The 58,671-nt window shown below is 36.4% G+C and overlaps 6 protein-coding genes and 1 long non-coding RNA gene across 40 annotated transcripts; 3 read left to right on the top strand and 4 right to left on the bottom strand.

The window, feature by feature from the left end:
- Positions 1 to 323: 323 nt before the first annotated feature.
- Positions 324 to 11,188, bottom strand: LOC18445907 (AP2/B3-like transcriptional factor family protein). 5 transcript variants are annotated; one of them, XM_088856881.1, is made up of 9 exons: positions 11,021 to 11,091; positions 10,775 to 10,925; positions 10,579 to 10,680; positions 10,294 to 10,370; positions 9,082 to 9,113; positions 8,820 to 8,982; positions 8,204 to 8,410; positions 5,869 to 5,945; positions 324 to 544 (listed from the first exon to the last, which is right to left on the bottom strand). In XM_088856881.1, exons 4-8 carry the CDS (start codon positions 10,357 to 10,359, stop codon positions 5,883 to 5,885), a joined length of 531 nt encoding a protein of 176 aa, XP_088713007.1. In that variant the 5' UTR covers positions 10,360 to 10,370; positions 10,579 to 10,680; positions 10,775 to 10,925; positions 11,021 to 11,091; the 3' UTR covers positions 324 to 544; positions 5,869 to 5,882. The 5 variants fall into 5 exon arrangements, with proteins under 5 accessions (XP_088713007.1, XP_020530177.1, XP_011627763.1 ...); XM_020674518.2 differs by lacking the exon at positions 10,294 to 10,370 and having other exon boundaries at positions 10,775 to 10,921; positions 11,021 to 11,188; XM_011629461.3 differs by lacking the exon at positions 10,294 to 10,370 and having other exon boundaries at positions 10,775 to 10,908; positions 11,021 to 11,181.
- A 2,084-nt stretch (positions 11,189 to 13,272) lies between these two features.
- LOC18445908 (Methyltransferase MT-A70 family protein) lies at positions 13,273 to 21,515 on the top strand. Of its 23 annotated transcripts, none has more exons than XM_006856034.4 (9): positions 13,273 to 13,809; positions 14,900 to 15,128; positions 17,255 to 17,403; positions 17,905 to 17,938; positions 18,345 to 18,420; positions 18,898 to 19,075; positions 20,571 to 20,660; positions 20,751 to 20,850; positions 21,120 to 21,515. In XM_006856034.4, exons 1-9 carry the CDS (start codon positions 13,519 to 13,521, stop codon positions 21,263 to 21,265), a joined length of 1,293 nt encoding a protein of 430 aa, XP_006856096.2. In that variant the 5' UTR covers positions 13,273 to 13,518; the 3' UTR covers positions 21,266 to 21,515. The 23 variants fall into 23 exon arrangements, 8 of the variants coding, with proteins under 8 accessions (XP_006856096.2, XP_020530219.1, XP_088713001.1 ...); XR_016048450.1 differs by having other exon boundaries at positions 13,274 to 13,809; positions 18,345 to 18,424; positions 18,939 to 19,075; XR_016048445.1 differs by having other exon boundaries at positions 13,274 to 13,809; positions 18,345 to 18,424.
- Positions 21,516 to 22,506: 991 nt separating this feature from the next.
- Positions 22,507 to 24,821, top strand: LOC105421561 (uncharacterized). Its single transcript, XM_011629397.3, has 2 exons — positions 22,507 to 23,610; positions 24,091 to 24,821. Exon 2 carries the CDS (start codon positions 24,204 to 24,206, stop codon positions 24,372 to 24,374), a length of 171 nt encoding a protein of 56 aa, XP_011627699.1. The 5' UTR covers positions 22,507 to 23,610; positions 24,091 to 24,203; the 3' UTR covers positions 24,375 to 24,821.
- Positions 24,822 to 25,390: 569 nt separating this feature from the next.
- LOC105421572 (pentatricopeptide repeat-containing protein At1g08070, chloroplastic) lies at positions 25,391 to 33,030 on the top strand. Its single transcript, XM_088856873.1, has 2 exons — positions 25,391 to 25,539; positions 31,555 to 33,030. The coding sequence occupies exons 1-2, from the start codon at positions 25,477 to 25,479 to the stop codon at positions 32,872 to 32,874; spliced, it is 1,383 nt and encodes a 460-aa protein (XP_088712999.1). The 5' UTR covers positions 25,391 to 25,476; the 3' UTR covers positions 32,875 to 33,030.
- Positions 30,880 to 38,541, bottom strand: LOC148779320 (uncharacterized). The gene is made up of 4 exons (XR_016048461.1): positions 38,406 to 38,541; positions 34,108 to 34,204; positions 33,475 to 34,013; positions 30,880 to 33,250 (listed from the first exon to the last, which is right to left on the bottom strand). It is a non-coding gene; the product is annotated as an uncharacterized LOC148779320 (long non-coding RNA).
- LOC18445910 (geranylgeranyl pyrophosphate synthase, chloroplastic) lies at positions 36,665 to 38,114 on the bottom strand. The gene has a single exon (XM_006856036.4). It carries the CDS (start codon positions 38,020 to 38,022, stop codon positions 37,012 to 37,014), a length of 1,011 nt encoding a protein of 336 aa, XP_006856098.3. The 5' UTR covers positions 38,023 to 38,114; the 3' UTR covers positions 36,665 to 37,011.
- Positions 38,542 to 44,491: 5,950 nt separating the features above from the next.
- Positions 44,492 to 57,928, bottom strand: LOC18445911 (Translation initiation factor 2, small GTP-binding protein). Of its 8 annotated transcripts, none has more exons than XM_020674627.2 (8): positions 57,745 to 57,928; positions 57,234 to 57,278; positions 55,720 to 55,883; positions 55,207 to 55,276; positions 53,608 to 53,932; positions 46,402 to 47,436; positions 45,786 to 45,935; positions 44,492 to 45,335 (listed from the first exon to the last, which is right to left on the bottom strand). In XM_020674627.2, exons 4-8 carry the CDS (start codon positions 55,233 to 55,235, stop codon positions 44,901 to 44,903), a joined length of 1,974 nt encoding a protein of 657 aa, XP_020530286.1. In that variant the 5' UTR covers positions 55,236 to 55,276; positions 55,720 to 55,883; positions 57,234 to 57,278; positions 57,745 to 57,928; the 3' UTR covers positions 44,492 to 44,900. The 8 variants fall into 8 exon arrangements, with proteins under 8 accessions (XP_020530286.1, XP_020530287.1, XP_011627700.1 ...); XM_020674628.2 differs by having other exon boundaries at positions 55,207 to 55,273; XM_011629398.3 differs by having other exon boundaries at positions 55,787 to 55,883.
- Positions 57,929 to 58,671: the final 743 nt, after the last annotated feature.

Genomic DNA, 58,671 nt, shown 5'->3' with positions numbered 1-58,671 from the left:
GGTTTTTGCTTTAGGAGTTGGACTGGCCGGTCACTCCATCCTTAACAACAATGATAGAGAACTCTTTTTTTTTTTTTCTTACAGTTAGATATTCAAGTGTTTAGAAATTCAAAAACCAATTCTTTTAGGAAAATATTCATGTGGTGATTCTAATGTAATCTAAAAATTTATGGTTGAAAAATCATTCTCAGCAGTTATTTTGGCCGAGGAAGCAATTTCCTATGCATTTAATTGTTTCAGAAAAAAGGTAATTTGCCAACGTATCCTAAATCGAAAACACTTTAGTGGCAAATTTTGATCAATGTATACTGCCATGTTTCACATTTCCACAACTCCATAATATAAAATTTTCCATTGGAGAATCATAATTGTTCAAAAATAACAAAATCTATGCAAAAGAAACAGGGAGCGAATACAACACCATCGCCAGTTGTGTTATCAAAATATATGGAGAATTGACAGGATACAATATTATCCTCCATATGGTATAAAAAAATTTCGGTGCCAAAATTTGGATGAGCAAGCGAGTAATCAATTCTCTTATCTGCAAGCAATGTCGAAGGATGAGAGCAAGATACATTCATGTGAGAGAGAGACAGAGTGAAAGAGTTACCTTATATGATGAGAAAGAATATAAAAGAAACATGTTGAAGATTCAAGATTTGTTGGATTGAATTACTTACATCAATGGAAACTTGTTTTTAGAAATCAATGAAATAAAAACATGGCAAGTCAGATTCAAATTCCCTCTACTCACTTGGACTCAGCAAGCTGTTGAATTTGGAATCAAAACCACGAGAACATGCCAAATCACACCAGTCCTCAATATTTTATTATAAAATTTTAGAGAATTTATCAAATTATTGATGAGAGATGAACCCCTTGCTCCTTTCTCCAAAAGACAAGAAGGGATACAAATCGAAATAAACATTCGAGAAAATTTAGGTGTAGCACCAATAGGCGATAAGATGAGAGAGAGTTCACTTAGGTGTCGGGGCATTTGATGTCACAAACTTAGAAAAACACCTGTTAGGAGGTGCGAGTTAGTTCAAATGGAAGGCTACAAAATGACAAGGGGTAGACCCAAAAGGATATGGTTGGAAATTGTGAGAAAAGATCTGCAGACTTATGACCATACTGAGGGTATGACCCTTGATAGAGTATAATGGCAGACCAGGATTCGTGTAGCCGACACTAATAGCTGGGAAGAGGCTCTAATGATGATGATGATTTTGTTCTTGTATTTTTATTATTAGTTTATGTTTGGATTTATGCTCCATATTCCACAATGAGTTTTTGTTTATGTAACCCAATCTTGGCTATGATTAACAGATAACCCAATCTTTTAATCTTTCTATTTGACTTTTAGGCTCTAAGTAATTCAATGTCCAGTTCAAATTCGATATATGTATGAAATACGATGTATCGGGGACATAGATAATGTGTTCTATTTGTATTTCTAAAAAACTATTGTTTCTAAGATCAATTTGAGGCAACCAAACCCCTCTAAACTTAGGGGCTAGACCCACAAATTTCCTGGACAGCAGCTGGTAAACTGGGCACCTGCCCAATCACCTAGGCAGCCGAATCCACATTTTTCAACATTGCTCTAAGTCGAGGTTGTGACATGACACAAAAAGTAGAATCGAGCAACAAGAGATAAATATAATTAAAGGTCACGCGGCGTTGATACTTTAAGTTAAGATAGTGACATGCGAGGCCAACTTGTGGATTTACCTTCTTCTCTGATGGGTAAAAGTCACGCATTTTACATGGTACCTTTAGGATGAATCTATTCTTGACATGCAGCTCCATAGAGTTCATGAGCATACAAATGGCCAATAATAATAATTTCCATATAACATGGAGCATTAACTGATGGTTGTGAACTACTTTTATTAGTATGCATAGGCACATTGTCTTTATTCAAGCAACAAATGAAAGAACTTTTCTTTTATGTTGATAACAAACAACCAAACAAATGAACTTATGCCAAATGTATTTACGTGGCATGATAACAGTAACATTCAAAGTTGTCCTTGATTGGAAAATTGTTCCTTCTTAAGAGACCTAGGAACTGTGAGACGATACTAACATCATGGTAGATCCACGAATATAAAACTCTTATCTAAAAAACACTGCTTATTATGTCGTCATCAACCTAGATAAACTTCAGCCAAACTACACCAATTGGGATGATCATAAAGTCAACTACAATAACCGTTACAGGTTCAAAAGAAACAATTAGAGCCTCAAAGTTTCCGATAGGGTTCTCACAATAAAGTCAAAATGGTCTAATTCTTGGTTGAAATGGTTGGCCCGAATAGAATAAATAAAAGAAAACATGAATAAATAGTTTAAACATATAATTTTTACCAACAAAGGTCCAATATTGTTTAGCAGGTCTAACTTAACAAAACCAACTAATCCAACTGGATAAAACTCGTTAAACATTAGCTTTGACCAATTTTTTACCAAACCCGGTTCTTGCTTTGGACTGGAATGACTAAGGCACTGGTCATCCAATCCCTCAGACTGGCCGGTCTAGTCCCATCCTGATAATTATGACCACTAATTCAAACAGTGGTTTGCCCAACGCCTAGGTGGGCTAGTGGGGCCTCAGCACATTGCCCAGGCCTGAGCGGATCAACTAGGCAAATTGCCACTAGGCACCTAGCTAGTACCCTGCTTGGGCAGGCATCCAAGGTGCCTGGACGGGTCGCCTAGGTGCAAAAATACCCATTGTGTGGGGTACTTTTAGTGTTTTTTTTTGTTTGGATTATAAAAAAAACATGAATATGCATTTCTTAGATACAACTCTCGTAATCTTCGTAATCGATCTAAAATAACATCCTATCTTAAACGAATGGTCTTAGATACAACTCTAAGAAATAAGTAGCTAAATAAGAATCCAACATGATGAAAATCAGCCTACTAGGAAACGAGAAATCCTAAGAAACCCTCCTAACATAGTACCCTAGACTCTCTCTTTCTCTCAATCGATATCCTACTCTAGACTCCCTCCCCTAATGGACTCCCTCCCCCAAATAGTCCTCATCTAAATGATTACCGCATTGCCCTACACTTAATGCGGCACATTATATAGAATAGATTGTGAAAATAAAAGTATGTAAGGAAATATATCATATGACATGTAGACATGTCCATAAAACGTGAGCCCATCAAGTCCATAAAAAGTGAGCCCTGCAAACTCCCCTCAAGCTAGTGCAGATACATATCCCCATGCTTGACTTCACATCTCTTAGGGTGCATTGTGTTATTTTTCTCCGGCATTTCAGCAATAGCATTTAAAATTGGGACGTCATGTTGCCATTTAAGCTTAAACCCATCACTTGGTTTCTGCAAATGGATGGCAAGCATGTCTACTAATTGATGTACAGAAGTAACAAAAGGAATTTAAATTTATTGGGATCTATCTTCCCCGGATAAAATTGAAATCTACCTTTATTACTTTTTCTTCTCATGAAAAGCCAAATTGAAAAGCAATAATGGTTGCTTGCCTATCATGGAAATATAGAACATTATGGTGCAAACTCCACAACCAACAAATCTTCAATCATATTAGCTTACAGACTATATGAGCTAGTTATGCACTCATAGTTGTTTACAGCCATTCAAGGTCAACTCCCAATCGATGTTTTAAACATAGGGGACATTGATGCATAGGCAGCATCAAACTAAGGGTTTCATTAATAGGCCAGATGAGCTAGTTGTGCACCCAAACCCAAGTGTTTCTAGCCATTCCAGGTCAACTCCAGCCTCTTTTAGAAAAACAGGGCACATTGATGCCTAAGCAGCGTCAACCAAGGCATCAAGAGGTTCTCAACACCTTCTTTGTGGAGGTGCCTCACCCTAGGAGAGGACCCACTAGATGCCCGCCTAGCTGGCCTAGGCAGCTCCTAAGTGCCATGTGCGACATGATTGGACAAAAAGAGAGAGATAGAGAAAGAGAAAGAGAGAGAGGTTAAATCATTGGAGCTTTCTTTGGTAGCTATCATATCTCCCCCAATTGCTACGATGTTCAAAATTGAATTGTAAAACATTCAATTATGCTGTAATTAGTTTCCTATTCATGAATACACTTTTGGAAACTGCTAGATATACATTGAGAGCACATAACGACTAAATTTTAATAACTGAAATCATCTTTACTAAAACAAGCGGCATCATCTTAATTGGAGAGAGAGAGAGAGGGAGAGATAGAAACGGACAGACAAAGAAATTATGAACTACACCCCAAAAACATTGGGCCGCACAAACACAAGGCACCACCTCCTAGTTGCCTAGCTGGTGCCTTACGAGATTTCATATGCTGCTTCTAACCGATGGGCACAATATCATGATGCAACAATGGTCTCTTAAAGGTCCGAGCCAATCAGCATCTCATCGTCATCGTCGTCAAAGCCTTCACCCACTAATTGGTATTGGCTACACAAATCCTGGTCTGCCATTCTACTCTATTAAGAGCTATAGCCTCAGGGAGGTCTTCCAACCATGTCCTTTTGGGTCTAACCCTTGCCCTTTTTTAGCCTTCCACTTGAACTAACTCGCACGTCCTAACAGGTGTTGTAATGGGTTTGTACCACACATGGCCAGCCCACCTAAGTCTACTCTCTTGCATCTTATTGCCTATTAGTGCCACACCTATATATTACCGAGATTGGAAAATCAAATCAAATCCAAGATTGGGATCAAGATTGCAGTTTTGCGAGAAGTAGGAACCTCCTTGTGGTAGGAATCGCAGTCTGTACACTTTGAAATCTAGAGATCTTGATCCCAATATGTATGGAAGCTCGATTCAAACCTAATCAGGATCTAAGAACATGCTCAATATCACTAAAATTGAGGCCACTGAGAGCCCGACAAGTAGCGTGGTATAGTATATACAACAATACCACCACATATTATATTGTACTATAAGCTACTATTTCTAAATTCAAATTTAATATCTACAATCACATACTTGTTGGAGGGGCGACGGTCCGTTAAACTACCAAAGAAAAAAAAGGGTAAACCAATGCGATCACGACATTGTAGGTGCCTGCGATGGGACTGATGCGACTTTCCTCATAAGTTATGGGTGGCATAGGCCGTTGCAGAAGTCCCCCCCCCCCCCCCCCCCTTTTCCTAAGAGCAAGTGGGATCGAGAGAAAGAAAGGACGAGGGGCGACAAGCAATGGCACTTCTCGACCCTGTCTCCGAGGGACAGTTGAACGAGCGACTCAAGAACAGCATTCTTGAGTCGCTCGTTCAACTGTCCCTCAGAGACAGCGTCGGACTAGCCAATAACTTGAACGCGTTCGGTCAGTTTTTGGAGCAAGAACCACAACATTACCTTACCATCACATGGCAGAACACTAAACATTGCTATAACATTACCACATTGTTATACTATATTTCAATGCCAAGGACTTTGGATACCCTATAACTCATGACCATGATCCCTAATAGGAAGGATCAAGATTCCAAAGTTTAAAAATTGCTGAGGAGTGAGATTCCATTCCCTAGAGCATAAGAGTGAATCACGCAGTAGAATCGACCCCTTGCAAGAAAGATCCCAATGACCATAATACGAAATGGTCATGAAACAAGGACATGCCATGTCCTATAGTATCCATGTAAAGCATATTCCTAAAACTGGTGAGAAGAGAACTAACTCCAAAGTAAAGAAATTAAAATCCTTAAAAAAATTTCTCGAAAATAATTATGCGATACGATAAAAGAATTCAGCACCCAATTGCTCAAAATATAATCTTGGGTACGCTATTGCTAAAGGAAGCAACAATAACTCAATGAAGAGAAAATTTGTAGCATAATCTTGCTGAAAAATATCACAACTGCAGGTACCTTGATTGAGTTTTCTAGTGTGGTTCATCAATAACTTCATTGGAATCTTTTTGCTCCATGGCCCTAATAATATACACCTGGATACAAGGGCAAAAACTTTTTAGCGCCAAACAAGAAAATTACCATTTGTGTTAAGTAAATGCTAGTGCTACCCATAAATATTCAAAGACATAATGAGAATCCAGTATGTATTGCGTGAAATAGAATGTGAAAGTTACATTTACAAAAATAGTACACTAAAATTTGTCTACATATCAAGAAGAGACAAATGTATAGCATAAGACATTTAAGACATGAAATCAGGGAACAAATGCTTGTTTTCCACCAAGGCAGATGACGCAATAACCGGAATCGGGCTTGAGCCTGAATTGATAAGGTGTTGACAATTGCAACATTAAGTCCAAAGTGCAAATTCTATAGTAAACTACCCAAAAAAAAGACAAGGGATTCTTGTAGAAAATTAGCTCCTGAGAATCAAGGACACTTAATCATAACTCCAGTTCTCTTATCTCCCAAAGCACCTAAACTACATTATATTGATGCTAAACACATTGCCCATATACGAACACATAAATATAGGTATGCAATTGGGAAAGCATATTTGTGAATTGTATAGGAACATTAATAGAAAACTCTCTCTCTCTCTCTCTCTCTCTCTCTCTCTCTCTCTCTCTCTCTCTCTCTCTCTCTCTCTCTCTCTCTCTCTCTCTTGCTATCTCCATGTGTGTGTGCGTATACTCTCAGCTTGCTCTCAGTGATAGTGGTTTCTCTAGTCCTCTTTCTCTTGCTTTGTGTACTCAAAACCTTTGCCCCAGAAATCTCTCTCTCTCCCTCCCTCCCTCTCTCTCTCTCCCTCCATCCCTCTCTCTCTCTCTCTCTCTCTCTCTCTTCATACATTTGCATCCTTCCAACTAAAAACCCAAACCTCTGCCCTCAACAATAACCAATGCAAGGAAAAATAACATCCACCCAACCCCCATCTTCTTCATCTTCTTCAACAGAACCCCTCCTCCTTCCTCCTTTTGCTGAAACACGAGCAAATCGACCTCCAATTCTAAATCCATACCCACTCCCAATCCCAATCCAATCCCAACCCAATAAGCCCGTAATCCCTAAACTAGAAATCTCTCTCTAATCCTCCCTTCCAATTGTAGAAAAAGAAAGGGAAGGGTGAAGCCCCCATCGAGAGAGAGAGAGAGAGAGAAAGAGGTCCTAAGCATATTAATTTACATAATAATATTATGAAAAAAAATTGGAGCCCTAACATTTCTCTCTCATTTTCAAGTTTTTTTAATAATCTTGTTGCCCTTTAAGCCAAACTGACCAAGATGGAAATGCCCTAGCTCATGGCCAAGTCAAGAATCGAGCCTAGCTCTTTAAAAAATGTCAATAAGCCACGACAATGACTTTAGGTTGAGAAGAATGAAGAGCCTAAAATGCAACTTCCAACAAAATTAGAAACCCAAGTAAATGAGATCTTAAGCACATTAACAAGCCTCTCAAGATTGCAAATAAGACGGTATCTTTACAAACATCATCATCATCATCATTATCATAGCCTTGTTCCAATTAATTGAGGTCGGCCACACGAATCCTACTCCATCATATTGCCCTATTAAAGGTCATACCCTCAGTGAGGCCATAAGTCCCCATATCTTTTCGGACAACTACCAACTACATCTTTTTGAGCCGACCCGTGTAGGTTCTGGGAATGCCCTAGCATAAACAGATATTGTTGGTTCATGATTCATAATACGTTTTGACAAAATTTCATGTCGGCTGCCTACCTAACACAACCCAGCCCTTTTACTCGGGCATGGGATGGGTTAAGGGAAAGTTTAAGGTCATCACCTTTCTTAGACCAAGTATCTTGACAAACACATCAAAGTAAAATAAAAGAGTGTGCTATCACCTAATTTGCGTACATGGTAAAAGCATTACATCAAGAATAAGCAATTCTAACATCTTCAATAAATAGTTTGCATAAATCTTTTTTACGCAACACAAGCACATACATTTGCTCCAAGGATGGTTGCTTTCATTTCGATCTTGGGCACATTCCAAAAATGAAATATTTTATTCTACTATTGTTAATCTCTTTTAAAAGCACTCCAAACATCCAATTTATGGAAAAAGTAGTACATGTGACAAATCCATGAATGACGATAGAATGGTCCTAACTACCAGCCTGAAGAAACTTCATACAAAGACCACAACAAACGCATTTCCTAATATGGAAAACAAGAAATTAAAGGATAAAAACATTAGATAAATAAATAATAACCTTAAACAAATCAACCAAAGCAATTACTGATGCAGAGAGCCAAATCATCACCTTAAATTTCAGAGGTTTGACTAGTTGGAAAACCACTGCATCCCCATCATTTAATTCATGGTCAATTGCAAATCCTCTCCATCCAGCACTTAATCCAGTCTTCTGAGCAAGAAAGTTTGTCTGGAATTCATTGCAATCTTCATCTTCCAAAGTAATTATAGCATCATTTTTTGGCAGGTTGGACTTACAAAAGCCCACAGGAAGTCCCTGTTCACATACTTTGGCAATCATAAAGACATTCCAATCTCTGCAGTACAGTAGTATTCCATAAAAATAGAGGAAACCAGAAAAAAAGTATGCATGTGTGCAACTGTGTATATAAGGATATATCCATAAACAAATAAAGAAGATATATAGACACATATGCAAACACATACGACATGTATGAACACAAGTATTACGTGTGCACGTGGATGTGTATGATTGAGTGTGTCTATGTATAAGCATAGATTTGTGTGTTGGGTGTGGAGAGTACAGGTCATGGAATCTATTGCATGTGTGAGACTACAGACACGTGGGAATATATAACTAATAACCTCACAAATAAGAAAAATAAACCTTGTGAGGGATGTCAAAGGTGATGGACACAAGAACTTCGTGTAGTGTTTACACTTACAAGCCAAAAGCCAACTTTGACATGCGAGTGAAGCATAGGTTTCACAAAACTAGGGTAGATAGGTTCCAAATTTGACTGTAGGACTTCGGCTCTTTCTATAGCTTTTGTCCTAGCTCCATCCGATATATGGCTTCGATCTAACAATGCCCTCCTCTTGTAGATCCTACCAGAATAACCATAAATAACATTAGAACACGTGAAACCAGCAAGCTAATGCAAAGTATGTGAAAGAAGCATGCATTGCATAGATACACAGACTAACCTTCGTGGCATCTCCATATATTCATATTTTACCTGTAAATAATTACCTTTTATCAGTCTACAAAAGTTTGGATCGATATGTTATCCACTTAAGATCTTTAAAAAAAAAAAAAAAGTCCAAATAATACCACAAATGTATGAGATATATTGTGGAATTTTCTTGCAACCAGACCGGCACATCCCAACCCGTGGCTTGGTAGGTTGGTCCAAATAAAAGACCGGTTTAGTCGATAACCAATCAAAATCAATGTTTGACTGATTTCTCTCCTCCGGTCCGTCAAGACAGGTTTAATCAATAACATATCAAAATCAATGTTTGTCTGATTTCTCTCCGGTCCGTCAACTCTACATTCAACTTAAGTTACCATAGAAAAATTAACTTTACATTCATCTTCAAACATCAGATCATGCAAAAACTACTCAATAAAAAGTAATCGAGCCATATATGGTAGACTTCTTCCAGCTAGATTGTGCTTGCTTTGGTGTGGCCTGCTGTTCCAACAACAGTTCCATTAAAAAGATGAATAACAGTTTAAGTTGCTATCGACATGACAGGAATTCTTGCCATCTTTCACTACTTCTTTGCATGCTAACATCATATTTACATTAAAGGAAAAAGCAGTTAGAGACGTCAAGGTTTGCTTCTTCTAGGATCACTTGCCAAATCTTTTTAAAGGCATGATTCAAAATCTGGGTTTAACTGCAAAAAGGAAAACAATGATTAAAAAGGGGAAATGGACAAGAACAACGTTCTGAACCAATGTAAAAATATATTACTTCTTTACTAGATTTCGAAACATTTCACAAATAACAGCCTTATTTCTGATGTTTTAAAAATAACAGCAGCTATGGACATTGTATAACATTTTTCTACGATTACAAACAGAAACCTGATATCACAATCATGCTTCCTTGTACTGAATCTTTTATTGCCACCCATCTATTGTTTTTATATATTGTAACAGGATGCATCTGCTAGTGACGTAAAAGCAGTTATTTTCATGTAAGAACCTTTTTTTAGCGAAAAATTAAGCTCCTATGACCGTTATTTCAATGTAATAGCCATTTTTAACCATAGAATCCATTCATTTATCCGACATTGGCACAAAACACCACTTGTCAAAACAAAAGGAAAAAATATCCACAATTTCCTTAAATAGGGGGCCAAAAAGGGGTAATAAGAAACGGAAAAGTATACTGTAAGATCAATTACCTTTGTTACAAGCAGCTCGAAATCACTATTTGCCGTTGGATGTGAAATTGGCGCGGCTAGGGGCATACCATCAATGGCTGAAAGTTGCAAGAGAAAAATATTTCAACATTGTGACATACCCCAAGCTGTCGGATTTCACTGCTAAAAGTGATTGTGACCTCCTTTTACCAAAGATAAATGGTCCTCTAGTATACCACCCCGAAAGATAAATTGTCTTCTAGCAAACAATCCCATGAAAAATACCATGTCTAAAATAGTAAAGTGTTCGAGCAAGAAGATTCTTACCTCTTTATAACTTGCAGCTGGCATGGCTGCAACCCTTGATGACCTCCTTACTTCTACAAGTCCCATATCGATCCTCGGGGTCTTGGGCTTGCAGTACTTAGACTGAAAAACAGAAGAACAAAACACGAAGTAAAGAAAAATGCACATCCATTGGTAATAAAAATGAGCAAGAAAAAATGATTTCGAGACAACGAACGGGCGATGGCTTGGGGCAAGATTTTTTCAGGGTTTGAGAGAGTGCAGCAAGATTGAGCTCTTGCATTCGCCTCCTATTCTCCTCCAACCTTTGCTTCCGGAACTCCTCATACGCAGGTTCAACAGCAGCCATGGCTGAATCAAAACCCTATCTTCATCATAAAAGAACTCATAAATATGCTAAAATAGGCCATTAGGACCCTAGTTTTTCAGATAAGAAAGGTCATGGAACTCAAAAAATGCCCACCTTCACTGTGATGAATGACTACTCGAGCTTGCAAACAGAAGAAATCAACAAAAGAGAGCCGTGAGAACCTCTGAAAAAGCTTGGAATCCGACCGTTTAAAACCCCAAAAAAATTGAGCTCTCTCGCTGCTAGGATTTGAATTTGTACGGCTACTGTGGTGGAGAGACAAGCGCGAAAAACAGAGCGAATTCAAAATATTGCCTCTCTCGAGTGACACGTGTAGCGCATTACTACCTGTGTTTTGCCAAAAGATTTCGTACTATCGCATGCACATACTGTTCATTATTTATAAGGTAAAACTCTACCGAGGAGTACTTTAAATGCCTTGATATTCGGAGTGTCAAAAATTCTTAAGATGGCCTTGCATTCCATTTTCATTTCTGATTATAAGTTTTTAAACTTCAAAATTCATTCAAATCAAGTGGATCTATAAACACATAAAAATCTAAAAAATGGACAATAAAGATAATGTGTTGCAATATGCTCTGTTTTTGGAAATTGAAATATGTTTTTTTTTTTTTTTCACATATACATCTTGATGTGGATATGGGCAATTAGAGGGCTTTCCAACATTAAAACATTCTTTTATGATGGATTTTTGGGTTCATTTAAATTCTACATGTTAAGGGTGTGATCTTATATAAACCTTATCCTTAAAATAATCATAGGGTCATTATTGAGTGGATCCCAAAATTTACAATTTTCACCCTAGGGAATGTATATGACACGATCTTGAAGCAAAGTTCGCAAAATCGAGTCGGAACGGTTCCCGAACATGGGCCTGGAAGCAGGTTAACCGCCTTAACTGGTAAATCGGAGCAATTCAACTGTTCTAATTTGGCAAGTCCCAGGTGGTAAAAAAAGCATTGAAAAAAATAAAGAAGATAAAAAAGATGTACTAAAATATTCAAATCATATCAATAATGACTAAAACAAAGCATATTCAAATGAAGTTAAAAATTAATAAAAAAAATGAATTTTAATGAATAGATTTGTTCTTAGGGGTATTTTTAATTTTTTTTTTAAATGATGAGACAATATAAAAGTAAGTATTATTGATAAAAACAATTTTTAATTTTTACCATGATGTAACGAATATTAAAAAATACCTTACAAAGCAAATTTCTTATTTTTTAGAATTTATATATATTTTTATTTATTTTTTAAATATTGATTGATCACTAAAACCGCCCAAAAACATAACTGGTCAGCAGCTAGTCCTAATTTAACAGGGTGGTTATCAGTTAGATTGTCCAGTTTGTCTAACAATGTCTTGAAGCACTATATAAATGATCATGTTTCCTAGTGAGGAAAAGTTTGGCAGCTAGTCCTAATTTAACAGGGTGGTTATCAGTTAGATTGTCCAGTTTGTCTAACAATGTCTTGAAGCACTATATAAATGATCATGTTTCCTAGTGAGGAAAAGTTCGGTGTGGGCCTTTGGCTTCGATCATCCAAAGATAAAAAGGATGAAGCTTTTATAGGGCCTAGCCTTTATGAAAATAAAATAAAAGCTTATGGAAAGCATTTGCAGCAATGAAAATCTCCACGGTGGATCTAAATCAATTTTCAACGTTGAAAATAAAATTCGAAACTTAAAAAATAGTACAAATCTTGTAAATTTATGAACAATTAAATTTTGGGTGAAATGGACGATTTAGATAATTTGTTACAATACACATGATTTTAAAGCTTCAAATACTATTTTTATTTACCAACTAATATGTTCAAGCAAAGAGGATCGATGTAAAAATTTTCCAATGTTTAAATTGTAATTTTTGATGTATTACAAGGTGAGGCTTTATTTTATTTTGATAGGGCTGCACTGCATCAAGCTATTTTCTCCACTAAATAGAATGCAACCCAACTTCAATAAATAGGGCTGCAACCCTATAAAAACCAGATCCAAAAAAATATGGGAGAAGTTTATGTACAGCTGAGGTTCTAAACGAATCAAATTAGAGCCAACCTCGAAAGTTCAACTATAAGAGGTTGTTTTGATGTCTAAATATTTTTAAACTAATCATCTTGATATCAAGTTGCATGTATATGAGAAAAAAATGGATTCCAAAATTTGGAATTTATGTATCTTGTAACGTATTTTTTTTTACTATCAATTTTTAATTTTTCATAGATTACACTTTTTTTTAAGCTTTAAATTTTATCGTTAAGGATGAAAATATATTTTAAGGATATCACAAATATTTTTAATATTGAAACCATATTTCTGGATGCTATTTGAAGGTGCGTTTTACTTTAATTGTTTAGAGCCTCGGCTATATACAGACCGCACCTAAAAAATATCGACGTATAGAATGGCTGAAAAATTTTAGTTCCCGTGAGAGTGTGTTATACGCTCTATTTCACTTGCACAAGCCGTAAAATTTTGACATTTTTTAGCAGCAGCTGTTTAGTACTCTCTCTAAAATGGTGGGTTGAGCTTTCTGCAACTATGCCTGTGGCATTTTCCTTTCATTTATCTGTAACAAAAGTGCCAAATGAAGATGGAGGAAGGAGCCAAGAAAGAAGAAACCGGGGAGCTCAAAGAGTTTTTTTCAAATGGACTTTATCATCTTCCCAAATCGCGTGCACTTGTCATGGATCCAGTTCGAGTCCTCAACGCCTTCTACACCAATTTTAGGGTTTCCCCTTCCATGTACTACTGCCGTTCCTTCGAATCGATCAGCCATGGAGAAAAACCAGTCTCTGAAAGTCGAAGGAAAAGGAAGAGAAAGAGGAGGCCCTATGCTCTCAATGAAAGGGAACTCGCTGCTGAAATGAGACACCAGGTATTAAGTTATTTTTTCATTTTGTTTTCTATTCATGTTATGAATTTTATTTTTGTGAAGAGGCAGTTCTATTCGTTTGTTTTAGTGGGTTGAAGCCTAATTATTCCCTAGATTCAGTGGATGTGAAGTTATTGGTATGAGCTTAATGAACCCTAAAATTCGTGGAGAATTTATGGGTTTTTGAGGAAATGAAGCATGGCTCTGTTTTATTGAAATCTCATTTTCTTATTCAATTCCATGTCTTTGATGCACTTTGCATGGACTTATGCACTTGCATATCATTCTTTTGATTTGAAAGCTATGTGCTTGCTTTATTTGCGTTTGTTCCATTATCTCAATTCTGAGTCATTATTTGCACTCATGTATGTACTTGTGTATATGTATATTCATATTGGATGAAGCTGTTAATTACGTTTTACGCAACTTTTTTGTCTCGATTTTAAATGCTATGTGTTTGATTTAATTGTGCTTGTTCAATTATCTCGACGGTTCTAGTTTAAACACCTATTTTTTTTAGTGAGTCCCCATGTCATTGGAAAATAGAGGGGTGGCAACGGGTTGGGTCCGGCCGTTGGACGCGACCCAAAATAAATAAAAAATATATTTAACATATGTTAGATATATACATGTATTATTTAATATTTACATAGTATAACTAAAAAAATATTGTTATATTTATTTAAATATTAATATCTAGTTCTATTTATTTAAATAATAATTAAACATTATTAAAATATCATATATTAAATATTATTTATATAATAACTCTATTCGGGTTGGGTCCGGGTCAGGTCCACATGGAACTGAAACCGGACCTAGACTAGGACCCGAATAGTGTTCAGGTCCAATACGGGTCCGGGTCCATTGCCACTCCTAACTATGACAACCAGTTTTTGGGTGGCAGAAAAATAGCAGTGGTTATATTTCTAAATATGTGGACGGCCTACCTTCATGTATAAGTACCTTCTTATGTACTTATATATGCGTACATAATGTATATGTATTTATGTGTGTATGAAATACTATTGTTTTTAGACTGTTTATATTACTTTTTTGTTGGATTTTATAGTGGTCTCTCAAAATGTGGCAGGAGGCAAGACCTTTCTTGTTGGATGCCCATAAAGCTCTTTTAGAAGAAATTGATTTTATGAGCATACTTCCCAGTCTCAAAAGAAATGGATGTCCTACTAATGGAATTGAAAGCTTGTCAAATGCTGAACAAGTTACGGAACCATCTTTTGTTGAGCTTGGGCACCTTTGGCAAGCTCCTTATTACGAGATATCTCTTCGTTTCCGTGACCAAAGTACGCCATCTGAAGGTTGGTTTGTTAATATGCTATTCTTTCTCTATTCTGAAATGCATGTCTGTGACTGATTGATAGTTATGTGGTTTGTTTGCTGTAAATGCTTATCTTAGAAATGTTATATCTTTTAGTTGTTGTATCAGTTACAAGCTCTGACCAGTTGAAGTTTGAATAGGACTTTCAAAATTCAACCAATGTTTATATATGAAGAAGAAGAACTGCCTCGTGAATTCCCATACAAAGATGCATGTGCCCTTTTTGGTCTAATGGACTTTTGACAAGCCATCCTTTCCGCTTTCCCTTTCCCTTTCCCTTTCCCCCATCGCCGTTACCTAAACCCACCCCCTCTCCCAGGTCTTGCCCCAAAGAAAAAGAAAAAATATAAGAGGCTTTCATGGGAAACTAGAAAATCGTTTCGGTCTTCCTGGGTAGTCTTGTTTCAGAACAGTTCAGTGGTAAACATGGCAGGAAATATGAATTTTATACTAAGGATGAGTAATACATTTACTAAGCATTCTAGTGATTGATTGATGGAGTCTGATAATCATACATAACCCACATTTACTAAGCGTTCTAGTGATTGATTGATGGAGTCTCATAATCATCCATAACCGGGACCATGTACTAAGCATAATATCTTAAGTTTACTAGAATAAATCCGTACTGATAATCTAAAAAGTCTTTAAAACCAAGTTACAAGTCTGATCATTGTCCAAGTTTACGGTAGGTTGACCTTAAATGATTGGCAGAGTTTTTTTTCTAAAATGTGAACTGAGATGCACTTGGCATTGCACATAAATGGAGGACATTATTTTTGGTTTTATCAGGAACAACATTTTTAGATGGATTTTTTAGGTGAATCGTACTTAAACATTATAAAGTTGAGACAAACTTTTCCCTATGGAATAGATGCAGTAATGGGTGTCTCTAAAAGAACCGATTCATTAACTATTATCGAAATGATGGTTATTTCTTTCTAAAATAATTCGGACTCTAAATTAATGTCTGATCATCAATCACCCAAACACTGATAAGAAGAAATACAAGAAAAACAATTTCTACTGATCATAGACCCAAAAAAAACAAGTCAATGGTAAAAAGAAAAAAAAAAATTACTAACAAACAAGTTGATGGAAATATGACGTCTACTAACCTTGAGCAGTTCACTATAGTAAGATTTTCAAAGTGACTCTCGACGGGTCTATTTTTGGTTTTTTTGCGATGTGTTCCGCTCCAAAATCAACATTAATCGTGTTTTCTTTCCAATTGTAGAACCAGTTTGCAGAATCAACCCCTTGAACCATGATTAAACTCCAGAAAATACTTCAAAAGTTCTCTCTTCTCTTATCTCCACAAGTTAAAAGAAACACAAAGGACTCTTTTACAGCTCGGTTAAACAAGAAGAAGCAAGAAAACCAGATAGAGGAGGGAGGAGAGAGAGATATATATTTTGGATTTTCTCTTACAACAGAGAATAGAGCTTGTAAAGAAAAAGAGAAAAGAGGAGAGAGATGGACAAAGAGGAGAGATAGATATATACGTAGAAAGAAAGAATGTTAATACAATCTCATTTCTTGAAATCATGGTGATTAATTTGAAATGTGCATTAAAGATTCTTTAAATTCAAGAGACTTGATATATATATTTAGATATCAGGGTGAGGAGCTTAAACTTTCCCGTACTGTTCCAATCCCTGGTAAAGAGGGTGCGTTGTATTAGGTAGGCAGCCAACATAAAATTGTGCCAAAACATCTCATGAATTTGGAATAGGCTAAAAAAGGACAAGGGGTAGGACCAAAAGAACTTTGTTGGAAGTAGTGAGAAAGATATGGGAATTTATGACCTCACTGAGGGTATGATCTTTAATAGAGCAGAATGATGGATCAGAATTCATGTAGCCGACACCAATTAGTTGAGAAAAAGCTTTGATGATATATATATATATATATATATATATATAGTCCCTTCCTCCCCCCTCCCTCTCTTTCTTTCTCGCTTTGTGTGCGTGTGCGTGTGTGTGTGCTTGTGCGCGTGCATATGTGTTTATGTGATCCTATTTAACTAGAATGAAGCCTTTGATATGTATGAAATGTTGGTTTTATTGTGAAATATTGGCTTTAATCAAATAGTGATTGTGACAGATTTCACAGGTGCGGAGCCCATTCAGTATTGCAAGGAAGTTTCTATGTCGCTATTTAACAATTTAGTCTCAAATTGGACAGATGATGATATGAAGGCACAATTTCTTGACAACTTATATATACTGCCTAGAAAATGCAGGTTCCACATGGTAGGAAAATTAAATCTCTCCCTTCTCTCATCAATTTGTCAATGTCAATAAAACATCTGAAAAAAGACCAGTGAGAAATTGAAGCATAATCCTAAGGAGTATTTCCTTGGTCATCTATAATCCACAATATCCAATTCACTGTATCTTCTTGATACATTGGAAGAATGTGTTTTTCACACCATTTTTGTTGGGTTCTACCTCATTGTCTAGTGGTATGAGCTCTTCCTTTTTTATTATTAAATCAACTATTGTACAGACAGAAGTAAAAGTACAAATGTATAGCGGTACACACAGGCATAGAGTATGTGTATTTTGGGATTTTACCCTGTTGGCCAGTTTTGTGGGGCTTATTTGTCTGAAATGCTAGGTTTTGAGTCCTTTTTACATATCAAAACAAAATAGAATAAGGTTTATGGAATTATTTTCTTGTAATATTACACTTTCTAAAACTCGAGAAAATATCGAATTAACATTTTTCTGTGGACTTTTTCCTTGTGCAAGTCTGACTTGAGACAAATCCATCATCTGATTCCAGGTAACTCTCCATTTTTGTTTCTTGATCACATGTTCAGAAAATATTGGCCTGTGTGCTTTCTGATTTTTTATAGTAGACACTGTTATTTCATTGGTTTTATGTATTTCTTCCAACTCTTTGGCTTTTCTTACATATTACTCTGTTTAACTGATGGTAGTCTAGCCTGGAAAACCTGTACTTCAGTTTTTGTAGTTGTTGAATGTTGGCCACAGGCTAATTTTTCGTCTTTTTCCTTTTGACTCCCATTAGCAATAATTTGACTTGATTTCTCTCTCTTTCAATATAAACAGCTTTTTTTATGCTAGTTAAGATTATAATGATTTACTTTTAGGCAGATCACAAAATACTTCAGTAAATGCCAAGCATTCTTTTGAACTGATTTATTGTGCATCACACTGTTTTGCAGCTTCTTCAGATGATGGGTTCAACCTAATAGTCATTGATCCGCCATGGGAAAATCGAAATGTGCACACCAAATCAGTGCAAGTACTCAATTCTCTGTTTGGATGGTTTGTTATACAAATGGGTGTGGTCTTTTCCCCATTTGCCCTTACACCGCTTTCTGAACTTTATATATTAGGATTCTGATTAATAAAGAATATTCTCATACATAAGTGTTTGGACTTTCTTACATGCAGCATATAGTGAAGTTCTTTAAATTGTCTTGTATTTCTGTCAATGTTGCATTGGCCAAATTGTTCATCTGATGAAAACATGATCAGTTTGTCTTATCTGTTTCATTTTCCTGTTCTGACCAGTCAAGCAAAAAGAAGAAAGACTAAACAAAAAATAATATTTGATGTACTGCCAAATAATTTTTGTACAAACTTACAGCTCCTCTGATATGTCTGTATTAGATTCTGGCTTATTACATTCAAGTTGGTTATTTTGTGTTTCATGCCAATTTTGGTTTGAGTCATATAATGCAGATTACATTTAACAACTCATATCTATGCCAGATATCCAACCTTGCCCAATCGGTATTTATTGTCTCTTCCAGTAAAGAAGCTTGCTCATTCGGAAGGAGCACTTGTTGCTTTGTGGGTGACGAATAGGGAGAAACTACGAGTGTTCGTTGAAAAAGAGCTCCTCCCTGCTTGGGGGGTAAATCAAGAAACCATTTTTTACTGGCTAAAGGTTGTTCATTTCTTCGCCTTCTATACTTTAATGGCTGCAATGAAATAATTCCTAGGAAAGTGTGATACAATCCAATGTACTGTGGAAAACCATTTTACATTGCAGTCATCATTGTCTAATAATGTGACGCATGTTTTTTTTTTTCCCTTTCGATGGATGAGTTTTTGTATCGATATGTGTAATGATTTACATATGCCACTTGTGGGCTACAAAAATGGGTCAGCATATTATTTACAGAAAAATTAGCTTGCCAAAAACATATAGTTAAGAGTTAGGATCTATATATGCAGAGCTCCAGCCTAGCTGCCCCTTCTTTGGCCAAAGAATCCATCATGGCATTTTCCTCCTGCCATGTATGCTTGAATGTGACTTCTGTTGGTATATAAAGCTCAGAAATCTTGTTGAATACATGTTTAGGCATCATGGGCAGGGGGAACATTTATTCATCCAGTTGATGACATTTAGTTAGTCACCTTTGATCAACAAAACCGTACTCGAATTCCTTTCGAACTATTTGAGACCTGTGAATGGTGCATCTGCTTCAGCCAAGCTTTCAACCGAGAAATCCTTGGACCCAAACGGATGAAAGTAAAGCACCTGTGAGATTTCTAAATTCTTAACTTCTAAAGACACCTCCAACACTGGCCATACCAGTGTCTCCCACCAAGCACCCATCAAAATGGAGCTTGGTGACTCCGGTTTCAGGTGATTCAGGTGGTGGCGAATGCAAGAATCTAGACTGTCATTGGATTGGACCAAATGATGTACTTCCAAAGTTCCAATTGTGGTGGAGGATGACCGAGGAGAAGGAGCTCAGCTGTTTTTGGTTCAGGGCCCAGAAAATGGTTGTGGATTCAGGGCAACCCCTGAATAGCTCTATGTTGCTTTCTTTGCCCTCGAAAATGCTCTTGTTTCTTTTAAGCCAAATGGACCCAATCGTGGTGAAACAATAGATACATCGTAGCAAGCCTGTGGAAGGTAAAGGGGGCAATAAGAAAGAAAAAGGTGGGAGGCCCAAGCTTATGTAGCCCAGTTATATCCAAAGAAATCTAGGATTGAGGACTAGACTTGTAAAGTGAAGTTGTAGTGTATGAACGGGTGGAGGATATACTTGTGCATGAAAAGTGATGAATGTTGATGTGGAGTGAATGGAACCCACGAAAACAGGATATGACCCCAATGGTGGTCCTGCTCCCTCTCCATCACCTTCCGTCACTTTATTTGATGATGATGGCCCCAATGGGCTTTGGTTTTCTGGAGTCCATTGGATTATGGTATATGAAGAACTGCAGCACAGCGATAAAAAGTATTTGGCCGAAGCTTTCCATAAACGAAATGTCTGAAGCATTCTATGTATTGTTATCCACCCTTTGAGGATTTGTCTATTTTGGGTCATATCCCCTGAACGATTTAGTAACTTTACATTTTTCATGAGGATTTAGTAATTTCTTTCTTGTTCCATGTTGACTAATTGCTTTATACCTTGTAATTGTAGATAAAAGAAGATGGAAGCTTGCTAAGTGATCTAGATCTCATTCATCATAGGCCCTATGAATGCCTTGTTCTGGGTTATACACAAGGAAAGGTATAGTGTCTTTTGTGGATTTTCCTTAATCCTTTTCCTTTGTGCTGCTTTAGCTGTTAAGTTTAAGGTGCAATGTATGGGTCATTGCAGGGTGGTAATTTCTGTGACCAGCAGAAGTATACACCTTTGAAAGGTGATCAAGTTGTCATTAGCATCCCTGGTGATCACTCGAGAAAGCCCCCCATTGGAAGTATCCTAATGTTGACATTTATTTGGGTTCTTTCATTGTTTTGCTGGGTTTCTAAATTCTTTATGGATTGCTTATCGATGTCGATTAACATGTGCAACCGGATTCTCTAGCTTGTCTGTATTATGTAGCAGTAGTACCTGTTCATTGATCATTTTCTCTTTAATTCTCTTGTTTCTTCTGTTTTTCTGTTTAAGTTATGACATTGTGGGAAATATGTGATAATCGGCATATATTGATGAATTTTGTGGCTTTTTCCTTGACCTTCTTAGACCTGCTAACAAATCACGTACCAGGACCGCTGCCTGCAAGGTGTCTTGAGCTTTTTGCTAGAGAGTTGATGGCTGGATGGACTTCTTGGGGCAATGAGCCGCTTCGATTCCAACACTCGAGATTCTTTTTGAGTAAAAAATGCTGAGGAATTATAATGTGCGTGTGTGGGTGAGAGAGAGAGTGAGAGAGAGAGAGAGAGAGGGAATCATTTGTAGATGTGGGGCTTTAGATTAGCATCGTAGTTGCCTATGCTAAATGCAAGAACATAATGTGCATTGCAGAGGGGCTTTGTGATTAAACCTTACTGAGGTAGTTCTCTATCTCTCTATCATCCTTTAATTCCAATTAGCATCTAAGTGGCCTATGTTTAATGCAAGAGCATAATTAGCATCGCAGAGGGGCTTTGTGATTAAATTTTTTGCAGAGGTAGTTCACTCTCTCAATCATCCTTTATTTCATATTGTGGTTCATTTTAGCTCATTGAAGAGAGTGGGAATAGGGTAATCTTTTCATTGTGGTCTTGTCCTCCATTTTTTGTCCGTTGAATGAATCTCTGGAATTATTTATATTAGTTTTTATACGGTTTTGACGATGCCTCTCTAGTGTACCATGTAACACACACCTGTGGGCCAAAACGATAATGCAACCATAGGCACCCATTGTATGCATCATTTTTTTTAGGGGTTATTTTGTCGGCATATTAAGTCAAAAGGGTGGGATATTAGGTCATAGGGATCTGATTAAGGGTATGGCCTATAATAAAGGGAAATGGCGGAACGTGACTTATGTAGCCGAACCATCTAACCTAGATGGTTGGGAGAATGCTTGAATGGTTGCGATGATGATGATGATGGTTTAGTGATAGGGAGGTTAGCTTTAAATAAAGTGTTAATTGTACAGCTTTCTAACTGGCTACTTTTTTTTTTTAAATGGTTTTTTTTTTTTTTCTAGAAGTAGGGGAGACATTTTATAAAAACAAAGGTGATATTCCTTAGAAAATTATCATTGATATAAGTACCTTTAGTATCATGATCACTTATCCTCTTATGCCCTTACAAGTGACTCAATACCTTAAAAAACTGATCAAACTTCGAGAGAATAAGGTTGTTTTGAGTAGGGAAAGTATGTAAGGAGATTGGTTTCCTTTGGTACAAAAATGTCATGATCAATCCTAGCTATTATGCTGCTAGGGTTTTATACCATTACTATAAGATTTTGAATATATATATACACCTCTACGTATTTAATTTTGCATTGATGGCTGATTGTGACTTTTGTTATTTACACTCCTTATCTTTTGAAAACCTAGAACTACTCTGGGTATATTTTCTATCTATACCATAAAAATGGATGGAACTTTTAAGCAATGATATTCTCACCTTTCCTTTGGGTGGAAAAGCAAATTATGCACCTGCCAATTGCCGCGGTGGCTAGCCCATGGGCTTTTGGGTAGGGCTCCATTTGGGCTGGGTTCAGGGTTGAGTCCAAGATCAGCAGCTTGGACCATCATTTGTTGGCCTGATACTTTATAGTTTATATGGGTATATTATATGATATATGATCTAAAGTTCATACTTTTTATAATCTGTAGACCATATAACATCTATATATATTTATTTATTTTGAATAATATACTATAAGACCTTTTTACATCTATGTGTGTAAGATTTTAGATGATCACCATTAAATTTTGATACGGATTTTTAAAAAAGTTATTTGTAAACCAATTCATTCAAGTTCTACACTCATGTGATAACTTTTTTAAAGATTTGTGTTAAAATTTAATGGTGATTCTTTAATGTCTTACTCATATGGGTACGAAAGGGTCTTATAGTGTCATTATTCATTTATTTTATAATCATATCATAAGATTTTATACATATGCTTTCCCATATCTCCATTCACTATGAATTTTGGAAAGTTAAATGTAATCATTTAAAAATAATATCTAAATTTATTTTTCTGAAAATAATAAGTAAGTCTCGAGTGTGAGTGGATACCAAAATTTTGAATCAGAAGAACCTTATCTCATAGCCGAGGGAGTAAGTACACAGTATGCTTATGTGGGAGTATTACCCTTAGATTATCCAAGGGGGTAAGTATGCAGTATGCTCCCCCGAGAACCTGGATCCTGTTGGGAGCATACTAGACCGGCAGAGAGGTTCACAGGGAGAAGGAGCGCAAGTTTCGCAGCTAATACATCTATTTTGTCCCTCACGGAGGAAATTTAAGGGAAAAGAAAGAAAATAAATTGGCGGCTTCTCGAACCCTAGAATCTCTCTCTCGCACCAACCGTTGCAACCGAGCCCTCTCCTTCTCTCTCTAAGTCCCTGCTAAATTCTTTCTCTTCCAATATTTTTCTTATTCTTTTTTCCATTGATTCAATTCTTAGGATTAATATATATTGCGGAATGCAAGGCTTCTGTTGACCCTGAAAGCTGAACGTTTGAGGCTCAAGTAACCGCGGAAACAGCCTCAAACGTCAAAAGAGTGAGATTCTGAATCCATTTATTTGTTTTCTTCAAGAGTTGTTTTTTTCGGTTCTTGAACAATCTCCACTTATTTTCATATTACACTTTTAGGAGATGTTTACCATTCATTTATGTCAAATCTTTGCTATAAGCTTCAATATTTCGTATTCACTATTTAGATTTGTTATTTTGCTGATGTTATTTTCTAAAATTAGCTTTTGAAATCGATAATTGGCTCTGATTTTTATTTTATCATTGGAAAACTAAAATTAAATGGCTTGCAAATAGTGGTGAGAATGGTAGAGAAATCTGCAATTTTGTGGACTTTTTTATTTGGAAATTGATTATGTGCAAATTTCGGTCCCGGCCAGGCTCGGGCATCAAAAGTTTAGGGTTTTATACTCTGTGCAAATTAGGGCTTTCTCATTAATCTTGTTCTATAGAAACCAGGATTTCTTGTTTCGGACTTTTGTGAACTGATATGGTTTCTCCTGAGCAGAGATCATGGATGATGGATCATAGATACGAGGGGAAGTTTTCATAGGTCATAGAAGCGATTTGCAGTTAGTGGGTTCAAGAAATTTATCTGGTTGTAGGAAGGGAGAAGGAGATATGGGGATCATAAAGAGCAGCTTCTCGTTCCTTGTGGGCACAATGTGTGGTGTGTATATTGCTCAGAACTACAATGTTCCAAACATCGCAAAACTAATGAACACTGGTATTATCATGGCAAAGCATATTGAAGAAATTTACAGGAAGCCCAAGAAGAGAGATGAAGATTAGTTCTACATAGGGTTCCTTTCTCCCAATTTCTTTTGTTTGGGGATGACGGCTTCAAGTCAATCTGCTTTTTTGCAATAGTGGTCAACACAATGGGTATAAGTATTGCAATTTAGCCTAATTTTGTTTCTCCCCATGATTCTGGATAAAGAAAAAATTGTTTCAGGGGAATTTGGCTTTTTGACCATTTATTGAGAATGTCTTTTTAACATCTAATTTTTTTATCCGTGGAGGTGTTATATATTTTTTGTTTTTCTATTATTCATTGTTTTATTTGGGATTAATTGGATATGATGCTAGTGTGTTTTCTTTTATCATTGTAAATCTGGCGATTTTTTCTAATCACCAGTTTCTGAAACTTGACAAGATTATTGATCTTTTATGTCGATTCTACCATATGTTATGGAAGAACTGGTCGTCAATCCAAGGAAAACCTGCTCACCAACAAAACAGTGTTTGTATTTTTGGAATGATGTTAGTACCAACTATTCCAAATCTTGGGTTAGGTTATTTTATAAATTTGAATGCTTTAATCTTTCCAAACACTAAGTGATGCACTATTGCAATTCTATATCAAGTAGCTGTGTCAATCATGTTAGGATCCTCTAAAAGCTTGTAGTGCACATTTGAAACTGATATGCTGAATTTGTTCCTTGTGTTACTTGATACTATACAATTTGGTTTCGTACTAGATTGCTTGAGAGAAATTTGGAATGTCGTCGTTAAGAAGTGGGAGTAGTAATAGGATTGTTTCTCTCATTGTGAGAATTAAACAATGGGCATGGTCCTTTTTCAGATTATATGAGTATTAAAATCCAAATTATCGCAATCGAAGGTGACAGGAAATCTCATGTTTTGGTATTAAGCAATTCTTTTTTTGATTATTTGACACATTGTATTAAAGTAAGAATCTATAGCTGGCAAAATGCCATAGTTTGTACAAAATTTAGAATGACGCCTCTACTGTATATGAAATGTTGGTTGTAGCTGTGACTATTGCATTTAATCAAAATCTCTTACAAAACTTCACAGGTGCAGCCTGTCCAGCACCGCAAGGAAATTACTATGCCGCTATTTAATAATTTAGTCACCATTAGGACAGTTGATGATAAGAAGGAAAAATTTCTTGACATCTTGTATGCTGCCCTGGAAAAGCAGCTACCACATGGTAGGGGGACATCTCTCTCTCTCTCTCTCTCTTTCTCTCTCTCTCTTTCCCCCCCTTCTTGTCATCAATTTGTTGATTTCAATAAACCACCTGAAAAGAGGTCAGTGAGAAATTGAAACAGTCTTTTGTTATCCATAATCTCCACTTTCCAATTCACTGGCTCAATGTTTTAGTTGTGTTCCAGCTATGCTGGAATTATTTTTGTGCTTAACTATTTTTGTTGGATTTTATCTTGTTTTCAACTTGCCAATTGGCATGAGCTGTTCCTTTTTCTCATTCAGTTACAATTCTTGTATGGGGTTCTTTGTCTGAAACATTATGTTTTGAGGTCTATGTTTACCTATCAAAACAAAGTAAATTTCTTTATATGGATTTTTCCTTGTAATATTAGACTTTTAATGCTTCTAAAGGCCTGGAAAAATATAAATTTTATTATTTTTCTGGTAATTTTTTCCTTGGACAAGTCTGAAATCCATCACCTGATTGCGTGTATAAGTCTCATATTTTGTCTCATGACATGTTCAGGAAATATTTGCCTGTTTGCTTCCTGAGTTTTTAAATTAGAAACTGTTTATTTTCATTTGATTATTTTGTTGTTCTCATTGTCATTCCTTGAAATACTTTAATGTTTAAGTCTAGCCTGGAAAGAAACTATCATTTGATTTTGTGTGACTATTGAATGTTGGACTCAGACCGATATTCCAGCCTTTTCCTTTTGACTTCCATTAGCATTAATTTACCTTGAGTTCTCACTCTGTTTTTGTACCAACTCTTTCTTTTGTTGTAATAATTATGATTATTATGACTTCCATTAGCAATAATTGCCTTGAGGCAGACCAAATAATATTTTGGTCAATGCCATGTCTTGTGCTTTCAGTTCTTTGAATTGATTTAAGGTTATGCATGCAAACTATTTGTAAGCTTCTTCATACATTCAACCTATTAGTCTTCGATCTGCCATGGAAAATAGAAATGTTCTCACCAAATCAGTGCAAGTAATTCTCTTATCACATGGCTTGTTATACGAATGGGAGATTGTTTTTTCATCATCTGCCCTTACATAGATTTTTTAATATATCAAGTTATCAACTTTTTTTAAAAACTGATTAATAAGACAAAATTCTGACAGAGTAGTGCTTGGATTTCTTACCTGCAACAAATTGTAAAGTTGTTTTTGGTTTTCTATCGATGTTGCCTTCGCCAAATTGTCTATCTGATGACAACATGACTGTTTCAATTTTCCTGCTCTGACCAGTCAAGCCAAAAGAATAAGCAAGAAATACTCTTTCATGAATTGCCAAAGAATTTATATATGAACTTAGAGCTCCTCAGATAAATCTGTACTCTGCACAAGTTTCTAGTTTATTACATTAAGGTTGGTAATTTGTCTTTCGAGTGGTTCGAGTCATATTGGACTTCCGATTTAACAAGAAGACTGGACCTCATTGACCAGTCCAACTGGTCGGACACTTAATCCTTGGCCAGTATGGTCTAGAGCAAAAATCCTATTTTTGTGAAATGTTGATTTTATCAAATGTTTAACAATTTTTTTCTATCGTTTCGACCGATTAATGGTGGACAAAGTTTTTTTAATATATTTAAAAATTTTAAGCTGATAGTTCTGTTTTTATTTTTTAACTTTTCTTATGTTGTCCAACTTATTCAATTAATGCATTTATCGATTTTGATTGGATCATACCCTTTATCAAGTTTTAGTAAAAAAATAAGGAGAACTCAACAAAAAAAAAACTCGTGAAGGGAGTTCTTCCATTTCTTGGGGGGTAAGTTAAGAAAACCGCTTTTTACTTACCAAAGCTTTTTTAATGAATTTTGTGGCCGTACTTTTTCTTCTTGGACTGGCCAATGAATCATGAATCAGGATCCTACTTCGAAGGTGTATCGAAAATTTTGCTTGAGTTGATGGCTTGATGGACCAACTTATGGGTTTCTTTTTAATGGATTTCTTTTGGGAAAATGAATCACTTCGATTCCAACATACCGGTTTCGGAAAGATGCCTAATTATCTCATTGTGGTTTTCAATTCTGCCGACACTATCCCTAACTCCCTAATTTATATGAAAAAACATGAGTAGGAGCATGTTTTTCTCACTGAATTATAAAAAAAAAAAATCGATTTGATTTTATTTTTCATCTTTCAGGGTGCTTGAGAGATTAGCGTTTTAGTTGCCCAAGAGAGACCAAAATAAAGGATGACTCATTTAATAAAAACTTTGCTTTTCAAAAAAAAAAAAAACTGAATTTTTTTAAAAGGAAAATTGTTTCATACAGGCTGGGTCGCATTTCTACGTATGCAGTCCAGAAAATGTAAAATATCCATATTAAAAATGGTTGCAAGAAGGTGTTCCATCTAAAAACAATGAAATTGAGTTCCAAATATTTTATTACTAAAATTATATTTATAATTTTTTTAAAATTTATTTATTAAGTTATATTCATGATCTCCATGTTAGAGATTACATGTCTTTAAAAATTAAGTTTTAAAATCCATCTCAAAAATAGATTTATTAAAAAGCCCGCATTTCCATACATGCGGGCTTGGCCGCATAGAAACCGGATCCTTTTTAAAATCAAGGATGACTCAAGATGGGGAAGGAGAGAAACTGAGAGTGTTAGAGAAGCCAAAATAAACGATGACTCATCTAATAAAAGTTCAAAAAATAAAATTAGGCATGGGCTTCACGGGTCTGGGCTAGTCTCAGCCCTAGCTTGGCCTTTCTTTCTATAGGTCAAGTCAAGCCCAATGCTGACCTGGCCAAGACTGGGCTGAAAAGGTCCTGGCCCTCGCGAACAGGCCAATTACAATACAAGGAAAAAGGAAAAAAACAATGAAAAAGGGCCAAATTGGCTGGCCCAATTGTAGCTTTACCTGTTTCACTTTTCTTCTTAAAGAATGCCTAAGTTTAGGTTTAGCAATGAAAATTAGGATCGAGCCCTAACCCTAGCTCTTAAGCCACATATTCCAGCCCAATTCCTAGTATTTAGGACCGGGTCAACAGGAATGGCCAGGCCTAATGAAAGTGGTCACCATAAGCCAATTTCTTGGCTAGTTCATAGTCTTGTTTGTTGACTTGATGTCCTAAAACTTCCATGATCAAACTCGTACTTCTAAATTCATTCCGTACATAGTGTTCTATAATACCACTAGAATGCATACACACAAACACGCACTAATCTCCAATGTAGAGATGAGTACGTTTGGAAAGCTTTACTCCGTCAAAAGATGTAGGAAAATAAGTAAATCCTCAGCTCATAACTCAGGAAAAATTGCAATTCAAGCATTGAAAATATTTTAAATTAATAATTTCGGTTTGAATCATTATGGTAGTGAATAAAAATTAGGATTTCAAGCTTTAAAAGAGTGTATATTATAACAAATTATCTAGATCATTGATTTTACCCTAAAAATAAGTGTTCACAGTTTCACAAGATCTGTACCATTTTTTGACTTTCTAATTTGGTTATTCTTTAATTGGTTTTAAAACCATTGTAAAGATTTCTTGTGCCAAAAGTACTTTCCAGACAAGGTTTTATTTTGTTTTCATAAAGCTTAGGCTTTATAGAAATTACATCTGTATGCATATTATATGTTAAAAATGAGTAGAATAAGTTTGTGAAAAGGCCTATTCATTAGTGTCTTCTATATCTAAAAACTTGAGATTTACTATAGAATTCCGAGATGAGTATTTTATTATTATCTTCTTTATTTTAAGGCTGTATTTAATGCTCAATTCCATATTTGAGGGTGTATAATTTATTCGGTCTTTAAGTTTTTTCCATACATCCTAATAAGTTGGGATGTAACATCTATCCAATCGTAAAACTCGAGATTGACTTCATGTTGAAATGTCCAAAGATCTTGGACACTGGTCGGGTCTAGGTCAAGATGTATAAAAAAAAGGACAATATACACCAACATATATACATTCATGTATGTTCGATTGGGTCGACCAACACCCACATCTTGACCCAACCCAAATTTTTCGAAGTTGGGATTCGAATTGGTTCGGGTTGACCCGACTGGTTTGCCACCCCTAAAAGACTGGACAGACGTTTGCTTGGAAAGATGTACTTCGAGTCCACCTCTAAAGGTTTTTAGCTGACGTAGAATACACCTGGTGAGCACAATTTTGGCAAGTCATAAATCTAATATACCTGTTACGCAGGTGACTCGGGTTCGATCCCCGGCAATGGCGAATTTTAACAATTTTTTAGTATTAGTATTTTACCTATAATTTTTGTAAGATCATATTGTATTGTAAATTTTTTAGTATTTTACCTATAATTTTTGTAAGATCATATTATATTCTAAACCAATAATTTTTGTTAAGATCATATGCTCGGGAGCATAAAATCTTTCTACCTCATATTTTAAATATGGAAAAAGTTTATATAAGGGTGAGGCTCTAAAAAATCAAATTAAAGTGCATTCCAAAAATCCTCTAGAAGAGTTTGATTGTTCAAAAATCCTCAAATCGATAATCTCTATATCAAAATGTATGAACATGAGAAAAAATGGATTTCAATTTTTGAAAATAGTATATCTTATAAAGCATTTTCTAGACTATCAATTTTCAAGAATTTTAAGTGTTTATAGATGATCTATACTAATTTTGAAGTTTTAAATTTTATAATTAGAGATAAAAATGAATTTTGAAAGCATTACCAAGATTTTTAGCATCTTTCGATACCATTTATACGTGCACTTGCTTGGATTGTTTAGGGGGTAGGCCTTATACAAACCGCACCCTTTAAATATCGGAAAGCTTTCTATGTTTTTCCTACAACATAGAAGTCCTATCCTCCCTCTACCAATCCAGCCGTCCATTTTTTATCAAGAGAGCCACTCACCGTTTGATCTCAGATCCAACGCCTCAAAGTATTTTATTTTTAATTTTTTTTAATACAAATTTTCTGAATATGAAATTTGGTACGTGCCATCTTCTCATTGGGACGCATCTATAAAAAATATTAACAATAATTTTACGATAAAAAATAATGACCAAATAACCCTTGAAACTTTCAAAGGTATTTTGGTTTTTTTTTTTATATATTTTTCATTAGTGTGAGTTCAATAGAGAAATGGACAGCCAAAATTTGGTGTCAAAATCGTTTATAGAAAAAAAATTAAAACTAAAATAGTATAAAGATGTGACATTGTGATTGGGGCAATCTTAACCCTCCATTCAAAAATGGAGGGTTGGATCAAGCGAAGGATAGAACTTATATATATATTGTAGGGGAAATATAGAAAGCTTTCCCATTGAGAGAAATTACATAGTGAAAAGAGAGAGAAAATAGTGAAAAGAGAGAGACGTTATATCGTGAGAGAAAGTTCAAGAGTGTTATTAGAGAGAGATTACATAGTGAAAAGAGAGAATTGAAACTAGGTACTGAGAGAGTTTAAACCAGATAGAGAATCTGAACTCCGCCCTTGACAATCATGCCTGAAACTCCACACGCAAAATGCCAAACCTCTTTCCATTGCTTCCCCATTTATCGGTTTCTCTCTCCACTTGCTCTTATGGCCACCAAGTCCATCAGTCTTGCCTCTCCCTCCTCAACAAATGCACGTCCTTGAAACAACTAAAACAGGTTCAGGCCCAAACTTTCAAAGAAGCCATTGGCACTGACCCATATACATTAAGCAAGCTCATTGAGTTCTGTGCTTTATCGACATCTAACCTCTTGTTCTATGCTTTCTCTCTCTTCATTTTAATTCCCGAACCCAACCTCTTCGTCTACAACACCATGATTCGAGGATCAGTGAGAAATGATCGACCCTGCGAGGCGATTCTGCTCTATAATCAGATGAGAGAGAGAAACATATTGCCCAACAATTTCAGCTACCCTTTTCTCTTCAATGCCTGTGAGAAAACACTGGCCATTAACCATGGCCTAAAGCTCCATGGCGGTGTTCTGAGAAGTGGGTTTTGTTCTGATCCCTTCGTTATGACAACCCTTTTGACCATGTATGCTAAATTTGGAATGTTGCAGAGTTCAGCCCATGTATTTGATGAGATGGCTATGAGAGATACAGTCTCATGGAATAGCTTAATTGGTGCATATATAAACCATGGGGACATGGAGAAAGCTCAGTGGTACTTTCATAGAATGCCAAAGAGAAGCCTGGTTTCGTATAATTCAATGCTCTCGGGCTATGCAGATAAAGGGGAGATGGATAAAGCTTGGCTTTTGTTCAGAGAGATGAAGGAGAAGGATGTGATTTCTTGGAATTCGATTCTGGGGGGCTACACCAAAAAAGGAGACGTGGAAATGGCTAGAACAATCTTTGATAAAATGGGTGAGAGAGATGTGGTTTCTTGGACTTCCATGATCAATGGCTATGTTCGAAGTTGGCGGTTCAACGAAGGTTTGATGCTCTTTCGAGAAATGCAGGTCTTGAAAACTAAGCCTTCCGAAATCACCATGCTTAGTGTTCTCTCAGCTTGCTCCAACTTGGGGGCTCTAAATTTAGGCCGATGGGTTCATGACTATATTGAAAAGAGTGGGTTCAAGCTTAACAAGGCTCTAGGCACTGCGCTCATAGACATGTACGGGAAGTGTGGAGACATGGATAGAGGACTAGAGGTTTTCAGAGAGATGGAAGGCCATGAGAGAGATGTAATAGCTTGGACTGCAACTATCGGTGGCCTTGCAATAAACAGTCGGAGCAGAGAAGCTCTTGAGTTCTTCTCTAAGATGGTGAGCAAAGATGTAAGGCTGAGGCCAGATGGAGTCACCTTTCTTGGTGTTCTTAGTGCCTGTTCTCATGCTGGTCTTGTAAAGGAGGGGCTTCAATATTTCAAGAGTATGAGCAGGGAGTACAATATTTCGCCTGAAATTGAGCATTATGGATGCATGGTTGATCTACTAGCTCGAGCTGGCCTCTTAAAAGAAGCCGAAGAGTTTGTTAAAAGAATGCCTCTTAAGCCTGATGCAGTGATATGGGGTTCTCTGTTCTCGGCTTCTCGAATTCATAACAATGTGGAGTTAGGAGAGAGAGTGATTGAACATCTTACAGAGATGGAACCCAAGAATTTAGGGAATTATGTGGTTCTTTCAAATGTATATGCAGCAGCCGGTAGGTGGAATGATGTTGCAGAGGTGAGAAGAGCGGTGCGGGAGAAAGGAGTTCGAAGGACACCTGGTTGTAGCTCAATTGAGACAAGTAATGAAGTTCATGAGTTTGTTGCTGGAGATCTCTCGCACCCACGATCAGTTGAAATATATAAGATGTTGGACGACTTAGCTAGTGGGCTTCAGCTAGAAGGGTATTTTCAGGACCCTTACTTCTTCATGCAAGAGACAGATTGATATGTGGTGCGAGAGAAAAAGGATGGAAAAAATTGCAATGTATAATAAATATGTTCAGCCACAGGCAAGGCTGCCAAGAAAATTGTATTAAGATGCATTCATTATTGGATCCCCATAACTTGATTGAACAAGTAAAGTACTCCTCTGTTTTGATCCCTTTGAGAAAATGCCATGGAAAATTGCGAAAATTAAATCAGATGAGAAACTGAGAAAATCCAAGCTGAAGGCAATTGCTCCATCTTTTGTGGCAAAAAGTAAAGAAATAGCAAAGAGATAACTGCTGCAACCCAACAGCAATAAGAAAATTGAAGAAAATAAGATATATAGATATAATACGGCTTCTTCCTTTGATTTCTTCTAAGCTGTGTTCAAGGATCTGCAACCACAAAGATTGGAATTACTAGAACCATGACATGATCAGGATGAAATTGAGTTGGAGGAAAAGCAAAATCATTAATCACATAAAAACTGGATTAAAGAACTGGAAAAATTGAGTGGTTTACGACTTCATGAGGGATAAATGAGGTTTTTGCAATTTTCAATTAATCTAGTCGCTATTTCGGAGTTAAAGAGGGTACCAAAGAGGTTGAGGGAGGGTACCTAGTCACCATGGCAAAGAAGTTTCACCGTTTTATTCAACAAAAAAAATCATGGGATCAATGCTTTCTCCTTGCCCCTTGTGCACTAAGATTTCTCCTAGCAGTAATCCAGATGAATCCAAAATGAGATAAAACTCCAATGAGATCCCAATCCATTATGGGTGCTTAAACATGACATAAAATTGGCCCTTGAAATCGCTTGAGCTAGACAAAGCCATGGCCAAAGCTGAACGGAGAAGAATGGAGCCAAAAGGAGAATAAAAACCAATCTGTACACCTTCAACCCTCTCATAACTAACTTGAGAGTTGAGAGATCATAGATGGAGTACCAAGAGAGAGAAAAATGTGATGTGTTTAAACTGTAAAGCACTTATTGTTGCACAGATGTTGTGGATTCCAACTTGAACCATGTTTACCTTGAACAAAAAGAACAGAACTACAAAAAGGAATGCATTTTAAACTAATCCTGTTGCAGGAAATTGTCCCACAAAGCGAGGATGGGGATTGAAAGATATACATCCTTAGGGGCCGATTGGGTACCTGTAAATCAATTACAAGGAAATAGATGATTAGGAAATTCATCATTCCTAGTGTTTGGGTACGCACATGATAAGCAGGAAATGAAGCGCATTACCAAAAATCTCCTTCAAAACCGTGAAATCAATTACCCACCCCAAGAGCTGGAAAATGCATTACAGAGTTGACGGGTAATGTGAAGCTTGACGGACCCGCTACAAAACATACAATAGATCTCATATAAGTGTTAAGTGTGACTCTCTCTCTCTCTAAAGTCTTACCTAAATTTGAAGACCAAAACTTTTTAATTTTACCAAGGTGCTCCTCTTCCCTTTTCGCTTTCTAAAATATTCACCCCTTTTTTTTATGTAATGCCCTTCTTTTTGTAAGTGTTCTCTGCAAATTTAAATGTATTGGTACTTTCTTCACTATACACATGTCATCAAAATATTGTTGTTATATTAATATGAGAATTATAATTGTTATTTATTTAGTTTTAATTGATATTTTCATTAACAAAGGAAAAATATTAAGAGATATAAAAAAAGCACATTACTATATGCAAAATTTATGCAATATTTCCAAGCCAAAATGACGGTAATGCATTTCGTAGATTTCCTTTAGACATAGCCAAACAACAACAATAGCTTTTTAACATAATAATTATAGGGAGAAGAGAAATTAAATTAATCCATGTGGATATTACATATATTGAAAAATAAAGTAGTTTTAATTGATTATTTATCCTAAAAAAGAAAAAAAATATTAAAAAAACCACTATAGATAAAATTAACACAGTATTTCCTAGCCAAAAAATATTGATTATGGATCTTCCATATTTCTTCTAGACATAGCCAAACAGTAACAATGTATTTCCCAGGTTGCATCTAGATACTACCCAAACGGTAACAATCCATTTGTAGGTAATGTTTTACGCCGATAATATATTTCCCTTACGATATATTTCCAGGTACCTAAACAACCCCTTAAAGTGATGAGTGGCCATAGATCAGGAGCCAAAGAAGTTGATAACTTGATGTGCATGAAAAGTAGGGATTGCCCCAATGAATCCACGCATATGCAAAATTGTCACTGAACACAGTTGTAATAAAACAGCACAAAATTGCAGAAGGCTGTGCCAAAAATAAGCAGATCAAGGTCTAGAATCTAATGTTACATACCAATGGTACAGTATATCCTCTCATCAAATGCACCATACGGATTATTGAGATTGATGATGTTTAGATGTGTGTCATTTATATTAGTGCTATTTTCTACTAGATCAAGTTCTTCTATTTTATGTGGCTGCAACCTATGACCCCTTCAAATTGGTGCAGAATTAAAGATCCTTCAGTTTGCAACAAGTGACAGCCATTGCAGCACCAACAACTACAAACATCAAACAATACCAGTTCTCACAAGCTCCAAAACAGCCTAAGAAGTGATGACTTAAAAAATAAATAAAAAAAGCCAAAAAACGGAGCAAGCTCTAAGTCCTATTCAGAGGCTCAGAAATCATGTCAACATCTGCACAATTGCATAACCCGATTCAAGGTTGGGAATCTCAGATGACGGATGATCCAAATAGAGAATATATACAATAAATGCACAATCGTTCAAAGTTAGCACACTCCGACAGACTTCACATGCTAAAATAACAAAAGAAAAGTGAATTTCACATGCTAGAACAACTAGTGCTATATGCACTTAATTGCATATAAGATATCAAGCCAATTTGCAAGTGAAAAGAAGGCTGTTGAGAATTATGAATATGAGTCAGAAGCTGAAAGTCTAATGCTCCAAATGAAAAGATCATGATGGTAACATCATGAGGAGAACATAAATGTCAGCATCTAGACCAGAGCTTAAAATATTGTCTGTCCAACTCAAGAGACTGCATCAGGAGCGAGGTGAATCCACGCCGAGGCCCAAAAACCCAGATCTCTGAATTCTCCTGTTTTTTCATTTTTTTTTTGGTTTTGCTTATTATTAAAACCTTCCTGGTCCAACTTGGACTCACCTGAGTCAGACTAGGGAAATCAGATCAGGAACCTAGCATGTCCCTACTCAAGTCCAACTACTTTTTAATCACTGATGTATACAAATCATATGGGGAGATATATTCTATTACTAAAAATGGTTTTATCTAAAACAATGTGGAACTGAACAAATGCAGGCAGCAATAACTCTCTTCAATCCACATTAAGAATGGATGATATCTTCGACCTGAAAAAATATCAGGCTGAAATTCTTCCACCAAAAATTAACAATATATGCCTATAGAATATTAGGCAAGGTTAGGTAGGCAAAAACTAGTATTCAGGCAAACATCGGAAACAATCATATTCACTCAAACCAAATCTCCCAATAAATAATGTTGAGTTGAAAAGCTTGAATATACCCCTGCTGAAACTCAACCAAGAACCTTATATACATAAACCCCTTTCATTCTAATGCATATAAAGAAAATAGGCAAATAACACTAGTCCAAAATATATTAATTATGAAGTCTTAACTTTTGGAGAAAACAAAAGTCAGTCCTCCCATCTGTAGGTTCAGGAGATAACACACACAAGGCATGTAATACCTGCACTCAAGCATAACATATATTGTATAAGACAAATAAATTGGAATACAAGGTAAAGGTAATGATACACCCGAGAAGCCATCCGCTCTTTTTAAAGATTTAATGGCATATTAGCTACATTAATAACAGTACACTTCATGCCTCTAAAAGTTGATAGAGATCTAGTTGAATCAGAAGAACCATATGCAAAGAATGATATTGTTATCGTCTAACATAATCGGGCTTAAACTGTATAACCCGTACTCAATTTCAGCCTATCCTATTGATAAATTAACCACTATCTTGCTGAACATAATTGCCATTTCTTAGAACTGAATCCTCTAATAAAAAGAAAAACGAGAAAACACAGAAATCTAAAAGAAATTGCTGAACTCTAAACAACAAAAAGAGTCAAAACAAACAATCACAACCCATGCCTAAGAAATCCATAAACCCCTAGTTCTCTCTATCTGCAATGTAGTTAGCCAAATAGACCAATGGAGCAGCCTTCTCAGGATTGAACCCCAGGAGCTGCTCTTTTGCCTCCCTGTTCAAATCCTGTGCAAATTGCCTTGATTTCTCGAGACCCAACAATTTCGGGTAAGTAATTTTGTCAGCAACCAGGTCTTTCCCTGCTGTTTTGCCCAATTCCTTCGAAGATTTTGTAACATCAAGAATATCATCAACGACCTGAAACAAAAGACCAACACACCTCGCATATTTCCTCAATTTCTCCACTTCTTCATCAGACCCACCTCCCAAAATTGTTCCAATAACAACTGAACCTTCTAAAAGAGCAGCTGTCTTATGAACATGAATGAATTCAAGTTGATCTAAACCGACCTCCGAATTACCAGCTGAAAAAATATCAACAACTTGGCCTGCAACTAAGCCTTCAGACCCAATTGCCTTAGCCAATTCAGATATAACTCTAACCACTATAACAGGAGAGACCCCCACAGTTGAGGTTGCTATGTGTTCAAATGCAAAGGCCAAAAGCGCATCACCTGCTAAAACTGCAACATCTTCACCGAAAACCTTATGATTTGTAGGTTTTCCCCTTCTGAGGTCGTCATTATCCATACATGGGAGATCATCATGAATCAAAGACATGGTATGGATCATTTCAATAGCACAAGCTGAGGGCATGGCTGCCTCTTCAGAGCCACCCACTAGCTCACATGAAGCTATGCAAAGCATGGGTCGAACCCTTTTGCCTCCGGCCAATAGAGAATAGCGCATGGCTTCATGGATCCTCTCTGGTTCTCTCAAGGAAACAGCTTTGTCTAATGCTAAATTAACTGAGTTCCCTTTCTCCATCATATAGCCCTTGAAATCAAATTCCGAAATATGGGTTTCGACTGCTTTTTGGTCAAGGTAGGTGGCTGATACACAAGTTTTGGGGGGAGATTTGCTTCTTTGGAGCCATTTTGCAGTGAGAGAAGATGGATTTTGAGAGAGAAACATGGTTTTTGAGCACCACACCTGGTTAAGAAAAGTTGGGTGTTTCAAATTGGAGGGAGACAAGGGGTTTCTGTAACAGGTGAATGGGAGAAAGCTCAGAGCACCAACATTGCATGAAGAAGTCATTTTATCAGGCAGATATGGGTTTTCTTGCCTCAAATTATATTCCAACGGCGATCCTAGAGAGAGAATATACAATGGATTCCTGATTCAAAATGGTGAAAGCCAAACAAATTCAGGGAGGCCGCCTTTCACCAAAGAAGTCAGAAACATATGAATTAGAGAGAGATGGAATTTTTATTAAAAGAGATTGAAAAACCGTCAACAATAAATGGAAATAAGCAGAATTCAAATGTGCAAACAAACTAATCGTAAAATGGCCTGACCTTGCTGAAATTCTTGCTTAAAGTACAGGGCGAGTTCTAGGGTTCAGCGTTTTTTGTTTTAGAGAGAGAAATAGAGGTTAGAGAGAGAGGAAGGGGGTTTTCAGACAACTGGCTCAAAGTTTAAACCATTAGAGAACAAAAACGAGCTTGTCAACCGCCCCATGAGTTGAAGATAACATAACATGATGGGGGGGCGCACACAGTTGTCTCGTACAAACTTTCATATGAGGTTGCAACCTTAAAATGTAGAATTAAGGTGGCCCCAAAAAATCTATCGGAAAATGCAGTTTTGATGTTTTAAAAACCTCTTAATGATAATCTCAACGTCTAGATGCATTAGGGGTGGCAGTGGGTCGGGTACCAGGTCGTGTCGGCTAGACTTGAACCCGGACACAAGTTTTAGACTTGGACCCGACCTTACGGGTTCAAAATTTGGACACATACCCAAACCCATCGGGTCTTAGGTCTACATGTCTGTCTTGAGTCTAGTCGGATCAATTGCCACCCTATGATTATAAGTTTTTTGTTTTTTTGTCATTTTCTTTACTATCATATACACGTATTATTTACAACATCTCCAGTATTGCAACATTTATTATGTATTGGTAATATTTGTAAATACCCATGTAATATATACTGACATTATTTGAGTTGTATATGGGTCGGGTCCAGCTGGACTCGGACCCAAAGTCAGATCTACCTGTCAGGTCTCAGGTCTGATCGGGTCCATTGCCACCCTAAGATACATAAATATGAAAACAAAAAAGGACTTTGGAGTCTCAAAAATAGTAAATCTTACATCATATTATCTCCACTATCTTTTTTTAAGATTTTCATGTGTTTATAGATCTACTTGATTTTAAGTATTTATAGAATTTAAAATTTTATAATTAGATATGAAAATAGATTCTCAAACCATTATAAAAAAAGAAAAAGTTTATATAAGGTTGCAATCTTAAAATGTAGAACTACGGATGCACCTCAAAAATCATCGGAAAAGGTTGTTTTAATGTTGAAAAACCCTTTGATTGATCATCTCGACATCGAGATGCATGACTACAAAAAATTAAAAAAAAATTGAGTCTTAGAAATGGTGAATCTTACAACATATTATCTAGACCGTCCATTTTCAATACTTTCATATGTTTATAGATCTACTTGGTTTTAACCATTTTTAGAATTTAAAATTTTATAATTATATATAAAAATAGATTTTAAGATAATCCTAAGAATATTTTACATCAAAATCATATATTATGATAAAATTTGAAGGTACATATTAATTGGATTGTATAAGATTACAACCTCATGGAAACAACACCCTATAAAAAATTCTGACACCTAAATTATATCTTATGATAAAATTTAGAGGTTGGCCTTATTTTGATTGTTTAAAGTCGCAGCCTTATACAAACTGCAGCCCTCTAAAATCCCATATTATTCAGTCTTTACAAACAAGAAAGGTGCGCTCTCTCTCTAAAATGGCCGGATGCGTAGAGTAGGTTCCTTCTCTCTCTAACATGCAAAATGTCTCTCTCTCTCTAACCCCAATTCAATGATTTGCACTTTCTCTCTCTACATTTGCTCTTTACCTCTTTACAATCCAAGAACTCCCTATAGCATTCATTCTCTTCCCAATCCTAGCAAAATAGTTTAATCTACGTTTTTTCTCTCTAAGCCTTTACAAGTTTGATCCACATTTTCTCTCTCTAAGCTTTGTCTTTTTCTCTTTCTGATCATCGATTTATTGAATCTTTCCCCCCTCTCTCTCTCTAAATTCCCTCTCTAGGTCTGTGCAAAAGTACAATTTGAAAAATCTTAAGCTCGTGCAGGAGCACTTTGTTTATTTACTCCCTCAATTAAAAACCAATATAAGTGTGTTTAGATCTCAAATTGCACATGTGACTTTTTCAATCTAACAACTGTTAAAAAATATGAAGATAAAAATGTAATCTATATATTCTTTAAAGGCTGTGATTTGTACAAGGTTGTAACCTTAAACAATCAAATTAAGATGCATCTCCAAATTTTATCATAAATATAATTTTGGTGTAAAAAATTCTTAAGATGGCTTGAAAATCTATTTTTATCTCCCATTATAAAATTTTAAACTCATCAAGTAAATCTATAAATGGTTGAAAATCTTGAAAATGGACGGTCCAGATAATGTGTTGCAATATACATATTTTTCTAACTCAAAATCTTTTTCCTCTCACACATTCATACATCTCGATGTTTTACATGATCAATTAGAGGGTTTTCCAACATCAAAACCACATTTTATGATGGACTTTTACCGTGCAATTTAATTCTACATCAACCTATATAAACTTTTTTACTTCTTTAAAAAAAAAGGAATATCCTAATACTTATAAAGACTTCAAGTTTTTAGGATGAGATATGAAGAACTCAAAATAATATATTTTCAAAATAATTTCATAATAAATATTAGATGGATCCAAAATTCTATACGAAAAAATCCTACCAAAGGACTTATTTACTTAAGAGAGTAAATGTACAATATGGTAGCATGGGATCATATAATTCAAGGTGTGACCTCTGTAGACTTGAATCACCGGTGGTCGTCGCTCTCTCTCAAATCATTAGAGTTGGAAATGGACCTTGAACACGTATTGCACATGGATGTAAATCCCACTCTGTAGCAAAAATTATACAATGGACACGGTTTCTATGCGACCAAGCCCGCATATGTAGAAGTGCGGGCCTCTTAATAAATCTATTTTTGAGATGGATTTTATTAAATAATTTTTAAGGATATGTAGTCTTTGACATGGAAATCATAAGTATGAATAAATAAATAAATTTTAAAAACTAAAAATAATAATTCTAATAAAATAACATTTGAATTGTCAACTTTCATCGTTTTTAGATGAAGAAACTGAAATTAGATGGAACACATGCTTGCATCCATCTTTAAGATGGATGCTTTACACTTTCTGGACCGTATATGATTTTCATTCTCTGTTATCCTTTTGTTTGATTTGAAAATCATGTAAACTATTTTTTTTATATTTTTAAAAGATTCACATTTTTTTGATGTACACACGTTTCAAATTTCAAGTGATTTGGATTTGGAAAAAAAAAATTAAAATTCAAACACTACCAGACATCCGTGATCGTCAGATCGGCCCCGATTCAATCTGGGCCATTGGGCTCATTTATATATATATATATAAGTATTTCTTTAATATACTCAACTTTTTTGGACACTCATATACCCTTGTTTTGTCATACAATTTTTTTTTTAATAAAACCACTTTCCGTAATCATGAGGAGTGTGATAGATATTTTTATAAAAACGTAGTGCCATTTATTATTGATTAAGAAGCAATCAATTGCTCCATATGATACCTGACCGGTTTCAAGTATGAGACCAACCATGCCCAGACCCGACCAAAACCGGTCAGGTATAAATCCACTTTTTCAATAATCCATTTTGATGGCTTTTCTCATCTTATTTATTTTCTATTTCTATTAGTCCTTTTTAACTTGCATCTGACTTTAAAAGATCTTTTAGATATTTTTTACCATTTTTTAAGCATTTTTCGCTTTTTTTGCGGTGTACCTAACATTATCAAGTCCACTCAAACTCAGCCGACTTACTCGGCTCGGCCAAAGGCCGAGTACCTTGGCCGTGTTGATTTCTGTACACTGTACCTAACATCATTCCAATAAGGTCCTTGAATCAGCCCACCTCCCCCACTACTACTAAGGAAATCAACAAATTACCTATCCAATCTATTAATTCCATGTATACATGGGATTCTGGAAAGAGTAGGCTTGACATGAAAATTACTCAGCCAATTAACATATCTTTAAGGGCCGCTAAGGAGAGAGGGTTCGTTGTCACCATCATCATCGTAACATTTTCTCAACTATGAGGTTGACTCATGCAAAAGTACATCTATACACCACCTAGGCAATGATCGTATTATCTTAAGGAATAAGAGTAAAAAATCAAATTGGAGTAACTATCAAAGGGAAAAAATATTTAAATGAGTAAATTCTTCCTTATAAGTCACAACAAATAAAATAAAATAAAAATTATTTTCAATAAAATAGTTGACCAAAAAACCCCTCAAAAGTTTTAAGGGAATTTTAGTCAATATATTTTATTCATAATATTTCATTATTATTTTCATTTAGTATGCAATTTAAAAATACATATATCCTAATTTCAAGTAAAAATAAATGTTTATATATCCTAAAATTTCAGGTAAAAATATTTGTTAAATTAAAAATAAAAATAAAAAAAGAAATTAACTTCCAACCATTAGATGTGGCACGGTCCAATATGAACCATTGAAGCGTCCCCGGCATGTGGACGCTATACCATCCCATAATCAAATTGGCAGCTAATATTTGAAAGAAATGCAATTAAAATGTTGAAAAAAAGCTAAAATACTGTAATTAAACTAAAATGGAAATGACTGACAGGAAAAAGCATACCAAGAGCCTATCAGCACAAATTTAAGATGAAATTAGGGTTTAAGAGGCTGTAGGCAGGGAGATACTCGAGAATTTCTGACCTAGGTTCAGGAATTAGAGACGAATTGGGAGAACGAGGGTGAACTGTGGACTAATTAGGACCTACTAGCACTAACTAAAACTAGTATAGGCTTAGAAAAATCGTATATAGGTTTAATTAGGACTATTCAGGGCCAGAAATTGTGTATAGGGCAGAGAAGAGGGGTTCATGGTTTAGAAAGCTTGTAAGTCTTGGGAAATCGAACTTTCGAGGATTCAGGTAATTTGGACCCTAGGGTGTATGGTGGATTCTGATAAGATCTATGAAATTAACATGAACCGATCAATTTCAGATGCCTACAATGACAACAATCAGAATTCTTATGCTGCATACTACTAGTATACATGGTGATGGGTTAGTCATTATTGATGCCTACATGTCATAGCTCATCTGAAATATCTACTACAATATATGAATAACTTTACACGAACATTTTCTTCTACAAGAAATTTCGAGTATCGATTTATAGTCCGTCTAAAGTTATGACCCTTGATAGAGATGGCAAGCATTCGAAAAAATTTCTATCAATGTAGTTATGACCCTTATAACCGATCCCAAATAGTTGGGATGAGACTCGGATAATGATTATGCTGATATGAAGGAAGTTTGAATCTCCTAGGGGCACCATAAATATGCGATGTTTCGTAGTATACTGTAGCTAGTGACACTTGCAACAAAACAGTTGACATTCCACTTCTCTACATTGATACAGATGGCAAGCATTCGAAAAAATTTCTAACACCCTCTGCAGAGGACTTGTATTCTCATCATGAATCACCTGAGAGCCTTCAGCTCTCCTACAAATTCAGATTGACAACGTACATATATTTTTCTCCACAAGTTGATTTGGGGTGCATGTTAACAATCACCAATACAATATGAAATAAAATGTGTTTGTTTGGCCTTTCTCAAGTTTCACAGAAGAACACGATATGAGGACTAACTCTTGTGGGGAGGGGAATATTATGCTCAGTAACAAGTGTGGGAGTGGCTTCATAGTTCATACATTGATTTACAATTTAGTTTCTCAATCAACGACTCCCACATTTATGCATTGTGATAACAATAATATTACATGGTTTGCTTCTGCTCCAAAGTTTCTCGATGACATGAACTGTACACAGGTAGATCGGCATCTAGACGAAAATGCCAATATTCGGGGATACCTCACTTCCAAATATGCCAACTTCGCAATGTAGACCTCACCAGAGGAACAATGTGGTCGACTACTCCTTGTATCCATATCAGTCTCAGAGCACTGGTTTAAGGGTGGTGAGACACCTATTTTGTGCAGTTTCTTTCCTATCATGCATATGGATTATAGGATTTTGAGTGTGCACATGCTTGCATGTGTGTATACATGAGTGTCAGCAATTGTGTTCCCAGTGATACTAATGAGGACTAAACTCCCTCTTTCACATGATTGGCATAAATCATAAGTTTACAAAAAAGATAAGCTCCAAACAGAAAAAAGGAAAATCCAAGAAGCAAAGTTAATTGAAGAAAATACAGAAGAGAAAACAAAAGAAAAGTAAAATCTCAGGAAACTCAAAATTGGTTTTCCTCTCTTTCCTTTCACTTTACATCCTATAGAGTCTCTTTGCTAATATTGTACACATGAACTATCAAAATTATTGCCATGAACCAAAAACCTTTGCCCTTCAATTGTAACAAAGGCAGATACTTAATAAACGACTCAAAAAGAAGCTAGAAAGCTTGTCCACCATTCTCCTCAATTAAATACTAACGACCACTACCCACAGTCACCCAATAAAAATCATTAAAAAAGGAAGGAAATAAAAGTTACAAGAAATATAATAAATGAACATCCACAAAACATCTTAACCCAATGGGGACCAGCTTTCCTACCCACTATCCTCCAAGAAAACAGCAAACTATCAAACAGATTAATCAAATAAGCCACCAGGATTGGGTCTCCAAAAATGTCAACATTCGATACGCACAGCTCCACTTTCTGATGATATGAACTTGGGTTTCCTGTTTACAAGCTCGAGGCACTGTACAATGTCTCCGACCTGGAAATCATGACAGTCTTGGATGACCAACCCACACTCGTTCCCCTTCCCAACAGCCTCAACATCCTGTTTCTCTCTCTTGATCGAGACACATGAGCCCTCAAAAACAACTTCACCACTCCTTAGAAGTCTCATGGTTGAAGACTTAGTGACTCGACCATCAGTTACTCGGCAGCCTGCAATCTTCACATCTGCACCCTTTGCCTTGCTCCTCCCCGTGAGCTCGAAGATACTGAGCACTTGAGCCTCACCTGCCACCATGGTCTCATTGATACCTGGTGCCTTGTTCACAATGAGGTCACCTATGTCCTCAAGAAGATGGTAAATGACACGGTGCTGCCGTATCTGCAAGAATTATAAGTTTCAGTTTTGAATTTTTTTTCCTTGAGAGATAAATAATAGGTATAAAGTTTGTAGGGAAAGGTCAAATAACATGAGAAATGCAACTTAATGGACAGAGAAACTTGACAGGAGTTTGTGAAACATGATTATGGGTATTTTCTTTTTTGCGGTGGCAGGTGGAAAGAACTAGGAAAATACCACCACCTGTTCCATTACATAACAACACATTGCTAATGTCTTTAAAAAACTTATAGAGCTACGAGCCTTGAAAACCTCATGAAACTACTCAAGACAATAAGCAAATGATGCAATTTGGTGTTAAGAGGGAGTGAGAACACAATGCTAACGTCGGGAGGGAGGAAGGGAGGGAGGGAGGGGAAAGAGAGAGAGAGCGAGAGAGAGAGAGAGAGAGAGAGAGAGAGCAGGAATGGGGGTCATTAGAAGGCAAGGTACCTTTATGCTGGCTCGATTTGCTGCCTGAATAACAGAACTTAGTGGGTTGCGTATGTTGAACCCCACTATGCATGCTCCACAAGCTTGTGCCAAGTCAACATCAGACTGAGAGATGGGCCCAACCCCAGTGTGGACAATGTTTACAAAAACCTGGCAATCACAATAGTTAATAACAACAATAATACAATGAAAGATGAAAAACCACCACCACTAAACTCAAGATAAAGAATTTCAGAAACAAGCATTACTTATCCATCACCAGAAAATGATCCATTTGCTCAATTCAATAAATTTGCACCTAACATAGAGTATATTGGTGCATCAAGAAGTTCGATGTGTTTTAGAAGCTTTTGCATTATGAGAAGGGGGAAAAAAAAGGGCAGCTTTCAATATCATGAAAACAAAATCCAATGGGCAAGCTAAATATAGCGGAACATAAACTAATAGGAAAGCATTAAACATTATGAGAACAAAAACAATGGGAAAGCTTTTAAAATCAGGACAATAAGAACAATAGGAGAGCTAACAGGTATGAGAACAAAAACCAATGGGAAAGCTTTTGAGATCAAGAGAACAAAAACTCAAGGCTTCATAAATTCATCTACCTGTCACCTACCTGAGGACTGTTTAGGCTCTTCAAGGCATCTGTCACTGCCTGAACAGTACCTTGCACATCAGCTTTAACTATAATAGGCATCTCCACCCTTTCTGTTCCTTCATCTGTTCCAGAAGTTTCCATCCTACCTTCATTGAGATTCTTCAGCCTCTCTTCTTCCAATCTCTTCTTCCTCCCTACACTAAGCATCCTTGCTCTTTCCTCTGAATCCACAACAGTGATATCATCACCAGCCATTGGAAGTCCCCTAATACCCTCAATCTCAACGGGCATTGCAGGCCCTGCTAGCTCAGTAACCTTACCCATCATATCCCTGATAGCTCTAATTCTCCCCCACTCTGCTCCAACAACAATATGTTGGCCACAAACGAGAGTTCCTGATCTCACGATCGCAGTTGCCAAAGGCCCACGCCCTCTATCAAGCCTCGCCTCCACTACATAAGCATGGGCAGGCCCATCTACACGTGCTTTAAGATCCATCAACTCAGCTTGAAGAAGCAGTGCTTCCTCTAACTTATCCAAACCAATTTTGTTTGTTGCTGAAACTTCAACAACTTGAACATCGCCACCCATTTCCTCCAGCGATAAACCTTCAGAGCAAAGCTGGATCCTAACTTTTTCAGGATCAGCAGAGGGCTTGTCACACTTGTTGATAGCAACCACAATGGGCACATTTGCAGCTTTTGCATGAGCCATGGCTTCGAGAGTTTGGGGCATCACCCCATCATCGGCAGCCACCACAAGAACCACTATATCTGTAACTGCTGCTCCCCTTGCTCTCATTGCACTGAAGGCTGCATGGCCTGGGGTGTCTAAGAAAGTGATTGAAGCCCCAGACGGCATGGCCACAACAAAAGCACCGACATGTTGGGTTATTCCACCAGCTTCTTTAGCTGCAACAGAAGTTTGTCGAAGAGCATCGAGAAGGGAAGTTTTTCCATGATCAACATGACCCATTACTGTTACAACCGGCGGTCTTCGCTCAAGTTTGGCACCTTCTTCAGAGTGGAGACGCCTCACATTGGCTCCTACTTCCTATCAAATGTCAGGGAACAGAGGTCACATCAGTTAAAGGAAAAGAGATAAGCAGTAAGTAGGAACCAATGATATGACAACATGATGGAGCTTCATTGGAAGTTTGCCCCTCGCGTACACCAGTAAACAATTACCCAATCGAGATAAGAAAGCAAACAACAAAGGAGGCAAGTCTATTTTCCCGTGCATATGGTTGTGGGAGCTAAACACAAAACATTCATAAGAGCAACCAACATTGCATCATACCACAAAACAATTACTTCTGGAACATTAAGTCGCCATATTTTCAATGGACGACAACCAAAGTACCAAACCACTGTTCATGTATGAAGTGCAATTAGTCAAATAAATTGATTTAACAATTCTGGTAAAAGAAAAATTCACTAATTAATGCCAGAACAATGTCACCCTCACCATTTTTAAGAATGGGTAGAAAAGCCTCTCCACATTCAACATTCAATTCACTTTTGGTAGCACAGTTTCCATGCTTTTGAAGGCCTTCATGTTGTGCTCTAATATGGAGCTATGGACCAACTTTGTCAAGGAGTAGTACTTCAGTATATATTTATTTTGTATTTTTTGGGAGAATGTCAACATTTGTATAAAGAAAGGGGTGAGTACAAAAAATGGGCTACCCATAAGCCAGGAGCTATGTACACCAAAGAAAGGCTACCCACAAACTGGAAGCTCTGTGCAAAAACCACAGAGGGTGTGGGAATAGAACAGGAGCCCCTACATAAGTGGGAGATTGCGTCAAAAATATGTGCCAGGGACCAAGGGCATGTTGAAGAACCAGAGGCCCAGGAGGTTACGTTCCTGGAATCTCCTTCGACGATCAAACCTGGGCTCTAAGAATGGTCAAAGTGTTTGAGGCCTTTGAGGAGCGCGAGGGCCTCAGCAGTTTGGGAATCTGAGTAGCCAATATGCTTAGAGAAGGAGGGCAGAATAGTTCCTTCATGGTCCCTAAAGAGACCATTGATGCCAACAGGACTGGTACTTCAGTAGTATTGTAGGAATTCTCAACAAAAAAACAAGTTCTATTGCAGGAACTGGGCAAGAATGTAGTATAAAACATAGTAACTTTTCGACCTCTCTTTCCAAAACAACGGTACTTCTGGTATGAAATCAAAACCCAACTCCTCATTAAAAAAAAAAAATCGAATTCCCACTTCGAAGAAGCTGAACTATCAACTATTTGATAAGAGGAAAAGTTAACTCTTCTCAAAAAAAGAAACTATATGATAACGTACATACAAATGACTATCATTCAATGTAGAGTGCACATGTCATCATAAGGAAATTGATCCTCAGTAACAAAACGTCAGCCATGTAGTAGTGTTTTATTTTTTTCTAGGTGACCAGGTCAGTAGTAGATTTTAAAATCATTAGCTAGTACACAATTGTTATATTTTATTTGTCACCTCTTTGCTAGTGCAACAACATCGACATGGGCATACAAGCAATCAAATAATAAGCATATGATATAGTCACCAAGACCATGGAAACTGGAGCGAAAAAACAAATACTTTCATTTATCAAACGAAAGAATATAAACACACACACACACATATATATATATATGCAAATCACTCCCGTCAGCAGGTTCGCGTATGGCTAGGGGTACACCGATGGTGTGGATTAAAACAAGTTCATCAAACAGTGCATCTTGAAATTTGCTTTTTCCCCTGACACTCTTGATCCCGTACACATTAATTGCGTACTCTCTCTCTCCCCGCCCTCTTTCCTTCTCCCTCTCAATAACCCAACCAACCTCTCTCTCTCTCCCACACTCCCTCTCTCTCTCCCTGCCATCTCTCCCTCTTTCTCTCTCCCCGCCATCTCTCCCTCTCTCTCTACCTCCCTCCCTCCCCCAGCTTGCAAAAACAAGGGGATCTCTCCCCATCATTCACCATCTCACCTCTCTCTCTCTCTCTCTCTCTCTCTCTCTCTCTCTCTCAACCAAAGCAGCAAGTCACTTCTGCTCTTGCTTCAACTAAACCCACCTTTGTTCGAGTGACCCATTTTATCTAATCGACATTCTCACCAAACCAGGCAATAAACCCACTTTCACTGTCTCCTCAGAGCATATCTCACTACTCGTGCTGCTCCTTGAACATAAGCGTCTCATAAAAACCCAAACTCACTGCCGTGAGCACAAATTGGACGCAATTTTGAAGCAAGTGCATGAGCATGTTTGCTCTTTCACTGTTTCCTTCGTTTGCCATTTGTTTGAGCAGAGATGGCGAGGGTGAGAGAGAGAGGGAGGGAGAAATGGCATGGGAGAGAAAGGGAGGATGAGATAGCGGATGATAGGGAGAGATCCCCTCAATGTTTAAAAAAGCACTAGGCGGCTGTGGGGGTCCAGACCGCCCAACGCCTAGGTGAGCGCCCAAAACCTGGGTGGCCCAGTTGAAAGAAAAAAGGTAGAATTTTTGAGAATTTTGATATGCTATAGTCTATCCATAATCCATATTTAATATTTCCATGAATGAGGAATTGATGAGAAATCGAGAAAAAAATTTTGATAATCCATAAGACCATAATCAATATTTCCTACAATGTTAAAACAGTAAAACCATACAAAGATACACTGATAGTCTGACACACATAAAAGTTAGATAGTAAAAACTAGAAAGTAGAAGCTGAAAACAAAAAAAAGAAAATATACAGTCTAAGACACAATAGTTAATTCTCAACAGTCAACACCAAGAGTTAAGCACTCAAGCATCTTCAACTCTTCATTCTTCATTCTTCAGTCATCATCATCATCATAAGAAGGAATAGGGTAAGCCTCATCATATGCATCAGATTCGAGGCCATCATCATCAGAATCATCTCCCTCCTCAACATAACGCTCATCCTCTTTTGTTTATTCTGAATCTGCCTCTTCCTCCTCCTCTTCTTCTACCTCCCTCTTACTATGTGCAGATGAGGCCCTAGGCGTCTTGGCATTTTCTATTTTTTTGTGCTTCCCTGAACTCAAATATTGTATAATCTCCTCCCTAGTAGCCTCAAGAACATTTTTACATGGGGCACATCCCCCGCCCTATGCTCTACCCTTTTCTATTTTTTTGTGCTTCCCTGAACTAAAATATTGTATTATCTCCTCCCTGGTAGCCTCAAGAACATTTTTACATGGGGCACATCCCTTTCAATACCGATAAGGTGTTTTTTGAACCGGTAAATACCCCCATTAGTATTATTTCCACAATAATTACATTTAATACGATTTTTGTCACTTGGATTCGAGTTATAAACATACGTCCAACTCGGATCACCACTTCTAAAAGAACCTAGAGAAGATATTTCCATAGAACAAGGCTCATTTTCATCCTTCTCTGGTTCTTTTAAATTCAGAAATTGTCTAATCTCATCCCGAATAGCTTCAGGAACCTTTTTACAAGAAGCAACATTCCCTTTAATACTGACAAGATGTTTCTTGAATTGGTTAATACCCCCATTGGTATCTTTTTCACAAAAATTATACCATATACAATTTTTATTGTTTGGTTTCGAGTTATGACCATACTTTCAAACCGGATCACTTCTTTTAGTAGAACCAGAAATAAACATATTCAAATGACAACGATTTTGTTACTATTTTTGTTTTATAGAACTCATATATTGCTTAATCTCCACTTTGATAGCTTCAAGAACATTTTTACAAGAAGCAACATCCCCCTTAATACCGGTAAGATGTTTCTTAAACCAGTTTATGTCCCATTTTGTATCGTTTTCATAATATTTATATCTAATGCAATTTTTGTCATTTGGATTCAAGTTATATCCATATTTCCAATCCGGATCTCCACTTTGACTAGATTTTGAAGAAGGCATCTCAAAATAAAACAAGCAATCTAGAAAATAAAGTTTTGCACTTACTTTGATTGTTCGAACTCCAATCTTCCACCTTTGAGATGTTTTCTCGTGCTAAAATATTAAAAAAACCCTCTAATAGGATTAAAAAACTCCAAAACTAAATCTAATCTATCTGGATGATGTTTGGATCCATTTTCGTAACTTTGATAAACACTTCGATCCGATGAAAAACACAAAATCTAGTTTTTTTGAGGTTTCTCTCTCTCTAAAATGGATTTTTGTGGGTTACGTTTTAAATGAACCTAAACCCCACCCTTAAAAGCTTTTATTTTTCAAAAAACCTCAATAGAATAAATAAAAAGAAAGTCATTTCTGCCTTTGGGCGAGGTGCAGGCCCTGGGCGGCCACCCAGGGCTGGGCGCCTGCCTAGGCGGGTGTCGTACCACCTAGGCGGCCACCCAAGGGCCACCGCCTAGTTTTACCTGGGCATCTCCCAGGCCTTCTGGACTTCCTAGGCACTAAACCGCCCGCTTTTTGAAACAATAGATCCCCTGGATTTTGCAGGCTAAGGGAGGGAGGGAGGTAGTGAGAGAGTGAGAGGGAGAGATGGCACGGAGGGAGAGAGAGTACGAGGGGAAAGAGATAGATAGGTTGGTTAGTTGGGTTATCGAGGGAAAGAGGGAGGAGAGAGAGAGTACGCAATTAATGGTTGTGTTATTGAGAGAGAGGGGAAAGAGGCGGGGATAGAGAGTATGCAAGTAAAGAGTACGGGGACAGTAGTGTGAGACGCGGAAGGGAAAAAAGCAAATTTTAAAACATACCGTTGGATGAACTTATTTTAACCCACGCCGTCGGCATACCTCTAGCCATACACATGCCTGTTGACGGGAGTGATTCCCTATATATATATATATATTATATATATATATATATATATATATATATATATAGGGAAAAGTTTATATAGAGCTGAGGCTCTAAACAATCAAATATGAGCCTACCTCAAAAATTTCATTAGAAGAGGTTGTTTTGATGCCCAAATATCTTCGAATAGATCATCTCAACATCAAGATGCATAGACATGAGAAAAAAATGGATTTCAAGTTTTGAAAATAGTATATTTTGTAACACATTTTTGGGCCATCAATCTTTAAGATTTTCAAGTTTTTATAGATATGTCTACACTATTTTTGAAGCTTTAAATTTTATAAATAAATATAAAAATATATTTTAAGGCTATTACAAAGATTTCCAATATTGAAACTACATTTCTCGACACTATTGGAAGGTAGGCTCTAATTTGATTGTTTAGAGCCTAGGCTCTATATATATATATATATATATATATATATATATATATATAGGCCAAGATTTCTATGCTTCCCCTACAGCAAAGAAGTTCTATCCTCCCCCTTATCCAACCGTCCATTCTGAATGGCGAGCTAAGATTGCTCCAATCACAATTCCACATCTCTACACTATTTTATTTTTCATTTTTTTTCTATAAACTATTTTGATACCAAATTTTGGACGTCCATTCCCCTATTAAACTCACACTAGTGAAAAAAAATATATATATATTTTCAATAAAATAAAATGACCAAAATACCCCTGAAAGTTTCAAGGGGTATTTTTGGCCATTATATTTTATCAAAAAATTATTTTTAATATTTTTATAAGTGCGCCCCAATGAGAAGATAGAACGTACCAAATTTCATATTCATACAATTTGTATAAAAAAAACTAAAAATAAAATACTTTAAGACGTTGGATCTAAGATCAAACAGTGAGTGGCTCTCTTGGTGAGAATTGGACAGCTGGATGGTAGGGATAGGATAGAACATCTATGCTGTAGGGGAAGCATAGAAACCTTTTATATATATATATATATATATATATATATATATATATATAGATAGGACCCAGTTTCTATGCAGCCAAGCCCGCATATGTAGAAATGCGGGCCTATTAATAAATCTATTTTTGAGATGGATTTTTGGCCTTAATTTTTAAGGACATGCAATCTCTAACATGGAGATCATGAATATGAAAAAATAAGTAAATTTTTAAAACTAGAAATAATAATTCTAGTAAGAAAACATTTGGACCGTTAGTTTCCATTGTTTTTAGAAGGAACACCTACTTGCATCCATCTTTAAGATGGATGCTTTACACTTTTTGGACCGCATATGTAGTTTAGAGAAATAAATTAGCCATCCATGTTTCCCACTGAAATACTGCAATTTACGACAAATTCAATTGTTTCACAAATAGGAGAGACCTACCGACGATAAGAAGAATCAAACCCTGTAAAATCTGCAACAATAGCAACTAATGAGTTTGTCAACTCACCATTGCAACCAGCTCTGCAACATCAATGCTGATAGGATCAAACTCGGAGTCAACTTTCTCGCCTACATTGACAAGGATGTTTTGCAGAGAAGCAATACCCTCGCCTGTTCGCTTAGCAAGTTCTACAAGTGCCATGCCTTCAAAAATATCAATAGTTCTAGTATTTGTTGGTTTTGCAGGTTTTTTTGGTGTAGGTACATATCGTGCCTCAACAGGTGGTTGGGTCTTGTCCCTTTTCACACGTTTCTCTCTTTTAGGAGGCTTCAAATTAAATGGCTCCTGTGATGATCTCCTCGCTAATAGTTCAGGACTCGCATGAAAACAACTAAAGCAAAAAAAGAAGGGGGGCAGTTAAACAATCATACAACTCATAAATCATAATAATGCACATCTCATGAAAAGACAAACATTGTCACATGGAGACTAAACTCAACCATGTTTTGATACCCCTCTTGTGACCTTTACACATTTAGAGGGATGCCAATTCCACTGCCGACTTTTTGGCAAAGGAATGAGTCACCAAACCCTCAATCCTTTTGTCTAACCCAGTATCCACCCTGCCATCAGCCCAAAGCTAGTGTAAAATTCACATAGCACACTACTTATAAGGTTTTTCCTTCAGTCTTCCACCCCAATTTTGCAGAACCTATTTACTTTGAGTAAAACAGAAACTTTTGTACATACCCAACAGTGCTAAGCATGGTTACATGACTCGTCCAAGTCCACTCGGATGGACTCGGACCACTCGGATGGACTCGGACCAGTTAATCAGACTCAAGTATCCCCAAGTTGTGTGTACAACTTGGGCTTACATAAAATTAAAAAAATGAAAAAACTCAAAAAATTGCTAAAAATATTGGATTGGTGTATTTGTATGATTTAGATGTTTTTGGAAATGAATAGTAAGTATTTCTTGCCATAATCCCTATTTTTTATGTTTTTCTTTTTTGTGGATTTTTTTTATAATCTCCCCATCTATAAATCTGTTTTTTTGGATCCGTTTTTTCTATACTTTTTTAAACCTTATTCAGACTTTTTCAGGTTGCTTTTAGTTTTATTTTATTTTTCCTACCTTATTTTTATTTTTCATATTTGTAATATTTCTTTCATTCTTCTTAGGGCTTGTTTTGAACCTGTGCAAGACTCAGGCGAGTCCGCATAGTTACTCGGCTCGGCCAAGCGCCGAGTCCCTCGGCTGAGATGAGTTTCTGAACCTTGGTACTATGATTCAATACACAATTTTGTATACTCCAAATTTAACCAATAGAAAGAGTAAATTATTGGAAAAAAGAAGAAAAGACATATAATGCACTTCTTCAGCTAGGTAAATAGAAAATTCCAGTCATTCTTCTCCAGTCCAGACACCAAAAGTTCAATACTACTTGTTTTCTTTAAGGCTTTACTCTATTATCTTTTGTTTAGGTCCAAAGTCCCAATCATAGGCTTTCTCCAAAAGATGAGAATAAGATCCCTAAGTAATCATCCGTTGCAGTAAAATGCACAGCATTGTCTGACTCTAAGAGAAAGACACAAAATACTTAACAAAACATGCTGAAAGCTAGAAGCATAATGGTGATATCTGAAGAGTGTCTAATTTACCGGATAATGTGACCCTTGCTAAAACTCATGGGCTTGCGACCACCTTGGAAGGTATTAAAGAGGAAACCTGCTGCCACATAAACATAAGATACTTACAGACATTAGTTTTTAGAAAAAAGTGGAGTACAAAAACAAAAAGAGAAGAATAATACTTTAGAGGCTCCCAAAAAGAATTTTCTTCTAATTAATAAGAACAATGCACACTAACAAAATTGCCAAAAGCTATAATGAAACGATGGGGTAAATTAGATGATTTTAGGCACAAGATCATGCACCGAAGGAACAACCATGAACTTTCATGCATGCAAGAAAGTTAGAAAAATTAGCATTCTAAAAAGTCCTTTTCCAACTTTACTCATCCTCATTCCACATTAAAAATCAACTTTACACAATGCATAAATGATGGACCAATGTAGAAAAACCTACAGCCATTTGCAAAATTCAGGAAAAACGAACAAGGAGTAGGAAGAACAATACAGAATATCTTCATATAAGTAAAAATAAAATACACACATGATTAACAGTTGAATGCAGGCTGCATGTCAGCACTAAATTTTGGCATTAGAGTTAGTACTCTCACGTGGTACATTCCCGCTTAGGCTAGAGATTGGTGGGAGCCGGTTCCCTGATTTTGTAATAGCCAGAGCTTTAATTAAGCATTGAGTGATAGAAGCACCCTGAAGATCACCCAAATTTGTTAACATTGGAATTTCAAATGTAGTCAACATGCTGAATTAAAATATTGCAATGCCATTGCAGATAAAAACTAAGAACTATGTACCCTTGAATGAAACTAATTATTTGACTATACAAAAAGTTAATTTCAGTCAAAAAAGGAAGATTCAACTTCATGAACATCCATCATTTGAGAAGAGAAATCTACCTATCTGACTTCACCATCCATTGGGTTGTCAATAAAATTTTACAAAAAATAGATCTTGTTTATTTTTTTCGATGAGGAGTATAGTATACTTATGCACTCTACAAGAATTCTATAATGTATAAACCATAAGTTCGCTTTATGTTATAACCACTGTTTTCCCATAGCAAGTCCACTTGGTGAGTCCAGGCGGACTCTCACCAGTCCTGCCCGAGTCAGGCGAGTTGGCCACAAAACAAAATCCCAGAAAAATGGGAAAATTCAGGAAAAATAAAAAACGGAAATCATAAAATTATGAAAAAGTTTAAAAAATAAAAATGATGAACCCTTGATTCTATTGGAACAGAATCAATGAAATTTTTGGCCAAATAGTATTTTAGTATTCAAAATCTTGCAAATCCAAGATCGCAAGTTTCTTTCTTTTTTTTCGTTTTTTTCTTTTTTGGAAACTAAGCTTGATTTGACAGATAACACATAAATAGAGCTAGGGAAGAAATTTCAGGGAGCTCGGGTAACAAAAATTACAAAAGAAATTAACTTTAGCCAAACCTTGGTTCAAAAACATATCTCGCAAATACGATTTTTTTTTTTCTGTCTAATCTGATGTTTTCAATTGATTAGAGACGAATTTTGAGCGCAAACTGAACTCAAAAGATAATAGAAGAAAGGTGGAGGTGGGGAGGTGTTTGGGGGGGTTGTTCCAATTCCACACAACCCCCCAAACTCTGGTTCTTCCCATTTCATTTGACTTGTAATTCATTTGAGAAGAAGTTACCACAATATAAACAACCTTCTATATAACTTGCAATTCATTTGACAAGAAGTTACCACAATATTAACAACCTTCTATATTCCACCATGAATTTTCTTCCTCCATATAATTCAACTACCACATAAAGACACTATTTTCAGTTTAAGGGTAAAAAATACACTATTTTGAAGCAAACATAAAGTGGAAAATGTAAGATATCCACATAAACCATAGGATTGACGATGCATTAATAATACATTGTCCCGGTAGTTTGACTGAGGCAATTCATATAACATTGAATCTAATCTAAGGAACTCCTAAACTAGACCCCAACAGAAGGTTTGGTGAAGGTAACCTAATTTAAACAATAACAAATTGTCCAGATGGCAAACTAACCTTTGCCCTCATTTCTCTCCAGGCCATTCATATATCCCCAGTTTTCTGCAACAAAATAATAAGATGAAGAATTATGCACGGAGACTTAAAAGAAAAATATAAATTGAAACAAAACCAATCATGAATTCATCCATAAGATTCAATTTAACTCAACAGAAACCATGGAGAAGCTCATCATAAGTTACTTTACACATCTGAGAAGCCATTGAAGCTTTTCCTATGAAGCTGAAAACTGAAATTAATCTATACTATATGATTCGAACAAAGACACAACCCAGTTTGATAGTTCAAATCTTTCAGGTTATTGATGGTAACACATTTCATTTACACAGAATTCACTGCAAAATCAGCAAAATCTTACCTCCATTAATGGAAAGTGACTCGATTTTATAATATAACACTCTCAAAAGCTCCATATCAGAGACCAGGAGCATTGAAGAGCATTTGGCAGTAGGAAAAATCAGAGAAGAAAATAAACAGATATCAAATCAACCGCAAAAAATTACACTACCTGCAAAATATGGAGAAGGAAAACCAGTGAAAAGGAGAACTTTTGGTCTGGGCCACCTCTATTTTCAGCAGGGGCTAATGGGCCAAGGGATCGACAGCCTTGACGCTCCCTACCATGCCGGAAAACTCTTTGGAGGGGCGATTTGGCTGCCGGATTCCGGCAAATAACCTCAAAGTTTGAGCCTAGGTCTTCGAAAAATAAGAATTGAGGATCTGAAGAAGGCAAAAGCCCGGGAGCTCGAACGTCCTTTCTAGAGAGAGAGAGGAGAGAGAAAGAGGGGACATCTTTTTTAAAAGGAAAAAGTTTATATAAGGTTACGAGTTACAACCTTAAAATGTTGAATTACAGATGCGCCTCAAAAACCCATCGTTGTTTTCGCGTAGGAAATATAAAATGTAGAATTACAGATCCACCTAAAATTTTTTGCGTTGGAAATATAAAATGTAGAATTACATATCCACCTAAAAAATCCATCGAAAAATATTGTTTTAACGTCTAATTGATCATAGTATTGACATTGAGAGGTATGAAAATGAGAAAAAAAAAGACTTTGAATCTCACAAATAGTACATCTTGTAACATATTATCTAGACCATTCATCTTCATGATTTTCATATATTTATAGATCTATGTGATTTTAACTATTTTAAGATATTACTTTTTTTTAATTAGATATAAACATGGATTTTTAGATAATCCTAAAAAAAATTTACACAAAAATTATTTGTTATGATAAAATTTGGAGGTGTGTCTTAGTTAGATTGTTTAAAGTCACGACGTTATAGAAACCGTACCCTTTTTAAAAGGAAAATGTTTCTACCAATAGTTTAAAAAACGGATCGGTGACTCTGAACGAGCTCCTCAAAAACCGATCCGGATCGACGAATCGACGATCCGGATTGGGAATAGGTCAGAATAAAGCTTAAA

The sequence above is a fragment of the Amborella trichopoda genome, chromosome 13 (genome assembly GCF_054954075.1).
Source record: "Amborella trichopoda isolate Santa Cruz 75 chromosome 13, AtrichopodaSantaCruz75HAP2 v2.0, whole genome shotgun sequence".
NCBI lineage: Eukaryota > Viridiplantae > Streptophyta > Magnoliopsida > Amborellales > Amborellaceae > Amborella > Amborella trichopoda.
This window is presented reverse-complemented; position numbering and strand designations above follow the sequence as displayed.

Coding starts and splice junctions, on each gene's coding strand:
- LOC105421572 (XM_088856873.1), top strand. CDS start 25,477: ATGATAAGAAGGAAAAATTTCTTGACATCTTGTATGCTGCCCTGGAAA. Junction 25,540..31,554: donor GGAAAAGCAGCTACCACATG/GTAGGGGGACAT, acceptor GGAATGTTGCAG/AGTTCAGCCCATGTATTTGA.
- LOC18445907 (XM_020674518.2), bottom strand. CDS start 10,906: ATGGCTGCTGTTGAACCTGCGTATGAGGAGTTCCGGAAGCAAAGGTTG. Junction 9,114..10,578: donor CAGCTGCAAGTTATAAAGAG/GTAAGAATCTTC, acceptor AATTATTTACAG/GTAAAATATGAATATATGGA. Junction 5,946..8,203: donor TCAAACCTCTGAAATTTAAG/GTGATGATTTGG, acceptor CCTTGTATCCAG/GTGTATATTATTAGGGCCAT.
- LOC18445908 (XM_020674560.2), top strand. CDS start 13,519: ATGAAGATGGAGGAAGGAGCCAAGAAAGAAGAAACCGGGGAGCTCAAA. Junction 17,939..18,344: donor AATCCATCATCTGATTCCAG/GTAACTCTCCAT, acceptor ACTGTTTTGCAG/CTTCTTCAGATGATGGGTTC. Junction 18,465..18,938: donor ATGGTTTGTTATACAAATGG/GTGTGGTCTTTT, acceptor TGTCTCTTCCAG/TAAAGAAGCTTGCTCATTCG.
- LOC18445911 (XM_011629398.3), bottom strand. CDS start 57,260: ATGGCCTGGAGAGAAATGAGGGCAAAG. Junction 55,277..55,786: donor CCTAAGCGGGAATGTACCAC/GTGAGAGTACTA, acceptor TTTATGTGGCAG/CAGGTTTCCTCTTTAATACC. Junction 47,437..53,607: donor TTGCAGAGCTGGTTGCAATG/GTGAGTTGACAA, acceptor GACATTTGATAG/GAAGTAGGAGCCAATGTGAG.
- LOC18445910 (XM_006856036.4), bottom strand. CDS start 38,022: ATGTTTCTCTCTCAAAATCCATCTTCTCTCACTGCAAAATGGCTCCAA.
- LOC105421561 (XM_011629397.3), top strand. CDS start 24,204: ATGGGGATCATAAAGAGCAGCTTCTCGTTCCTTGTGGGCACAATGTGT.